General features: G+C 33.6%; 4 protein-coding genes, 1 non-coding gene and 2 pseudogenes across 7 annotated transcripts in view; 3 read left to right on the plus strand and 4 right to left on the minus strand.

The window, feature by feature from the left end:
• Positions 1 to 1,003, plus strand: part of LOC148563317 (uncharacterized) — a 2,794-nt gene extending 1,791 nt beyond the window's left edge. The window contains exon 2 of the mRNA XM_088486733.1: positions 938 to 1,003. Coding sequence (XP_088342859.1) covers positions 938 to 1,003 — 66 coding nt within the window. The remainder of the gene's footprint in view (positions 1 to 937) is intronic.
• A 41-nt stretch (positions 1,004 to 1,044) lies between these two features.
• On the minus strand, positions 1,045 to 1,938 carry LOC148563318 (uncharacterized; annotated as a pseudogene).
• Positions 1,939 to 7,601: 5,663 nt separating this feature from the next.
• Positions 7,602 to 9,016, minus strand: LOC107641670 (mitogen-activated protein kinase kinase kinase 20 pseudogene; annotated as a pseudogene). Its single transcript, XR_015883507.1, has one exon. The product of XR_015883507.1 is annotated as a mitogen-activated protein kinase kinase kinase 20 pseudogene (transcript).
• Positions 9,017 to 15,280: 6,264 nt separating this feature from the next.
• On the minus strand, positions 15,281 to 16,683 carry LOC107641671 (mitogen-activated protein kinase kinase kinase 20-like). The gene has a single exon (XM_016345146.3). The coding sequence runs from the start codon at positions 16,485 to 16,487 to the stop codon at positions 15,438 to 15,440; it is 1,050 nt and encodes a 349-aa protein (XP_016200632.1). The 5' UTR covers positions 16,488 to 16,683; the 3' UTR covers positions 15,281 to 15,437.
• A 15,676-nt stretch (positions 16,684 to 32,359) lies between these two features.
• LOC148563319 (uncharacterized) lies at positions 32,360 to 38,040 on the plus strand. Of its 2 annotated transcripts, none has more exons than XM_088488590.1 (6): positions 32,360 to 32,718; positions 36,092 to 36,178; positions 36,264 to 36,529; positions 36,616 to 36,983; positions 37,066 to 37,185; positions 37,294 to 38,040. In XM_088488590.1, the coding sequence occupies exons 3-6, from the start codon at positions 36,439 to 36,441 to the stop codon at positions 37,492 to 37,494; spliced, it is 780 nt and encodes a 259-aa protein (XP_088344716.1). In that variant the 5' UTR covers positions 32,360 to 32,718; positions 36,092 to 36,178; positions 36,264 to 36,438; the 3' UTR covers positions 37,495 to 38,040. The 2 variants fall into 2 exon arrangements, with proteins under 2 accessions (XP_088344716.1, XP_088344717.1); XM_088488591.1 differs by lacking the exon at positions 32,360 to 32,718 and adding an exon at positions 33,672 to 33,982.
• A 6,712-nt stretch (positions 38,041 to 44,752) lies between these two features.
• LOC107640068 (protein FAR-RED IMPAIRED RESPONSE 1-like) lies at positions 44,753 to 57,036 on the minus strand. The gene is made up of 4 exons (XM_088486734.1): positions 56,746 to 57,036; positions 45,917 to 45,967; positions 45,081 to 45,817; positions 44,753 to 44,987 (listed from the first exon to the last, which is right to left on the minus strand). The coding sequence occupies exons 1-4, from the start codon at positions 57,034 to 57,036 to the stop codon at positions 44,753 to 44,755; spliced, it is 1,314 nt and encodes a 437-aa protein (XP_088342860.1).
• Positions 52,063 to 52,170, plus strand: LOC148563320 (small nucleolar RNA R71). The gene has a single exon (XR_015884590.1). It is a non-coding gene; the product is annotated as a small nucleolar RNA R71 (small nucleolar RNA).
• Positions 57,037 to 69,337: the final 12,301 nt, after the last annotated feature.

The following is a 69,337-nucleotide window of genomic DNA, read 5'->3' on the forward strand; positions in this document are numbered from 1 at the left end:
AATGAGGTCTTAGGAAAAGGCTATTATAAAGTGACCGACCTGGACGACACCGAGTTACCAAGGTCGTGGCATGCTTGTAATATGAAAAGGTACTATATCTAAAAGCGAACTCTACTCCCTGATGTACTCTTTTCCCAACTTCATGATTTTTTTCCAAAACCAAAGGGTTTTTTCTGGAGAAGGGTTTTTAACGAGGCATCATAGTAGAGGCTAAGGGAAATAGGCTGTCAAAAACCCTTAGTAGTAATAAAGTACCTCCCCAATTAATAAAGATCTTTTTATCTTACAAATGTCTCTTAAATTCCTTTGTTGTTTTCTCTTTCTACGGAACGCGCCGACTTAAGCTCGACAAAGCGTAAAAATCCCATGAACCGACCTAGATGGTCGTCAAGATAAAACGACGAGGTACAAATCGGTGTAAAGAGGTTATAAAAGGCGATCGTAAGAAACTCGAAAACGTTCCGACTCACAAGTCGAAATGAAAATACAGAGTAGAAACAGAAAACGAATCGCAAAAATAACCTAAGTCATAAACACTCAATAAAACAAAATTGAGTACTAGGAATAACGAAAGAGATAGAAAAAAACCCAAGAAAAATTAAAAGGCTGTTCTGAAGATCCCTGAAACTAAAAGGTTCAAAAAAACAGACAAGCCAAAGAAAATGTTTTTCAGAAAAGGTCAAGAGGAATTCGAAAAAATCGCAAATCAGAAAAGCATGCACGCATAAGGTAACTTAAACCCTTATCCAAAAAAAGGGGTACTTATTTTTTAACTTAAACCTCTATTGAAAAAGGGTATTATAAAGTGTTTTGTTTACGGCCTTAAAAGGCCAAAAAATTGTTCAAATACTACCAAAAATAAATAAAGAGTTTAAAAAAGAGGGGACCCACAGGCCGGGCCCCAAATAGCCAACAAATTACTTTTTTGCAAGAGAAGTCGACAGATCACCACCACCAGAGGCAAGAGAAGCGCCGCCAGGACCAGGAAGAGAGGCATCCATAGGAGAGGAAGTCGGAGGAACAGTAGAAGAGCTTGGAGCGTCCTTAGGACGAAGAGGGGACTCTATAATTCTCTGCCCCCGAGTCTTCAATTATGACTCAGAAATAATCTCGGGAACAGGGGGGATCCACAATGGCACCATTAATGACGACTTTGTCGGGATCTAAAGGAGAAAGGTCCAAGTCGGGAGCAATAACTCCGACCTGTTCCTTAAAAACCCTCCAAGCCTCCTCGGCGCCATCAGCAATAGAGTCCTCCAACTCGGTATAGGCCCTCTGAGAATTCAGCAGCTCATTCTTCACAGACACAAGATCGTTAAATAAACTTTGGTAGCTGTCTTGTGCTGTCTTCCTCAAGCCCACCTCCATGTTGCATTGGGCTTGCAATTTCCTCTCCTTCTCCCGGAGGCTATCCCTCTCCTCCTTCAGCTTGGCGACTTCTTTCTTCAACTCCCTCTCCTGCTCTTGATATAAAAGAAGTCTTCCTTCCATCTCCTCGACCCGCGAGGTCATCCCTAAAGAGCTGAGAGGAGCCTTCTCAAAAATATCTAAGAGTTTGCCACAAACCCCTGCCGCCTTGAGGCTCTCCTCAACCAGAATGGTAAGGTGGCGCCGAACAGAAACATCATCCATGCTTATACGAGCATGGGGATAGACGTTCTTTCGGACGAATGCAAGAGCATCCGCCTTAACCTCACCAGAAGAGCCAGACTCTAAAGCCTTGCGCTTCTTCTTCTCTGGCTCAGGAGAAGATCGGGCGGAGGGGGGCGGCTGAGAGAAAGCTGAAGAAGAAATCACAATGGGCTGAGAGGGAGTCCCAACGTTCCGAGGAGGAGGAGGAGGAGGGATAACCGCCCTGGCGCCACCAGTCCTGGCGCGAGACCTCGCTTTAGCCTCCTGAACTCTCTGGTAAGACTCCTGAGCGTTTGTCTTCGCCATCTCTGAAAAGACAATAACCAATAGATTAGACAAGTCGGAAAGGTCAGTCAGACAAGTTGGAAATCTAACAAACAAATAAAAGCTACCTAGCTGTGCCTGGACAAAGGTCGGAGACCCCTGGAGAAACTTTTTTGTGTCCAAGTATGGGGCCCTCCCCCACATTTCTCGGAGGAACCCCACAATGGCTGCTTCCACCTCATCCAGGTCGTCCAGACCATATTTCTCACAGGGGAGGCCTCCAACCAGTATAAAAGAAATCGGGGAGAAGAATTATCATCCAGAAAAAAGGGGTGGTGACCCTCTACAGCTTGAACTTTGAAAAAATAATTTTTAAAGTCATGAAAGGATTCGTCAAAAAGGGTAAAAACTCTCCGACCCTATATGGCTCGGAAAGATACCCACTGTTGCTTATTGTTCAACCCACTGAAGGGTTTGGTCATGTGAAAGAGATAGAAAAAAATATTCAAAGAGGTCGGGAACTCCAAAGCTTGGCTAATAAATTGATAAATTTTCAAAAACCCCAAGAGTTGGGGTGAAGCTGGGTAGGGGCAACTCGACAGTGATGCAGAACAGACATCTCAAAGTTCGAAAAAGGAAGAAAAACACCCAAACGGGTGATCATACATTCATACATAAAGAAAAAATGAGGGGCCGCCTCATCGGCCCTCCCGAAGCAGACCCGGTCTTCTGGACCCGGGACTACCAATTCATACTTCGGCTCATCTTCCTCAGTAGTACAAATTCTGTGATGAGTGCGAAGATGGGTAATAAACTCAGTATCGACCGAGGGTTCCTCCCCTAGGACCGTAACATCAACCCACTGAGAAAGAACGTCTACGGAAGCCATTTCTTTTTCCTAAAAAGATGACAAAAACCTACAAGGAAAAAAGAAAAGGAAAATCAAAAACACGGTCTCTAAAGGGAGGGAACACGGAACCAAAGTCTACAAACCAACCTATCTACGAAATAAAGACATGTAAATAGAAAGGCATGATACAGAAAGAACTAACCTTTATCTGAAAATGGGGGTTGGAGGAAGCAAAAGCCTTCGAAAACACGAGGGTGCAGCACGAACAAATAAGGAAGAAGTTTAAAAATCGCAAAAACGAAACAACGAAAGAGATGGAAAGCATTTATAAGCATGCTAGGAGCACTATGGTAAAAACGGGGCAGTCATTAATGAAAATGCACCGTTACCAAAACCATCAATCCCTACGCACATCCCTAACGGACACGACGCTTGATTAGACGTAACTGTCAGAACCAAAAGGTCACGAAAAGTCACGTCGATTTCAGAACATCACGTCGGTCCTCCAACAAACCGGTTACAACCCCGAGTAGTATACTCGAACCCAAATCTTAAAGAGAAATTGGGCTCGAGTAGGGGCACTGTTCATACCCTGGCCCAACGATTAAGGCCCAGGGTCCAAGTAAAAAGGCCCAACCCAAAAGGGTTGACCTCACCTTTCACCAGATCAGCCACTACGAAGTCGGTGCTCGTCACGACTTGCTTTAAGGAAGTCGGGAACGAGGGTTAACTAGCAGATAAGCACTCATTTGAATGAGTAACTGCCCCTAGAATCTCTCTAACCATTTCCACAAGTCATATCTTAACTTCCCTAAGATAAAGGGGCGGTTAACTCCCTAAAAAAGTGGCACTACTCCAACGGTGGTTATTGGCTCACTACTATAAATACCCTGACACCCCTCAGGTATCTCTAAGTCCCAATACTCTCTAGACCTGCTAATACCCTTGCTGACTTAGGCATCAGAGTGTCCTTACAGGTACCACCCCCCACTCATTCATACTCGCAAGTCGGACGGAGGCCCTCGAGGCGAAGACCCTTTCAAAGGCTTCCTCCCTCAGACGATTGGGCCAACCAACGCCATCCAGCCCATTAATCTCTGGTTATCCATCGTAACACCTTTCTTGTGGATTTGTGATTGAGTAATCTGTAATCGTGTAGTCAACATATTATTTTAAATTTTATCGATTTTGTTAGAAAATTATTTTTTTTAAAAACAACAATCAAATAATAAAATAGTGAAGAAATAAATATTAAAACAGAAAAAATATTAACTGTTATTGATTGTAAAACCTTTTTTTCATAATATTTTTTCTTATTCTATTTGCATGGAACGCTATACTGCCTGTGCATTTTTTTTTAAGTGTATTTTGCTAAATAATATAGCAACTTCAAACACTTTTTTGTTTCTTTGTTTTTATGGTTTAGTTACGGACAAAATATGTTTAGCTAACTATCTCATGCAATCATTATTTCGCATTTGGCACGTTGTTCAATTTATCAAATTAAAACGGTAAAATTACTTCAAAAGAATGCGTTGAGATTGGACAAGGGAATCACTTGTTTTCTTTTTAACGTTCTTTGCTTTTTTTTTTGGATGGGTACCTTCTTTTAATTTCTTTTGGTCCTGGAATCGTTTGTCTTTCTGGGATCCAAGTTTTGGGTCGACAGTAAGCTTATGCTGATTTCACAGAGTCGATGTATAAAAAACCTTAGCTTTGGGCCTGGCCCAATTGAACATGGACTGCCATACTGCATCAAAACACACACACACAAATGAAATAGGATATGGACACTTTACCAAGAAAACAAAAAGGATATGGACAAAACGAATCTCTTACAAATTGTTTAAATATGAAATGTACTAGAAAGATGAGGATAGCTGCAAAGAGACCAAGAAAGGGTGGCAGCCGAGGCCTGGATCTAGTGGCAGAATCTACTGCCTCACGAGGAGCTGCACAAGGGTTCGAACCCTGACAAAGCTCAGGAGGTTATAGAACCCATAATATTATAGTTTTGCAACAAGCTTTTCATGCTCTAAACCTAAACCAAGTCAGAGGATCACATGATTTGGCCAACAAGCAGACTAGAGTAGAATTTTCTTGAAGTGGTTATGAAGGCGAGGGATTTGATGTGAAATGGACCAAATTGACTATGGAAGAAGAAGTATACCAACTCATACAGTCTCATGTCAAATGGTTAATCTAGAGATGTCTGGAATTACATACGGTCATCAAGTGCCTATATAGACAAGAGTAAATATAGAAAAAAATTTGGGAATCCCAACTTGGGACAATCCAGGGACGTACTTGGGTCAACCAGCAAGATGAAGGCAGAAAGAAAATCCTAATTAAAGCAGTTATCCAAGCCATTCCTTCTTATGCAATGAGTATTTGAAAAACTAAGTGTTAAAATTACCAAATTATGATGGAGAGTATTTGAAAAGGAAAAAGAGATCTATTGAAAAAGTTGGGAGAAAATGTGCATAAGCAAGAAAGAAGGGAACTAGGCTTTAAAGATTTTGAACACTAGAATATAGCACAACTGGCTAAGCAAGCATGGAGAGTCATGCAAGATCAAGAAGCACTATGGTCTATGGGTAATTCTGAAGGCTTTCTACTTTTTCGATAATATTTTTGGGAAGTACCAAGTCACACAAAAGGAAGTTGGGTGTGGAAAAGCCTTATTCAGATCTTAATTTCATCAAAAGAAATGAAAATGGTGCTTGAGCAAAGAAAACAAAGTGGATATATGGCAAGATAATTGGATCTATGAGATGAACAACTCATTAGGAAGAAACAATCCAAGACCCCAAGAAGTTGGAGAAATTATTACAAGACAAGGAAAGTGGCATAAAACTATTATTCAAGAGAAATTTCTCCCACTAGTGGCTGACCTGCTTTTTCAAACCCCAATAAGTAAATTTGTAGGTGAAGATGTGTTAGTTAATTTGGCCTTTTTTTTTTTTTCAAAAGATAGAGATTACTCAGTCAAATCAGATTGTCATGTAGTAAAAGGAGAGAAAAGTGCAAGAAAAGGAATGCACCAAACAACAAGTAATAATTATAGGTAGTTATGGAAAGGAAATTGGGGGATGAAGGCTCCACAAAAAAAAATAAAATATTCATGTGAAAAGTTGTCTACAACATAATCCCAATAAGGATAAACCTTGTAAAGAAAAGAATAATCATTAATCCTATTTGTCCTGTTTGTATGCTGTAAGAAGAAGCAGTGGGGCATGCGCTATTTCTTTGTGAATGGACCAGAGTTTCCTGGTTTGGATCACAAATCCAGTGCATAAATACAGCTGAGTCAGTCAGGTCATTAGAGAATTGGTCACAGAAAATTCTACAGAGAATTAAAAAACAACCAGAGGAAGAAAGTGAGAACTACTGGAGCAGAGTAGGACAACTACTATGGACAATTTGGAAGTCCGAAAAACAAGACAACATTACAGCACAAACAACCAGATCTTAGTACAAGAATTCTCAATGCTAAGATTCAAGAAAGGAGTACAACAAGATTGTCAATTCAAATGTCATATGTAAACAAGCCAGGACCAGGAATAAATTACCTATAACGTGGCGAGTTCCTCTAGAGGATTGGATTAAGGTCAATGTGGAATTGTGGATACACATTCTCGGACATAATCAAATCAAGAGCAACAACAGTAGTCTTCAAAGATTCATAGGGTCGATTGTTAGCAGGACTAACAGAAAAAGTTAAAGCAAGTTTAAGCTTAACGACAGAAGCTTTAACAACAAAAAGGCTCTAATTTTAGTAAAGAACCTGGACGTGGGAAGAATCATCATCTAGTCAGATTGTCTATCTTTGATCGAAGCGCTAAAGAGTAGAGAAAACCTGTGGAAAATCCAACCAATTCTCCAACACAGAAGAAAAATTAGAAAAAGTCTCCCGAATTGTGGATTCACATGGATGTCCAAAACCTAACTTAAAAAAATGAGACATATCAAAAATCATAAAAAAAATCCAAAACCTAAAAGAAAGACATATATAAAAATGTACAAAATATATAAAAAAAGACATCTCTAAAATTTAAGAGAAAGAAACATCTAAAACAAATAATAAGAATTATCTAAAATTTATAATAAGAAGAAAAAAAATACTGTTGTAAAAAAATATCCAAAACCTAATAAAAAAAACATCTGAAATGTAACAAAAAAAAATTTTTTAAATTTAACAAAAATGAGATATTCAAAATCATTAAAAATATTCGAAACTAAGTAAGAAAACATCTAAAATTATTAAAACATTCAAAACATATCGGTTACAAAAAAAAACATTCAAAATATAAGAAAAAAACATCTAAATCTAAAAAAAGAACCATCTAAAACTAGTAAAAAAATATCCAAAATAAAAAAGAAAAAGATGATGATGATTTTCTCACCAAAATTCTACCACCAATCCTTTTCTTATTAATGTTTTTAAATTAGGATTGTTAGCCATTCTAGCTTGAGGAGGGTGTTACCTAAATTATTTTTGTACCAATAGTAAATATAGACTTATTTGTTATATTTTTTTGTGGAAGTACATAAGGAGTACATAGTATATAAAATATATTAACTGAACAGATTTAAAAAAAAAATTCATTCTTTTAATATTGAGAATAACTTATTTTTTTTTCCTTTCTTAATCCTTTGTGGTTCATGAAAATATCAATATCACAGCTTGAACAACTTAAAATATAAAATCTTTTTTATCCAAAAAAATAATTCATTCTCCAATAATTAATATTCTTTTCAATTCTAAATTGGCACATCTTTTCTATGATGTGGTTGTCTAATTCTATCCCACCCAATATTTTCCACCCCTCCCTCTCATTTTTTAAGGCATCAATTACGAACAAAATTGCATTTGCAAAATGAATCTCTATACACTCGAGACGATTTCATGAATAATTGATTATTAACAAACAATTAAAAGATTGTGAATCATATCATATCCGCTGAAAATTAGTTTCAATGACCAAATCTAAACAAAAAAAATCTTCTAATTAAGATCCCACTACCAACGAAGCTTCCAGGATAACTCTTCTCCGAACACTTATCCAGCCCTCGAATTCTGACCAATCTGGCAATCCCTGCTCCGTCACTAGCCGCGGTAGCCAATCCCCCGGCGACAAAACAGTGGTGACAGCAGAATCAGTCACCGTGGAAGTGAAATCCCAATCAGGAAAGTCAAAGTTACTTTTGGGCGAGATTTCGTTATGGATCAAAGCATCATGGTTGTCTTCATCGGCGAGAAACGGGTGGTTGACGAGCATCTCCGCCGTCCACCTCTCCCTGGGATCCTTAACGAAACACTTTCTCAAAAAGTCTTTCCCCTGTTCGGACAAGTCCTCCGGAATCACCGGAATTTCTTCACCAACTCCAATCCGAATTAGCAGCGACCACATGTTGGACCCACTCTTAACATTCCACGCTGGCTTTCCGGTGAGCATCTCCACGGCAGCGCATCCAAGGGCCCATATATCCGCGGGAGACTCGTACTCGTTATCATTCACCGACTCAGGGGACATGTAGAGAGGCGTTCCCCTGCACTCCCACTTCTTGTCTCCACGCTGCACTGCACCTTTCTCCTTCGCGAGCCCGAAATCCGAGATCTTCACCTCGCCATCTTCGAACACAAGCATGTTATGAAGCTTAATATCGCAGTGAATGAACCCATTCTCGTGAATGTGTTTCAACCCTTCCATGACGGACCTCACGTACCTTCTTACTTGTTTCTCATCGAACATCCCACCTTGATTCTTCTTCATCTGATCAGCGAGTGTACCGTTCGAAGCGTATTCGAGGAAGATGTTGTAAAACGACTCACCGTTTTCGACGGTGGTGTCGTGGCCCAAGCACTTAACGATTCGAGGACAAGAAGAACCGAGGCGGTTAAGGACGTGTTCCTCATTAACGAGGAGGGAGGAGGTGAAACGATCGGAGGACTTAACGGCAACCGGAATGTGGAACGGAAGGGAAGGGTTTTTGGGTGTGGCTAAACTGACGGTGGCGAAGCTTCCACTGCCGAGGGTTGGTCCTCGAATCCAGTCCATGATTGTGAAGAATAAGAATGTATATGTGTTTACAGTTAAGGAATTGAATGAGGTTAACTGTGTTGGTGTGTGTTTATAGCGTTTGGAGAAGGAGGGAAGGCTTCTCAACAATTGCGTCGTTCTGCACATTAAGAAAATGTTGGTTGTCACTGATTGATTCAACGAATGAAATCAACAATGAATGAAGAACAATTCGGCGCGTGTGACTCAGGATATTGCATTGCATTTATATAAGGTAATGACGCGTGACTTGATATTTATTTTTTAAATATTTTTTTATATAAATTATAAAAGTATAGATTCTTTTATCTTGATTTCAATTTTCATACAGACAATTGATGGTATTTTATTATATCAATAAAAATAATTAATTTTTAAATTTATTATTTAAAAAATTTAAATACATAAAACTAATCAGATGATTACATAAAATATTGTGTAAAGTAATAATTAAATTTTTGAAAATTTTGACTTATGATTAATTAGACTTTGAAAATAAATAGAGTACTAATTAAATCTTTTAAGATAATAAGGATTTGTTTATTTGGATGCAATTTTTAAAAAATATTTTTTTAATGTTATTTTTTTTAAAAGATTTCTTACAAAAATAAAAATAATTTTATGTTTGGATATCTCATATAAAAAGATCTTTTTATTTATCAATTACGTTTGGATAAAATAAGATAAAAATATTTTTTTGTTTATTTATTATATAAAAAACATTTTTTTAAAAAGAAACTTTTAAAAAAATTTAAATTATAGTTTCTCAAAAAAGATGTATTTTTTATTTTTCTAATACTTTTATTTTTATTATTAGAAATTTACCAAACATAATAAAAAATAAAAAAAATTATTTTTTTCATTGAAAAAAATATCGTTTTTTTATCGATTTAATGGCGCCCAAACAAGCACTAAATAGTAGACATGTATGTCTTTCCATCAATTAGGGCTGGCAATGAGTAGAGTATGATAGGTTTGGGCTCTACCATAACCCTACTTGCACTCTAAAGTTTTAAATCCTATAGACAACCATATTCGAACGGATTGGTTCGGGTTGGGTATTCGTGAATAGAATATAGATTGCCAGTCCTACCGTTAATAGATAGTGCAAAACAAAATTGAATTATCCATGTATTTCATTATCTACAATGGTGTGTGTTTTGTTATTGTACATGAGTATAAAAATAATATAGTTTTGGACAGTAAAACATTCATTATCTATTGAGTTTTTACATAACCCTTATTAACTGTTCTATTTATTAACAAATTCTACTAAAACAGATAAAGTTTTGTTCTAAAAATTATTATCTCCATAACAATTTTTTATAAATAGATATATCATAATAGTTGACAGTATATATAAGGACTACTTTTTAAATTTTTTTAGAGATTAATTTAATTAATCTAAAATTAAAATCTTTAAAGACTTAATGGTCACTTAATTTAAAAATATTTTAATAAATCAAAATTAAAATTATATACATAGGAGATATTGACTACTCGTGCGCATTTGTTATCCGATTCTTGATTAGATTATATTGAATTCTCTTAGGTTTCGTATAGATTTTTTATTAGACGATTCCCTGCAGTGTGACTAGCACTACCTCCTTCCTCTTTCTTGACTTTTCATCTAAAATCTGGTTCTTATACTTTATAGTTTTATTGTTGACCCAATTTAATAGAAAAAGTACCCAATGAAATTCAAATAAAAGAGACTGCCAGCATAGACGTAGCCGTAGGACTTTATATAAGAAAAGTTGCAAAGTAAAGAATTATTAAGAATGCATGAAAGAAGAGAATTTGTTACCTGATGAGAGAGGTCAAAGAGATTGTTATATAGAATGGAGAGTTAGTGAAGAGGAGTATAATGAATTTTGCATATTGTAATTGTATGTTGAGAGTAAATTTTTTCACTCAAACAAGGAAATTAGTTACTCATACACTTAAATTTTTTTTACATAATTCTATAGTCATTATCTCATACAATATCATCTCTATTTGATAATTGATTTTGTTATTTAATTTTGTTACTGGCCTTGCTATTTTGAGATAGGTGATCCAACATCTCACTAGTTTATTAAACAAATATCGGAAATTTTAATATCACTTTGTGTATGTAGTAGTTTATTGGCCAACGACAAATTCTTAAATAGAATTTCAATCTACGAAGAATAATTCTTGACTTACCAAATTAGAAAAAACTAAAAAACAAAAACAATATATTTTTTATAAATTCGAATTTACTAGTTTAGATGTCTATTCCAATATAGGTATGCAAAAACTTTTAATCTTATATATTGATATAATAACAGATCTTTAGATATTTGACACTTAAATCACATATAGTTTAGTTACTAAATCCCTTTTAAAACGGAAAGATATGACAATTTTATTGTTAAGCTAGCTCTTTTAATTTGGGACACTGTTGAAAGGTGTTAGCGAATTGATTGTAATATAAAAGGATAGTCAAAAGAGTTTTGAGACCCAAAATGTACTACTCCTCAAGCAAAACTTTTAGGATTGGAATTATTGACCATGATGGTAAAATTCTCCCCGAATTAATCCAACTTTCACTAAGCGGGCTCTAATTAAGTAGCAAAATATATCTTTTTTTCCCGATAAACTAGCAAAATGTATCTATTTTTATTTGGGACAGAAACACACAACAAAAAATTTAGATTATGCATTTTTTATTATATCCTTTTATGATAGATTATATATTTTGACGTCAAACTTGCTTTTGTGACGTATTTTGATATCAATTTATATTTTTTTATCAAATATTTTTTAAAAATATTATATAATCAATAATACAAAAAATTAAAATTTAATGATTATTTATTTTAAAAATTATAAATAATTTTAATATTCTATTTCAAATATTTTTAGTAATTATTATTATAATTTTTTTTATATTTTCGCGAGTTAATTATCAGTAATCAATAATACTAATTCTATAACGAATTACATTTTAACGCTAAATATGCTGATATGGTATATTCTGATGTTAATTTGCATATTTCTCTTAACTATTTTTTAGGAAATTAGTATGTAATTAATAATACGCAAACTAATATAAAAATTATATTCATATTTGTTAATAATTCAAATATTTTATTTCATATCTTTTTATTAGTAATTATCATGCTTTTTTCTTATATTTTTATAAATTAATAATTTAAATATTTTATTTTATATTCTTTTAAAATTAAATTTATCATGATTCTCTTTTATATTTCTTTAAATATTATATATAGTGTTTTGTTTACCATTTATGAATATAAGCTATGATGTATGAATATTGACACAGACACAGATATGATGCGACACAGGACATATAGACACACAAATTTTAAATTTTTATAAGACACGCGGACACCACATATATATATATAAAATATAGAGTTTTTTAGATAATTATAATAATATTTTAATATTTTATTGATGTTAAAATATAAATTAATATTTTTAATATCTTTTTTTAAATATATAAAGTATTTAAAATATTCTTTTGTTTTAATAGATCTATTTCTAAACTCATTTCAAGAATACAAGTTAAGAATAAACTTGAACACACTAGCACGTAAAGATATTTAGGAGGTGTATGTAACTGTTTTCAAAAAATAATTTTATTTTTTAATAAGATACAGTTAGACACAGAAGATATGTGTCGGACAAGTATCGATGAGTGTTATATTTAAAATGTGTCCAATACTCAGTGAAGTGTTCATACTTCATAAAACGTAAGTTTTAGAATTAAATATATATATATATATATATATATGATGATGATGATGATCGATATGGCACGTTCTAGTATCAGTCTACATATTAATGCTATTTTTTAAAAAATATTATATTTAATGATTAATTATTACAATAAAATTTATCAATAATTATAATATTCTATATCATATCGTTTTAATAATTACCTTATTTCTCTATATTTCTTGAAATTCTATAAATCTTTTTAATAATTATTTATTCTTTTTTATAATATTTTGAATATAGTATTTTTTTATTTTTATCTATATATTTAGAGAATTATTTGATAATTTTTTAATAATATATTATTATTTTTACTACTCAAATCAATTTTTTGTTATTATTATTACTACTACTATTATTATTATTATTATTAATTTGACAATATTTAGTAAATATATAAAACCCACTTTAAAATATTTTAGTTTATTTTTCTCATAGATATTGAAATATTTGTTTACTGTGTACTACATTTTTTTTTATTAAATATAATTACTTTGTGAATTTATTTATTTTAATAATTATTATTTGGTATTAGTATAAATAATAAAAAAGTTATTTTATATAAGTTAAATATATTCATGAATAATTTATTTTAAAAATATATTTTGATATAAATATAAAAAATAGACATATTTTGGGTATACACTAATTATTCAAGAAAACATAGTTCTAACAGAATCTATGAAAAAATTAAAATAAGATACAGGAAGACAAAGAAACAAATATATATGACAACTACATAATATCTAGGGCAATTTACGTAAATAAAATATTTGGATTTTAATTTTATGCAAATACAACTTTTAAAATACGAAAACGTAAATGCATTTTTTCATATTTTTATAGAAATTACTACTGGTAGCAGCGGTTTATAGAAGAACATAATCTGCTATAAGTAGTCGCATATTACGTGATTAGGGTACAACACAGAAATCACTATAGGCAGCAGCAGTTTCTGTTGATAGAGAATGTGCATAAACCGCTAGTGGCAGTAGTGGTTTACGTTGAGGGTGATTGTCTATGTAACTGATTTTATATTTCAATCCCGCTACATTACCAATAGCATTTTTGCTAACTTCTTCCAACTCTGATTTATAACGGTATTTAATGGAAGTGTCTTTGTGGATGTGTTTAATAAAAATAATTATTTTTATAGCTGTGTATAATGGAAATGTCTTTATAGATGTATTTTCTGGATGTGTCTCTTTATACATGTTTTTAAAATAAATAATTAATTATTGTTGGTAATAAGTTGGCAGATAGTATATTGGTACCCTATACTTTTCCTTAAGCAAGCAAGCATATAATGGAACGTTAAGCCCACTCAGAATCTTGTAGATGATGGTTATAAGCAGTTTTCTATGATCATTCACTCTTCATCAAGAAACAATCCGAAATTTTTACTGTCATTCTAGTATATGTTGATGACTTAGTTTTGACTGGAAATGACATTTGGCGAAATCAATACCATCAGGCAAAATTTAGATGACAAATTCAAAATGAGGGATGATAGGGGGTCAGCAATTTTGGTGTTTTATAACCATCAATTGGCCATCAATAGTATTTTTAATGGTATGAGATTACATCTAATGGTAGGAGATCACTCACTTTTGTTTTAATGGTTAAGTGCTGGTCAGAAAACACAAAAGTTGCTGCCCCTAGACTTTTCCATTCAAAATAAAGGATTTTGGTGATCTCAAGTACTTCTTAGAAACTCTCTTGTTAGCTGTAAGAGTAAGAAGCAAACCACAAACAACTCCTCTGCAAAAGCTGAATATAATCTCTTACTGTTATCACTTGTGAAGTTAGTTGGTTATTTTTTTTAATGAATTTCATTAGTTTGTTGCTTCAAAAGTCTATCACTCTGTGACAACCAGCCATTCACATTCTCAATAATCCTATTTCTCATGAAAGAACCACGTAAAAAGCCATTTGTCTGGTCATCTGATATCAGTTCATTCCAAAGACAAATTTGGTGATTTTCTCACCAAAACTCGCCATCGCATCCTTTTCTTACTAATGTTTCTAAGCTAGGATTGTTACCCATTCCAGCTTGCTGGAGGGTATTACCTAAATTATTTTTGTATCAATAGTAGATGTAGGCTTATTTGTTATTTTTTTTATGGGAGTACATAATAAGTACATGGTATATAAAGTGTAATAACTGAACAGATTTAAAAAAAAAATTAATTCTCTTTAACAATGAAAATAATTTATTTTTCTTTCTCTCTTAATCCCTTCTAATTCATCAATCTATCAATATCACAGTTTGAACAACTTAAAACATGAAATTTTCTTCATCCACAAAAATTAAAAATAATTCACTCTCCAATAATTAATACTCTTTTCAATTCTAAATTGGCACATCTTTTCTATGATGCGGTTGTCTAATTCTATCCCACCCAATATTTTTTACCCCTCCCTCTCATTTTTGTTAATAATCAATTTTTATTCTCTTTAACGACGAGAATAATTTATTTTTCTTTCTCTTTTGATCCATTTTAGTTCATCAAACTATCAATATCATAATTTGAACAACTTAAAACATAAAATTTTCTTCATCCACAAAATTAAAAATAATTCACTCTCCAATAATTAATATTCTTTCCAATTCTAAATTGGCACATCTTTTTTATAATGTGGTTGTCCAATTCTATCCCACCCAATATTTTTCACTCATCCCTCTCATTTTTGAAGGCATCAATTACGAACAAAATTGCATTTGCAAAATGAATCTCTCTACACTCGAGACGGTTACATGAATAATTGATTATTAACAAACAATTAAATGATTGTGAATCATATCATATTCGCTGAAAATGAGTTTCAATGACCAAATCTAAACAAAAAAAATCTTCTAACTAAGATCCCACTGCTAACGAAGCTTCCAGGATAACTCTTCTCCGAACACTTATCCAGCCCTCCGATTCTGACCAATCCGGCGATCCCTGCTCCGTCACTAGCCGTGGTAGCCAATCCCCCGGCGACGAAACAGTGGTGACAGCAGAATCAGTCACCGTCGAAGTGGAATCCCAATCAGGAAAGTCAAAGTTACTTCTGGGCGAGATTTCGTTATGAATCAAAGCATCATGGCTGTCTTCGGCGAGAAACGGGTGGTTGAGGAGCATCTCTGCCGTCCACCTCTCCCTGGGATCCTTAACGAAACACTTTCTCAAAAAGTCCTTCCCCTGTTCGGACAAGTCCTCCGGAATCACCGGAATTTCTTCACCGACTCCAATCCGAATTAGCAGCGACCACATGTTGGACCCACTCTTAACATTCCACGCTGGCTTTCCGGTGAGCATCTCCACGGCGGCGCATCCAACGGCCCATATATCCGCCGGAGACTCGTACTCGTTATCATTCACCGACTCAGGGGACATGTAGAGAGGCGTTCCCCTGCACTCCCACTTCTTGTCTCCACGCTGCACTGTCGCACCTTTCTCCTTCGCGAGCCCGAAATCCGAGATCTTCACCTCGCCATCTTCGAACACAAGCATGTTCTGAAGCTTAATATCGCAGTGAATGAACCCATTCTCGTGAATGTGCTTCAACCCTTCCATGACGGACCTCGCGTACCTTCTTACTTGTTTCTCATCGAACCTCCCACCTTGATTCTTCTTCATCTGATCAGCGAGCGTACCGTTGGAAGCATATTCGAGGAAGATGTTGTAAAACGACTCACCGTTTTCGACCGTAGTGTCGTGACCCAAGCACTTAACGATTCGAGGACAAGAAGAACCGAGGCGGTTAAGGACGTGTTCCTCGTTAACAAGGAGGAAGGAGGTGAAACGATCGGAGGACTTAACGGCAACCGGAATGTGGAACGGAAGGGAAGGGTTCTTGGGTGTGGCTAAACTGACGGTGGCGAAGCTTCCACTGCCGAGGGTTGGTCCTCGAATCCAGTCCATGATTCTGAAGAACAAGAATGTGTATGTGTTTGCGGTTAAGGAATTGAATGAAGTTAACTATGTTGGTGTGTGTGTTTATAGCGTTTAGAGAAGAAGAGAAGGCTTCTCAACAATTGCGTCGTTCTGCACATTAAGAAAGTGTTGGTTGTCACTGATTGATTCAACGAATGAAATCAACAATAAATGAAGAACAATTTGGCGCGTGTGACACAGGATATTGCATTGCATTTATATAAGGTAATGACGCGTGACTTGATATTTATTTTTTAATATTTTTTTATATAAATTATAAAAGTATAGATTCTTTTATCTTGATTTCAATTTTCATACAAGACAACTGATCGTGTTTTATTATATCAATAAAAATAATTAATTTTTAAATTTATTATTTAAAAAAATTAAATACATAAAACTAATAAGATGATTACGTAAAATATTGAGTAAAGTAATAAATAGATTTTTGATAATTTTGACTTAGGATTAATTAGTCTTTAAAAAAAAAATAGAGTATTAATTAAATCTTCTAAGATAATAAGGACTTGTGTTATTTGGATGTAATTTTTAAAAAAGATATTTTTTAATGTTATTTTTTTTAAAGATCTCTTACAAAAATAAAAATAATTTTATGTTTTGATATCTCATAAAAATATTTTTTTATTTATCAATTATATTTGGATAAAATAAAATAAAAATATTTTTTGTTTATTTATTATATGAAAAATATTTTTAAAAAAATTTTTAAAAAAAATGTAAATTATAGTTTCTCAAAAAAGATTTATTTTTTATTTTTTTAGTACTTTTACTTTTATTATTAGAAATTTACCAAACATACTAAAAAAAAATTTTTTTCTTTGAAAAAATATCTTGGCGCCCAAACAAGCACTAAATAGTGCACATGTATGTCTTTCCGTCAATTAGGACTGGCAGTGGGTAGAGTAGGGTAGGGTTTGAACTCTACCCGTTACTTTACCCGCACCCTAAAGTTTTAAACCCTATCCTACCTGACCGTACCCAAAAAATAAAAAATAAAAAAATTTCAAGCAAATATAAAATTCAACCATTCCAAATTTTATACATATTAGTAAAATAGAAAATAAAAAGCTAAGTTCAAATTAAAAATATAAAATCTTAAAAAAATCTAATATAAAATTACAAATAATGTAATCATCAACTAGTTTAGTGGCTATTTCAAGTTTTTATGAAAAAAATTGTGGATTTAGCACTCACATTCTTTACTACATACATAATTTTTACATATATATTATATAATATATTAAGAATATGAATAGGATAGGATAAAGTATACCCTAAACCCGTACCCTACCCTACCCACAGGCGAACTCACACCGCATCTTACCCTAAACAACACGATCGTGAGGATCAAATCAATACTTTTTTTAATTTTTTTTAAGAGACTAATTTAATTAATCTAAAATTAAAATCTTTAAAGACTTAATTGTCACTTAATTTTAAAATATTTTAATAAATCAAAATTAAAATTATATACATAGGAGATATTGACTACTCGTGCGCATTTGTTATACGATTCTTGAATTCTCTTAGGTTTCGTATAGATTTTTTATTAGACGATTCCCAGCAGTGTGACTAGTACTACCTCCTTCCTCTTTCTTGACTTTTCATCTAAACTCTGGTTCTTATACTTTTTAGTTTTATTGTTGACCCAATTTAATAGAAAAAGTACCCAATGAAATTCAAATAGGTACACTATTGCAATAGTAATATTCAGTTTAAATTAAATTAGATTGGTAGTTATTTTATAATATAAATTAAGATAATAAAAATCTAAATCAATAAATATTAGAAGAAGAGATTGTTGAAATTTTTTCAATTCAAAGATTATCTATGTTAAATCATTAAGAAAGAAAATATTAGATGCGGAAGCGTACCTGAATTCATAAACATGAATCATGATTGGAAGAGTTTGAATTTTGTGGTTCTTTCAATCTTTCTCAACTAAAACTTTCTGTATCTCTAGGAGGTTGAATTGTGACTCTTCTAACGGGAAAGAGCGACAAAGGCGGCTTTGATATATTGGGAACCGAAACTCTGAAGGCACTATTTATATTTGAGCATAGCATCCATTATATCTTAAAGTCCAAATAAAATAGTATCTAAAGTCCAAAAGATAATATATCTAAAATCTAAAAGATAATTATCTAAAAAACAAAAGATAATATATAATTTTATTCTTATTTAATTCCAAATCAAAAGTAATAATAACTTATTCAATTTAGTATTTATAACAATAAATAAAATTACTATTATATAAGTCATTTAATTTAAAATAATATAATTTGTGATTATAATTAATATATATATTACTTACAAATAAATTAAAAAATTAAAATAATTTTCTAACCGAGATCGGCCCAAACGACCTAAAGAAGTTCAACATAGAAGATTAAGAAGATTGCCAGCATAGACGTAGCCGTAGAACTTTATATAAGAAAAGTTGCAAAGTAAAGAATTATTAAGAATGCTTGAAAGAAGAGAATTTGTTAAGTGATGAGAATGGAGAGTCAGTGAAGAGGAATATAATGAATTTTGCATATTGTAATTGTTGAGAGTAAATTTTTTCACTCAAACAAGGAAATTAGTTACTCACACACTTACTTTTTTTTTACATAATTCTATAGTCATTATCTCATATAATATCATCTCTATTTGATAATTGATTTTGTTATTTAATTTTATTACTGCATTATTACTGGCCTTGCTATTTTGAGATAGGTGATCCAACATCTCACTAGTTTATTAAATAAATATAGGATATTTTAATATCACTTTATATATGTAGTAATTTATTAACCAATGACAAACTCTTAAATAGAATTTTAATCTATGATAAATTAATTCTTGACCTACCAGATTAAAAAATACCAAAAAACAAAAAAATATATATTCTTTGTAAATTCGAATTTACTATTTTAGATGTCTATTCCAATATAGGTATGCAAAACCTTTTAAATTATATATTGATATAATAACAGATCTTTAGATATTTGAGACTTAAATCACATATAGTTTAGTTACTAAATCCCTTTTAAAAACGAAAAGATATGACAATTTTATTGTTGAGCTCTTTTAATTTGGGACACTGTTGAAAGGTGTTAGCGAAGATATATGTTGATTGTAATATAAAAGGATAGTCAAAAGAGTTTTGAGACCCAAAATGTACTACTCCTCAAGCAAAATTTTTAGGATTGGAATTGTTGACCATGATAGTAAAATTCTTCCCGAATTAATCCAACTTTCACTAAGCGGGCTCTAATTAAGTAGCAAAATATATCTTCTTTTTTTTTTTCGATAAACTAGCAAAATGTATCTATTTTTTATAAATAACGGGACATAAACACACAACAAAAAATTTAGATTATGCATTTATTATTATATTCTTTTATGATAGATTATATATTTTGACGTCAAACTTGTTTATGTGACATATTTTAGTATCAATTTATATTTTTTTCTCAATCATTTTTTAAAAATATTATATAATCAATAATACCAAAAATTAAATTTAATGATTATTTATTTTAAAAATTATAAATAATTTTAATATTCTATTTCATATATTTTTAGTAATTATTATTATGATTTTTCTTTATATTTTCGTGAGTTAATTATCAATAATCAATAATACTAATTCTATAACGAGTTACATTTTAACCTAACTATGCTAATATGGTATATTTTGGTGTTAATTTGCATATTTCTCTTAACTAATTTTTAGGAAATTATTATGTAATTAATAATACGCAAACTAATATCAAATAATTAAATATATTCATATTTGTTAATAATTCAAATATTTTATTTTATATCTATTTATTAGTAATTATCATGATTCTTTCTTATATTTTTATAAATTAATAATTTAAATATTTTATTTTATATTCTTTTAAAATTAAATTTATCATGATTCTTTTTTATATTTCTTTAAATATTATATATAGTGTTTTGTTTTACCATTTATGAGTGTAAGCTATGATGCATGAACATTGACACGGATACAGATACGACGCGACACAGGACACGCAGACACACAAATTTTAAATTTTTATAAGACACGTGGACACCACATATATATAAAATATAGAGTTTTTTTTAGATAATTATAATAATATTTTAATATTTTATTGATATTAAAATATAAATTAATATTTTTAATATATTTTTTAATTATATAAAGTATTTAAAATATTCTTTTGTTTTAATAAATCTATTTCTAAACTCATTTCAAGAATACAAGTTAAGAATAAACCCGAACACACTAACACGTAAAGATATTTGGGAGGTGTATCTAAGTGTTTTCAAAAAATAATTTTATTTTTTAATAAGATACGGTTAGACACAGAAGATACGTGTGTCGGACACGTGTGTCGGACAAGTATCGATGAGTTTTGTATTTAAAATGTGTCCAATATGCGGATACAGTAATTCAGTGAAGTGTTCATGCTTCATAAAGCGTAAGTTTTAGAGTTAAATATATATATATATATATAGGGGTGGCAACACTACCCGAACCCGGGCGTACCCACCCCGCCCCCGCACCGGAGCGGGTTTTAACGGGTGGGTTCTTGGGCGGGGCGGGGCGGGGTCGGGTTTAAGTTAAACTTGCCCCTACCCGCTCCGGTATATATAATATATAATATATGTAACATATATAAAATAATTAGTAAAATGATTAATAATATTATATCATATATAAATTTTTACTTTAATTTATGTTATGTATGTAAATGGTGGTTATATAATTTTTAAAATTTTATTTTATTTGTTGGATTTAATAATTATAGGGGCGGGTAATGGCGTGTTTAACATTTTACTACCCGCAAGTAGGGCGGGACGGGTTTCATGCGGGTTTTTTCTAGGGCGGGGCGGGGTCGGGTAGAGCAAAAACCCGCCCCTACCCGCCCAGTTGCCAACCCTATATATATGATGATCGATATGGCACGTTCTAGTATCAGTCTACATATTAATACTATTTTTAAAAAATATTATATATTAAATAATTAAATTTATTAACATTTAATGATTAATTACAATAAAATTTATCAATAATTATAATATTCTATATCATATCGTTTTAATAATTACCTTATTTTTCTGTATCTCTTGAAATTCTATAAATCCTTTTAATAATTCTTGATTATTTTTTATAATATTTTGAATATAGTATTTTTTTTATCTATATATTTAGAGAATTATTTGATGATTTTTTAATAATATATTATTATTTTTTACTACTCAAATCAATTTTCTGTTATTATTGTTACTACTACTATTATTATTATTAATTTGACAATATTTAGTAAATATATAAAACCCACTTTAAAATATTTTAGTTTATTTTTCTCATAGATATTGAAGTATTTGTTTACTGTGTACTACATTTTTTCTTTATTAAATATAATTACTTTGTGAAGTTATTTATTTTAATGATTATTATTTGGTATTAGTATAAATAATAAAAAAGTTATTTTATATAAGTTAAATATATTCATGAATAATTTATTTTAGAAATATATTTTGATATAAATATAAAGAAATAGACATATTTTCGGTATACACTAATTATTCAAGAAAACATAATTCTAACAGAATCTATGAAGAAATTAAAATAAGATACAGTAGGAAGACAAAGAAACAAATATATATGACATGACAACTACATAATATCTATTATCTTTAGTAGATAGTATCTCGTATCTCGAAAAACAAATACATTTTTAAATGTAATTACTTTCAGTCACTAATAAAGTACAATCATTAATTCATTATCTGGTACTTATATAATCTATTATGGAATATCAAAGTTCTTCATTCTGAAACACTTTTCTTCATTTTTGAAATGATTTCTTAAAAAAAAAGTATAGTAATATATATCTCTCTGCAATTTTAAAAATTATCATATTGATTGACTGTTACGGATTTTCTATTTTATGTATATATAATTTCAAGAATTAAGAACAAAAATTTCTAAAATTATCTATAAAGTATTTTGTCTGGTACATATCAAATACAAATATAGGACAACTACTTTATTTAAATTATCGGTGCAACATAATTTATGAAAGACAATGTTATTTGTTAGTAATTAATCGTATGAAAATATTTTCATGTAAAAATTATTAAAAGTGGAGAAATAAAAATAATTAAATGATTTAATATATTTGAATAAATTATTTAATATAATACGTGTTAATATTTAAATTATCATTATTTTCAAATAAAAATATTTTTATGTGAGAAAATTTCTAAACTTGCGAAATTTAACGAGATAACTTGAGAGAAGGAAACCAATTTGCTTGTTGTTATATATATATTTTTAAAATATATTACATAATCATTTATTATATTTTCTAATTAGTATATATAACCTAAAATATTAAATGAAATATTATTTCCGTATTTATTTAATTTTTATTTTATATTCATTTTTTTAAATTCATTATATTTTTAATTTATAAAATTATTAAAATAAACATTAATTTTTATTAAGCATCTATAAAAATGAACAATATACTTTTATTAACCATAAAGTATATTATTAATAAAATTAAATATTTAGAGTAAATATAAAATAAATAATTAAATAAATATAAAATAATATTTAATTAAATATTTAATATTATATATATTAATTAAAAAATATAATATATGATTATATAATATATTTTAAAAATATAATATATAACAAGAAGTAGCTAGTCTGATTTAGTGGTAGCCAAGTTATTTTTCATCCTTCAAGTCTCTGATCTTGTTCGATTTTCCATGATGCATGCAGTATTTTTAACTAGAGAATTAACTTTCTTTAACCAATATCAAAAAAATTTTTAAAACTAGTTTTTTTTTTTCAAATTTTTAACTTAAATTTTAAATTTTAAATTCTAAATCTTTTAACAAGTGAGAGTTAAAAATAATTTTATAATAATAAAAAGTTAATTAATATTAAATAATTAAAAGTTGGTTCGTGCTCTATAATTATTCTTAACAAAAACAGTTTACAACGTGACTTGGTTGTAACGAAATATTTAAGTGAAGATGTGAATAAATAAAAAAATCACAATCTCTTTAATTCAGTTTATTAGAAGAAAAAAAGAACTTCGCTAACTTCTATTGAAATGTCATAATTAATTACATTTGATCAAATCACCCACGCCGTCTTCCCCCTTCCTTCCTTCCTTCCCCATTTTCCATCACAAATTCACAATGAACCTCCACTCATCCTCTTCCTTCTGGAGTTAATTGAAGTTACTACTATTATTTTGAATATATTATTATTACGCACGATGACTTGACCTATTATATATACTAATCCAAATTAAGCCCACAAGAATAGTCTTGGTCAGAGTTCACACCTTGTCACGAAGATTTGTAATTTTTAATTTTGTCATGTGGGTTTGAAAATTGCACGTGAGGTTCGATACGTGGAAAAAATCACCACAACAACCTATGACTAATTGACTATCGTCTCTTACTTTGAACTTTAATTTTTGCGACATGGACTCAATTCCCTACAGTAGTCTACCCTACCCTGTGACGTCAGCAATAATTCTTCCACGTTGTTAATATAGGCAGACGCGGCTCAAAATGCATGCATGTCAAATATAGGCTGATTTTTTTGTTAAAAAAAAAATGTTGGTATTGTACAATGAAATGGATATATAGACAAAATTTTTATGACTCTAGTGTCAGTTCAAAATGTAATTTACGGTTTATTCTTTTTTTCATTTTTTTTCAGGAAATTAAACAAATGCAGCTTGCGTTTGTTTTTTTGCAAGGTTTTCAATTTTTTTTCTATTTTGTTTTAACCTAAACGCAGCCTAACTGCGTTTAGTATTGGATAGTATTTTTTTTAAAATAACAAAACGCAGCTTGTATTTTACTTTTTGTGTCAGTTTTTCTTTTGAAAGCAAAATGTAGGTTGTGTTTTATGAACTGCTAGATTTTTTTTAGGAAGACAAAATACAGGTTGCGTTTTGTTTAAAGAAAAATATTTTAATCGAGAGTCTTATCTATAAATACGAAGCAAAACTCATTTAATTTGCCTCACTCTACTTCTACTCATCCTATTATTCTTTCTTGCACATATGCCGTAGTTCGTAGTTTTTTTTGGCGGTTAGGTGTGTCAAAAAAGTCGAATTAGGTGAGGTTGAAGTTATGAAAAATATTGTAAATTTGTGAGTATATTATAACGGTGAGGTTATACCAAACACACATGAAGGAGTGACTTATGTTTGTAAATTTTCGTTGTCATTTGCTATTCCATGTACCATGAGTTTTGTAGAGTTACAAAATGGGCTTTGTAATAACATTCAAAGCCACATTTCGAAAATGGTGAGCAACATTTTATACAGAAATCCTGTACAAGTATTTGGTGGGCTGATACAGTTTCAAATAATGCCCATCACTGACGATGCCAGTATGCAACAGATGTTATGTATTTATCAACAAATCCGATTTCACGTGCCAATGATAGGGCTATACGTTGAGTTTGAATAGCAGTCGGGGTTGGGCGCGGTTGGCGAGTAGGTCAGTGTTAATGAGCTTGGGGATATAGATTGGGAAGAAGATAATAATGACAGTGAAGAGGAGTTCGAATCCAACTATGAAGTCGATAATGAAAACGATGACGGAGACTTAGCAGGCAATCCGACAGTGCAAAATGAAGCACATGCGATTATAAGCCAGCACCCGTTTGGTGTTCCGTCTTTTATGCGGACTCTAGATCTCGAAACCATGCATGCTCTGAAATTTCTTGAGTATGCAAATATGGGTGTGTCAGGATTATTAATTAAAGTTACCTATAGTGTTTATTTTATTTGCCTTGTCTGACTAATGGTGGTGCGCATGTCGTAGGTGCAGGCAACGCTGTGGCGGAAGATAGTGATTTTAATGTCGGAATGGAATTTGGTTCGAGAGAGTCGGTGATATTTGCAATCAAAAGCTACAGTATCTCTAGAGGAGTTGATTACACTGTGTATGAGTCTGAGCCGCAGACATTCTATGCAAAATGCAAGGGTTATGGTGCAGGATGCGATTGGCTTATCCGAGCTATCTTGATTCGAAAGAAAGTTTGTTGGGAGGTCAGAAGATACAATGGCAAACACATGTGCACCATGGGCACGATTTAACAAGATCATGCCAAGTTGGACTCAGACACAATTGCAGAGGCTATTAGGCCGTTGGTCGAAGCAGACCCGTCGATAAAGGTGAAGTCTATTATTGTAGAGAAGTTCAATCCAGGTTCAACTACACTTTAAGTTACCACAAGGCTTGGTTGGCAAACTATAAATCTGTCTCAAAAGTTTTCGGTGATTGAGAAGTTTCTTACCAGACTCTGCCAGTATGGTTGAAAGCAATGACTGCGAAGATGCCAAGGTCTCGTGTGTAAATTAAAATGCTCCCCGTTTACCGTGAAAGTGAGGAGGTTCAAGGTGTAAGAGTACTGCACGGCATTTTTTGGAGTTTCTATCCGTGTATTGTAGCATTCAGACACTGCAAGCTACTGGTGCAGCTTGATGGCACACACTTGTACGGTAAATATAAAGGTGCACTTCTGCGTGTCACACGGCTCGGTGTCTCTGCACCGCTGGAATCATGCCAGATTAACCTTACCCAATATGTGATCTTGCGGACCGAGCTCCCGACCAAAACACGCGATGCAGTTCTCCACCAAAAACTGGTGACGGCTGTCTAATCTACCCGTAACGGGCTCCCCATTAACCGGGAGGCCAAGAATATATGTCACATCTTCCAGCGTCACCGTCACTTCACCGACTGAAAGATGAAATGTGTGGTTTTTCGGCCTCCATCGTTCCACCAAGGTACTTAAAAGTGTCGAATGACCTCTCATTTCGCCTACTCACGAAACGTGTTGAAACCCAATAAATACTAGTGAGCTGCAACTACCTCGTTAAAAGTTTCTGACGAATCTAATTTTCTAGACAATAAATTTCTAATAGCCTGCAAAAAAAATATATAATAATTATAATAATCACAACAACATTACTCATGATAATAATTATATAACAAGGTTACTAATAATACTAATAACAATATAATAATAATGATATAATAATAATAATAATAACAATGCAATTGATAATAATAATAATAACAATAATAATAAAAATGACGTTACTCATGATAACAATAATAATAATAATAAAATTATTAAACACTCTTCTTTATTTTAATTAGTATTGTATTATTATCATAACAGTTAATAATAATTTATTAAGAATTAATAAAAAATTGTTAAACATTATTCTTTATTTTAATTTATTACACAGAAATGTTAATCACATAAAAATTAATACTAAATTATTAAAAAATAATAAAAAACTTTTAAACAGTATGTATTATTATAATTTATTACACAGTATGGTTATTATCATAAAAATTAATAATAAATTCTTAAAAAAATAAAAAATTATTAAAAAATAATACAAAAAATATAAAACAGTATTATTTATTATTAGAAAATAATTATTATAATAATTTATTATTATTGTCCTCTACAGTATTTTACAAAATTAACAATACAGTAATCATCATAATATTTTCTTCCCCGAGAGTTTATCTTAATACTAATAATATGTCACTACTACTACTACTACTACTACTAATAATAATAATAATAATAATAATAATAATAATAATAATAATGATAGTTAAAATATAAATACATAAAATATAAAAAAAATTGTTACCCATTAAGGATGATTCAGATATTTAATAATGTGTTCTTCCAGTTTGGTAAAATTCCGAACCATTTTTTCTTCTTTTATCGTATACTTCTTCTTCTCCCACACTTGCTTCTTCAATTTTTTAATTCTTGCTTCCTCACTCTCGTTTCACTCTTCTTCAGTAAGGTTTTGGATTTTATAAACTGGATTCACCATCCTCCATGACACGTGTCGCGCATGCAGCTAGGGAGGCTGCCAAACACAACCTGCGCTTTGCTCTGCACGGCTGACAAATGCAACCTGCGTTTTGGCTTCTCCAATGTTGGTCAACAACTGCTCCTGTCTGCATGCAAGGGACACCGGAGCACGTTTCGTCACTTGGTTGCTGCCCTTCCCATCGCAGGCTGCGTTTTGCAGCATGCTAAACTTTCTTAGTCTTTGTCTCACCTAAAACATAGTCTGCGTTTTGTGGTTTCTGACAATAGCAGCTCTACATTTGTGCATAACACACCATGCATCCATTTTTCAGCATTTCACCATTTTTTTTATCCATTTACAAATTAATTTCTGTCAAATATTACTCCAAAAATGAAGTTCACTCCAAGTTTAATTTCCTTGCATCATTCAATATTAGAATATTAACGTATAGTATAGAAAAAGAAAAAGTCTATGGGCCCGCAGTTTTATTAAAATTTGGCCAATATTTAACCAGCAAAAGGAAAGTAAACAATTTTATACTATTAGATGTAATTTCACATCATTAAAAATACTAATAATAACTAATTGATGACTACAAATTATAAAATTTACTGACCTCTTTACACTTTTTCATAAAATTAAAAAAAAATTATCACATGTACTCTGACACAATGCAGAACATCATGTTCACTTGTACGAAAAGGTAGCCCCATGAAAAGCTGTCATTTTGTGGACAAAAAAATGACGAGATAAACTTTATTTAAAGTGTGAAAATAACAATAATGGGTAGTTTAAAAAGTATGTAGTCGAGTAGTTCTTGAATGATAGAGCAAATAGGTTCTGGGTTTTGGAATTGGCCCATGTGAGTTTGTTTGAAGTCACAAAAAGTAGATTAATTACTTCTAGGGTATCTATTGGTGGCGGGGTGGTGATGGAGGGAGGTGGAGTGTATTGAAGGTGAGAATAAGTTAACAATGGGTGTCAATGGGTGGAAGAAGGTCCGATTATCGTCAGAAGATTCACATGGATGGCAGTATAAACTATCGACGGAAGAGTCAGTAACCAAGTCGAAAAAGAGCATGGCAATGTAGTGTGCTGGAGCTGTTTCGATCTATTTGAAAGCCATTGGAGTAGTGATTCTGCGGCTGATTCTAGTGTTGTTTCGACTTATCGCACATGTGGAGGGAGAAGTCGATTTGTTTAATTTGAATGATAACTCTGTCATGTTTGAATATTGGCTAGTGTTGATAAGGTGTATGAACAACAGAAGCATTCATGATAAAGTGTTGTTCCCACGTAGAAATTAAGTGTCGATTGATAGGAGTGGTGAAGAATAGTAATGGGTAGAAAGAATTAAACTGCTCAAACTGCTCCATCAAAACTGATACCCATGTTGTTGTGCCTGCTCACAAGTTTTAGCTTTTAGGAAATTCTTCCAAGATTATTAAAACTTATATCTTCGGCACTCACACCTGAACCATTCACACTCAAGACCCTAAATGCATACTGCGTTTTAGTCCTTTCATATGAGAATTTTTGAGGGGTTTATTGTTGAATTAAGACAAGATTTTGACTCAAGATTTTGAGGGGTTTATTGTTGTTTAAAAATAATTTAGATACTAAAATCCTGTATGTTTTGGAATCAATATATAATATATTATTATATAAAATCTGTAGATATTTTCCTAGTAAGCTTTAACATTTGCTTTTTTGAGACACATTGATGACTATGTGGCTTCAAACAGATAATCTAATTTATGTAGACTTTTAATAGTGCTAACTTGATGGCGTGGTTAGAAGAGAATCTTAAGTTGATCGTTGTTGGAGATTGAGACAATAAAAACTCGGCATTGTTATACATTGATTTTTTTTTGTACATTGTTGGTTGCAGGATTTCAAAGTTTTGTAGGATAATCAGTGTCTAGCAAGTGTGTTGTTTGAAATGTTGATGTTATTATATATGGTTGACACAAAGGTAAGGCGTTCAATAAAGTTATTGCTAGATGATGGAATTTGTGACGCATTGCAAAATAATAATAATAATAATAATAACACTGGTAGAAGGTGTTATATTAGTTGTTGTGAGTTTAATTTATTTAACTTTTCTAATGTCTTATGCGGGCTCTGTTGAACATGCAGATGAGTGAGGGGTAAGGGACCCAATTGCGGTTCGGACAAAAGGGACTGGGCGAGGCAACGATCCCCTGGGTACTTGTGGTGTTAAGAGGTGGAAATTTAGCACATGCGGAATTACCGATCATAGGAGGACACGTTGCCCAAACCCAATGTGAGATATGAACCAACTTTTTAGACGAGCAATTTGTCATTTGTTGATACTCAGCCTTGATGCATAATGCATATTGTGGCATTGTATTGTTGGTCTTTTTTTCCCATGAGAGATGCAGTATAACGTGATTCGGTTCATAACTAAGAAACGTCATGCTTTGGCAAGATTTGTTGGGAGAAGAACGAAGTCAAATGTTCGACTACACCCCAGACTTAACGGAGATGTATTAGGATCACATGCATGGAAATGGTGCTGTTAATGGAGGGTCATGGTATTATATTGATGTCATTTACATAGTAATATCCTCATTTGAGTAACTATTATGTGTCATGACTTTGGTGGAATCTTGCCCTGGTTTATTTGAAGCAATATTTTTTTACTTTTGCTTTCAATTCTTACCATTAAGAATTGATTGAAAGATTTATTTTCTCAATTATTTTTCTTCACTTTGCTCGTCTTTTCTACATACACAACTATCTTCATTTTGTTCCACAATTATCATTCTTTACCTTTTTTATCATCCATCTTCATTTTATTTCACCTTCCATCTTCATTAAATTAGTGTTATATTTATATTCTTATGTTGTAGTGCACTTTTGTATTTTATGCTCTTATTGTTACTTTTTGTTTAATTTTATAAACTTGTTTGGCATTTATCATTATTGTTCATGATTATTAGACATTGTCAATTATGTGTATATATATCTGATATTATGTGTAATTTATTATAATATATATAATATTTAAGATAATATCTTATATAATATTAATATATAATAATTTAAAATACTTATTAAAAATAATAATATTAAAAGTTTAATCTAATCTTTACTCTTTTAGTAATTTCACATCTAAAAATAATTTTTGTCATTATTATCCAAAAATATTTTATCAATTATAATTACTTTTGAATCAAAATATTCAAACATAAACTATGTTTAAAAAAAATTCAATTTTAATCAAGTTGAATTCAACTCCAATTTACAAAGGTTAAACCAAACATATACTTAGTTGTACTCACTATATTTTCCCAAAATAATAATAATAATAAATAAATAAGTGTATGTGAGATTTTCTTGTCCACCATATATCCAATTTATTCTTCCAAATGAAATGTCACCAATGTACTGCATCACTGCACATTAGTTAAATATTTTGTGAGTGAACCACTTCCATTAATGTTTTTAAATAATAATAATAATAAATAAATAAGTGTATATTGAGATTTTCTTGTCATCATATATCAATTTTATTCTCCCAAATGAAATGTCACCAATGTGCTGCATCACTGCGGGTTAGTTTACTATTTTGTGAGTGAACCATTTCCATTACTATTTTTAAATTTAATTTTCACAATATTTATACCGTTTCTTTCATGAAATTTGACATATTTTTCGATCATATTACTCCTAAATCAAAACACACAGCTTCATCTTAAACCTTCGTGCCACAATCTTTTTATCTGATATACACCGTACAGTTATAACCCTAAGTCCTCAAACCCTACTGAATCTATACTCTTTTCAAAATCAAAAGGTATGTACCTATGATAGGGGATGACAACACTACCCGAATATGCGGATATCCATCCCACCTTACCTATTCGGGGCGGGTTTTTTGCGGAACGGAGTCTTGGGAGGGGCGGGGTTGTGTTTAGGTAATACCCGCTCCTACCCGCCTCGATATATATAATATATGTAATATAATAATGTATCATATTTAAATTTTTATCTTAATTTATGGTATGTATGTAACGATAGCTATATAAATTTTAAAATTTTATTTTATTTGTTACATTTTAATAATTATATGGCCGGGTAGGGGCGGGATGGATTTGGGTTCAACTTTTTACTACCCATAGGTAAGAGTGAAACGGGTTCTATGCGGGTTATTATAGGACGGAACAGGATCGGGTAGAACAAAAATCCGCCCTTGTCCACCCCATTGCCACCCATATGCCTATCTCATAGGCATAGCTAATCATATCAATTTTGTTAGCACAACACGTGTACACTATCTACGAGGCATATCTCACCAAATCTAGGTGTATCAACTTCATATTTCTTGATTACAATGACACAAACCAAACCATAGATGTGACAGTCTCATTGGTCTAGTCACAACAATATTATTCCCCTTTTATAACTTGCAACAATGCCCCTTCAATCTAAAAGCTTAAACCTTCCATTTCTTAAATTTCTTTACGAAATAAATTTATTTTTCATGAATCTCATCCAACACAAACTTCATTATTTCATGTACCATTATGAAAATATTGGCTTCCTAAACTAATTCATTATTATTTCATATCAATTACGATCACAAATAATAATGTGAAACACAACCCATGTTTTACCTTTTTAACATAGTTATCTTCACTAGTTGATCATGGGTGAATTTCTCATTTACATGAAGCCCATAAAATCTAGTTACTTCAATGGTAACCTCCCTTTCCCAAAAACCAATATCAAAAACCACCCAACTTCAATTGGTCACATTGTTCGCTCACCGCAATCAAATTTCAATAAAAGAATCAGATTTCCTCTACGTGGGGTCCACTTTACTAACAACAAATAAAACCCTGCCCATCCTGCCTCCCTTAAAGGAATTTGTTTATAACAGGGTAGCCACATACCATCCTTTATAAACACTCATTCTGCACCATTCACTCTTGTGTGTTGAACAACTCACAAAAATCATACGGACAAAAAACACTCCTCGGACTTCTACTACATCTTTAGAGGCTGGTTCCTGGGGATCTATACCACCATCGAAGACGTTTAGGAGCATACACATGACTATGAGGACCACCTACGGTGCAGATACGACACTCTTGATGAAGCATATCACGCTTGGCTACTATACTTAGGGATTGAAAATCGTGAGAGAGGCATCAGACGCATCAACAAGGGAGATGCGCCGGTACTTATCTAGCCGGACTACCATCGGGAAGCAAAACGGCTAGCGCTCCGAGCACTGCAGGATTGTTACAAAAGCAAGCAACAAGCTCCAACCATTCGTCACATCTGTAAGTAACCATGCACTTAATTGTCACTCTTTTAACACCCCTTATTTTCTTGGACCTTACATTCAATTTAATAACACTTCCCTATGAATACAACTGCCAACCTTGTCCCAGAGAAGCCAGATATCGCACCGTTGGTTTATGTTAGCATGCCAACCTGGCTATCCAAGGCTTGTGACTCCCTAGACGTACCATAACCCATCTACTGTAGCCTCATACATATTAACTACAAAGATGGACACAGATTATAACATCCTACCATACAAAACCTTACGCTTAAGTCGTAAAGCAGAGATGACGAGATATTACGACCTTTAAAAGTAAAATACGTACATAAATATAGTTGGAAGAAATCATATCTAGGAGCCTTGAAGAAGAATCTAAGCAAAAGCGAAAACAGAAAATTGTGTCACACTCGCATGGAAAATCGTAAAACGGATAGGTAAGATCAAAAGAAGGCTAAAAATATAATATACAGGTCAGTGTTCCAAAACACAGATATCAAGCTCCAGACTCGACCTGCGAAGCTAAGGCTGGCCAGAGTATGTATATATATATATATATATATACAACCCAGAATAAAACTCAAACTACAGAATAAACACTTGTTTCTACAAGTCAACCTCTAGGAGGGACAAAATAAAATATACATGTGGAGACTCTATATATATATATATATATATATATATATATATATGGATCCCGCTAGGGAGATAATGAAATATCTATATAATGTTAACAATGGGCTTTTTTATTAGGCCTAATTGAAATTAAAACAGAAAATTAACCCTAATCCTAATATGGTTGTTTACTTTAGCAAACCACCATACTTTTGTTATTTCTAATTTTTCCCCAAATCCCAATCCTTTTTGTTTTGCCCTTTCTCTTCACCCACTCAAACCCTTCCAATTGGTAGCAGAGAGCCGTGACGGCGCTAGAAACCTGAGCCCCGCAACCTGCAAGCAAGCGACCTGTTCGCTGCCCTCCAGCACGGCGCCGTCGCTGAACATCCGGCATTCGCGTCGAAGATCAGAACAGCTGCCGGCCGAGAAGCAAGCAACCCATCTACCGGGCGAGAAGCCATCGATCAGAACAGCCGCGTCGGAGATCTCACCGCCGAACTAAACATCTTCCGAGTATTCCGCGACCGGGCCCCGTTCTCTCTAAGCATAGAAGCAGCCCACCTTCGAGAAATAGCCACCTGCTACTGAACAGGTCACTGGAAAGACATCCACCATCTTGACTGGAAGAATCCTAACCATCCAAGGTAAGTGGGTGAGGTGGTTCAGTTTCTGATTAGTAATCGCGGTTGCATGTTAGATTGTAGATGGATTTTGTTGATGAAATGCGTGATTAGCCATGCTGGAATAGCGGTAGGAGCCATTTTTGTAGTTAGTTTAGTTTGTTGAAGTTCTTCATGATTTTATTTTAGCGCGGGAAAGGTCGGAAAAGTTTGGGATCGTGTTTAAATATGAATTAAGTTTGAAACTTATTTGTCTTTTTTCGTGTAGACCATGTGCATGCAACGTGACGTGTAATGGCTGACCTTCGTTGAAAATTGGTTGATATTTGTTGGATGGTTACTTTACTAGGAAATTGGATGGTTAGTTTTGCGAATTTTTTCCTTTCTCAACAAATCATAATTCCGGCTATGTTGCTCTTGCCACTGCAGCCAAATAGTTACCTGAACTAGTTGTTATTGGTTTGTAATAAATTTAAAATTATTTTCATCTCAGGGCTGGACCGTTAAGATTTTTAAACCCGGACGGTAAAATTGCATTTCGGGATAAAAAATATTTGTGATGAATAATACAAATTGTCTCTACGGATTATATAGTAGTGGTGTTCATATATTAGTTAGTTTTGTTTTAATTGATTTAATTGGGGTTTTTTTTATTTTTAATTTTGTGTTCGCTTGCAGATTAGTGAGTGTTTTTGTGTTTCAGATGGATTGATTATTATTGTTACAAAGAGCAGTATTTTGTAGTTGATATGTTTTAGCTTAATCTCCAGGCTTTCAAAAATTGGATCCCAATTTGTTAGTTGTAACCCACTTTGATTATTGTGCCCTCTTTGTTCTTTATCTCACTGATCTCTATCATTTTCTCTCTAGTTTCTAAATCAATAAAATGGTGTGCCATATACTAGCCTTGTATCTAGAGAATCCAGCAATATAGAATCATTCATTAGTGTTTTGGAGATTTTGCTTTTCTTTTTTTAATGTTTTGTGAATTGTGGGTGCTTTGTGATAAGGATAGTTGTGGTTAAACGAGGTCTGATCAAGCACTTCCAAACTGACATAATATGATGGGAGTTTGTTGTATATATATATATATATAATATATCTCTGTGTGTGTGTGTGTGTGTGTGGAGTTATGGAATGATATATCAGCCCATTGATTTTTGTTGCTCATGATTCATTGCCGGCACTATATACCAGTACTACTACTTCTTGAGAGTCATTTTTGATCATGTGTGGTGTATATGTTTAGTGTATAGTTGCTCCTTCATATTACCTAAACTTATTTCTATGATCATTTTGTCTGCTAGTGGTCTTATTTATTTATTTATTTGTTTATTTATTTTTTCATATTTATTGGTCCTGGGTATTAGATAAAATTAATTTGGCTAACCTTATTACTCACTTTGGATGAATAATCATTGTGTGATCTTATTACATGGCAAATTTGGTAGAATGTTTTCTACAGTGTGAATTTAGCATGACAGAGCACTGCTAGATGCTGCTATATTAAATTACACGGCTTGCATTATAAACAAAATTGTCTTCTTTTCTGCAATACAAAAAATTATATATGTGTTTCTTTTGTGGCTTCCTGAAGTTAAGTTTTTTATCCGGGAATCTATAAGTATGTTGGTGTGCTTGATATAATTAATGATCAGTCCATGCATAAATTTAACCAGTTTTATCCATATATGCCACTATACCAAACATTTAGAGAATGTCTACCACTTCAGTATGCTTGGAATTTGGTTATCTCTGTATCAGGACTTCACATTTCTTAGTTCACTCCTTATATACAATGTTCTTAATTCGGTTATCCTTATTACATGGTGACTTTGGTAGAATTTTTTCTAATGGAATTCTATTAATTGTGGAACTTTAATCATATAAAACAGGTTGAATGTTTAATATCATTTGGTCCATAAAATAATTGAGTGGTCGTCTTTGAATTTTTTATGTCACTATATATATAGTATTAAACCATTTTTTATTGTTAACTGCCCCTGGAATTGAATTTGAGACCATCTTGGATTGTTGCTCGAATTGAGGGTAGAATGAGAGTCGAGTGTTAGAAGTGAGGGGATTTTGTTTTATTTCTTTTCCGGTAAGTAATTAGTGATTGCAATAATGCAGCTAGTTGAAAACAGCAATTATAGCAGACCAAGCAAAAGACAAGCCTATCTCTAAACCGGCCGAAGACAAAACTAGATGGGTAAAAAGGTATCCCGTTGATTACATGAGTAAATGAACATATCTAGGTATTTATTACCACCTTCTGCTGATCCATATTTGTTTTGCTCAACAGAAACTAGTGGAGACGCGTTGCTTACCTTGCTACATTAACAACTTATTTACCCACTTGGAATGACATAATAAGCAAGGTAAGTTGGCTGAGATTGAGGCCATTGGATTTGATTTCCTGCGCCGGGTACCACAATGGCATGTGAAGCAGAGTATCATGCTCCAATTAGCAAGGGCCTATGACGTGGACACATACTCTCAGGGTCGACACCGGGGACATTCGCATTACTGCAGAACTTATCGGTAAGGTATTCGGCATACCTTCTCGAGGTTAGTGTAAATTATGTTAGGTGTAAAGCTTTTGCTGTGTGGTAATGCTTGTTCCAATGTTGACACGTAGTGATAGTGGTAAACAGTTTTGTTTCGCGCAGGGGACCCAATTCCCGAGCTGCAGAAAAAAGATAAATCACATTTGGCAATTAAGAGACAATTTCAGAAGAAAACTACAATCCAACTGCGGGACTTTCTATTTGCTTGTCCAATGGAGACTGAGCAACAGAGGATGACATTTAGAAGGTACTTCATCATAGTTGTTTTGAAGATGTTTCTGAACCCCACAAGCCAGCAGACTATTTCTCCGTGGCACCTCCCTCCAATATTGGATGTCTCGAACCCTAGAAGGTTTCATTGGCCATATCACATATTAAATTGGCTGCGAGCAGCAATAAGAAAATTCCAAGACGAGAATCGGGAAACATGCGGGGGGTGCATGTTCGTGTTGTTGGTAATGGCAATAAATAAATTAAATTTAAAACCAATGTACGATTGTAGGTTTATTTCCTAACATGTAAGATATTTCTGTATAGGTTTTGTACTTTCACCGATTAAAGCATGGTCCGTTGCATGCATGTCGAGTACCCGAGCCTTGGATTGTTGAATGGATCACTAATGAACTTGATCAGAAGGCCAACTATGTTATCTCACAGGTTCAAACTCTAATAATGTATTTTTCATAATCTAGTTGATCAAAAAATGTAATTGGCTATTCACCGTGATTTTTTTCATCTATATATTGCCCAATGTTGAACACACAGGGCTGCATAGTCAACAATGCAAGGAACCGGAGAAGAAAGAACAAGCATTCTTCGAGTGAAGCAGTTAACGAGAGAGGACGGTTGACAAACCCTATTTTGACGGTTTATCTTGTATTGATTTTAAGGGATTTTATCACCTTTTACCCACATGTATTCAATGAAATGGCATGGTTTTGTGATTGTCTCCTTATTTGTACCTAGATGTGAAAACATGCTTTTAGACCCTTAATTTGATGGTTTTTCATTCACCTTTGATTCCATAAGATGCCTTGATATATTTGTTAGTGATTTCAGATTGAAAAGGCTAGGAATGGATCAAAGGAGTGAAGAGGAAAGCATACAAAGTGGAGAAATCATGAAAAGTCAAAGAAGTTGAACTCGCCCATGGACGCGCGCGCACACCTGGCGCTTGCGCGCACCTGCGAATCACCCCATGGACGCGTACGCGTGCTGTGCGCGTACGCGTCGGTGCTGGTTTATGATTTTTTAATGAAAACGTGACCAACGAATTCTCAAGGGTTATGGGGCCCAATCCCAACCAACTTTGGCGCCAAAGATGCTATTTAAAGCCAAGGATTGAAGAGCAAGGGGGATTCCAATCATACACATTCATCAAAATTAGTTTAGAGTTAGTTTCTAGAGAGAGAAGCTCTCTCTTCTCTCTAGAATTAGGATTAGGATTAAATATTGTTGTTAATCTTAGATCTAGGTTTTAATCTTTGCTTTCTTCTACTCCTACCTTTCAATTCTTTGTTGTTACATTCACCATTCTTCCATTCTTTTGTTGAAATTCCCTTTATGTTGTTCTTATGTTTTGTTGTAGATCTACTATTGTTCATTCCATTTTCTTTCAATTCAATAAGAGGTAATTCATGTAGATCTTGTTTCCTTTAATTGTTGTTGTTAATTCTTTACATTTGATTGTAGTTAGAATTAATTCTTGTTGTTGATTTACTATGTTTTCCTTTTATGCCTTCCAAGTGTTTGATGAAATGCTTGGTTGGATTTTAGAGTAGAGTTTTATGTTCTTGGCTTGGAAAGGTAACTTAGGAACTCTTGAGTTACTAATGTCCAAGTAATTGATGATTGGGATCCATTAACTCTAGTTCTCACTAATTGAATTAGTGGAGAGTTAGGACTTATGGACTAGGATTGATATAGCTCATTTGACTTTCCTTTACTACTAGTTAGAGGATGATTTAATGAGATTAATCCTTGCCAATTCTCATATTGTGGTTAGTGATTAGGATAGAGATTCTTGACCACCAACCCTTGCCAAGACCTTTTTAGGCCTTAGTTTACTTTCTTGCCATTTATCTTTCATGTTTCTTATTAAAACCCCAAAAATAACTCACAACCAATAACAAAATACTTCATTGTAATTCCTAGGGAGAACGACCCGAGGTTTAAATACTTCGGTTTATAGATTTTAGGGGTTTGTTTTAGTGACAAACAACTTTTTGTATGAAAGGATTAGTGATTGGTTTAGAAACTATACTTGCAACGAGAATTCATTTGTGAAATTCTATACCATCAAAAATCCAATCATCAACAGTGTAAAAGGACACGGACGGACACTGACCAATCACCGTCTACCCAAGGGAAGACTACACCTCATCCAAGCTACAAGAAGGCGAAAAAGGTGATTTGCTTTGCTTATGATAGCTCGTGAGCTCAATTACTTGTGTGGTAGGATGCTTGATCCTTATCATATAATCCGCGATTACAAAATTCTAAATTTACTTCCTTATGTGGCTGCATGGCCTATTTTGATACATGGTGGTTATAAATGAACGTTTGGCAGAGCTGAATTCAATGCCCGTGAATGATATTTACATGCTCTTATGTTGAAAGCTTGTTTGAATACAGTTGCTATGTCTTATTTTTAATAAGCGTTAATTTGATTTGATTTTGTTAATTAAATAGATGGATTTAGCATACTCAAATTAAGTTATAATCTGAACTAGATAGATAACTTATGATATCTTTATTTGGATGGCTTCTCATGTATGAAACAGTTGCTTTACGGGGCTGCCTAGTTGGTTGACTGTATTTGAGGATGTTCATTGTAGTAGGGTTATTGATGTTCACTGTAGTATGGCTTTAGATGGTTAATTTTGATGAACGATTGTCTGTTTGTTCTGTTTTCTTATCGCATTAAAGTTCACATTATTTTTTTCCATATGTTTGTTGTCCCATGTTGAACACACAGGGTTTCCTAGTCAACAATCCAATGAACGAGAAAAAATATAAGAAACAGTCTTCAACTAAAGCAGTTAATGAGAAAGCAGGGTGTAAGATGCCTTGCAAGGACATTGACCAATCTCCGTCTATCTAATGCAAGACTACATCTCAGCCAAGATATAAGGAGTCAGATAAGGTGATATGCTTTCTTTATGATAGGTCATGTTATAAATTGAATTGGATGTTCACTTCCTAATTTCTGATTAATTTTTTTAAATATCTTCATGCATCCTTCTTAATATTTTCATAAATCCTTCGTAATCTTCATTGGCTGGTGTGCAACATGCTGTGATCTGCATGTAGTTGTAAACCAGAATAACTTGCGTTATTATCATGTTTGTTTATTTCTGCATTCAAATGACAATATCTATGATGAAGAGTTTCAGTATTTTATATGCAAGTGACGACTTACATGAATTTACCCCACAGGAATCCAAGACAGGCACGAGGAGAAAGGTTCATGTCCACAAAAGTCATTCTAGACGCTGCACCAAAAAAGCAATTGGAAGAGAAAATTTAGCAAGAAGCAATCCTGCACCATTGGTAGTCCCAGATTCTGATGATGATGACGACGTGCCGCTTGCTAGAAGGATTCAGTTATTCCAACGGCAGCCTCCGCCACATGATGTGAAACAAGCAGATCCCGTGTTCAAGGGCAATCATAATAGTCCTCAGGAAGCAAACACTGACAAAAAAAAGGGATCTCCACGCACACCGCCAGCAGCACTTGTCCAGCTCAGTGACTATGATTTTGATCGGTTAGTGGTTTATAGATTACATTTCTGTATGCTTCTCTTCTTTATATTTCATACCCATGCCATGTGATTACCTGTCTAGCTAGGCATAACTTGTAATTTTAGCTAACTACATGTCGCATTCGTTTGCAGCGAGTTCGACATCTCGATCGTTCAGTATCCTGAATTTGAGCAAGTACTCAATAGTGTTGAGCAGGGGCGCGAAACTAATGCCATCATCATGCAGCCCCTGCAAACGGTCTTGCCAAACAAATCAAGCTACCATACACCGAGTCCAGGGAGACCGAGCTTTTCACTTGGTTTAACACAGTTTGAGAAGACTCCTACCCCTTCCCCGTTACATTCAATTCATCCAACCCTGAAAAATATAAAGTTGGGGGAGACTAAGGAGGAACAAATCAGAACATGGATAGTTAGCTCGTCCTTGGACGAAAATCAAGAATTAGCTAAGTATGAAGGGCGGGAGTACATGGTATTACAAAGGAAGGACTTCTGGACCTTGAAACCCCACAGTTGGGTCAACAGCTGCGTAAGTACATTAACTTAATCATGCGTTCATTAACTTAATCATGCGTTTTTATTCACTATCTGTATATCGGGTGCAGCTTTCACTAGCTAAATAAATTGTGTAGGTAATTCAATGGATGTGCTACTCTTTTAACGACATTGACTCGTCTAGATTCAAGCGAGACTTCTATTGTGTGTGTCCAGGAATATTGGTAATTACATTCTTCTCGTTACAGTTTCAAAGAGATTTGATCGGGATTCTTACTATGTGTGTGGATTCGCAGGAATTCGTCACACGAGATAATAATGTTGCTTCATTTATTGACGGTGTGACACCAATTTATGCTGGTCTTAGTCCAAGCTTTGGTGAGGATAATAGGTTCTTTGATAAGATAGTAGCAGCAAAGAGAAATTGGGTAAGTTGCTGTTTTGCTTTGAACTGTTTATATCCTCATTGAACCCGGTATTGGTTTATGCGACTTGTTTATTAATTTACTGCGAATTCTTTCCTATCCCTAACCCGGGTTTTCTAATTCAACCAATACTTACATGTTTAAATCTGGAACGGGGGGTCACTGTGACCAATTTTTCTTATGTGTGTTTTTATTTCCATATTTTGGTATTGGGTTTTCCCATGTTATTATGTTGATTGACTTTAGCATACTATGATGTTAGAATGAGGTTGTCATATAATTCGAGAATGTTTGGTTATTGAATGCTGTTTGGAGATCAATTAGTTTTTTTGGGGTTTTCCTTTTGTTTACTCACGAGACAAACTCAATCATATGTACTGTTTGCTGTAGTGGTTATTTCCTTATTGTTGGAGGGGCCATTGGTGGGTATATGCATTTGAGGTGAATGCGAAGCGCATAGTTATACTCGACAGTTTGCATTCTGCACCAGAAGATGACAAACGAGATAAACTTGATGCATATGTGGTAACATACTATACTTCTTTTATTCAATATATAGCTATGTTATTTAATTCAATAGGATGTTGTTCCACTATGTTCATTCTATGATTTTCAGGGGAGACTGTGTGAGGATATGGCAAGCATTGCTATACTTGGATTCGTTCGGACTCCGTACGGCCCAGCTCGTTCCTACGCTAGGTTCCAAAGCAATCGAACAAGTGAGATGAAAATATAACCCACTTTTTTGCCTTCTTTAGATTTCTTTCAATAATTGGGTATAGCATGTTAAAAGTTTTTCTCAACCTAATTGCAAAGTAATTCTGTTTTCCTGTAGCTTTGACTGTGGCATGTGCGTTATTAAGTTCACTGAAAGTTGGAAAGAAGATCGTGAGCTTTACGAATGGGACGAGGTTTGTTATCATAAACACTTTCGTCATTCTAATTATTCGTGCTGTACAAAAAAACACGGTAATGATTCTTAACACTTGGTTGCCTGATAAATCTACGCACAGGATTCACTCAGTTCATACCGGATGGAGTTGATGCTAGACATAATTTGTGGCCCACACAATGCAATGGTTCATCAGCTTGTTTCATTATTGAGTGAAACGGTTAAACCTGTTCGTCGTAATGCACCACGAAACAAGAAGAAGGACGTTAGTTCACCATACACTGCACCTAGCACACGGTCATTGATTGAACGTGCAGAGGGATTACCGAATGGGGCAATGCGCAAAGGCAGGAAGAAGTTGCTTACTTAGGATTAGTTGCAATGAATTGAAATACCACATTATACTGAGTTTACCTACTGCTGAGATGCTTAGGGATTTGTTTTTGTCACATTAGAAAGACTTGATTCCAGGGCATCTTTTGTTTTTCTCCAGTACAATGATTTATTGGTTATGTTACCTCAAAATTATCTATGTTTTTTTATATGTTAGAATCCCGGATTTATCAAGGTTGTTTGGTAAAGTTGCCATATTTGTGCATGTTGATATAGGTGACCACTAAACATCCACCAATATAGCTAAACTGAACATCTGATACCTTATTATAATGAACATCCAGTTAACTAGATCAAAATCAAAACATAAAAACCAAGTACAACACACACGAGTACTAGCGGGTAACCATCCATGCTTCGAGTGAAAATGAACATCCACTTTTGGTCATTAAAAATATGTGTAAACAGTGTCTATAACGAAAAGTTACGTACCAAAAAACTATACAGTGAGGCATGTAGAAATCAGGAACAACTTTATTAAACTATCTCGTAGATTATAGAATAACCACCAAATATACTCATTATGCATTAAGTCTACACGAAATAAAAATAGTAAAACGGTTCGTTCTAACTAATGGAAAAAGGGTTCTTGCAATTAATAACATATGGACCTTTGCAACAGTTGCCTTAGATCCTTGAAACTAACATAAATCCTATAAACACAGAGATGAGAAAATATACACTATCACAACCTCGTCTAACTAATCCCATTTTTTGTTGAAGGAGCTTAACAAAGACATGAAACCACCAGCTTGTTCGGGAACATTCAGGCCAGAAACAACATAATGGTTTATATCTTGAAATGTGTGCAGACGAACCACCTGCCAAAAAAAAAGGAAAAAGTCCAATAGTTATGTTCTAGGATAGTACTATACCAAATAAACATACAAAGTTGATATTAAGCCAAACATATACCGGGGGTGAATTCTTTTGTTTTCTCCGTCTTGAATTCTTGATGGACTTCTCAAGGGCAGAGCCGAGCCTCTTACTTTTTGGCCTGCCCTTTGTGGTGACCTTCGATGGGCCTTGGATGTCATCAACACCGACATCGTTCGAGCTCTGTGAGCCAATGTTGGTCTGAGTCTCTGCCACGCTCTCGGACCTCTTTTTGGCACGGTGCGCAGCCAACTTGGCCCTTGTTTCTTCCAAAACAACATGCAGCAATGCTGTTTCTTCATCGTCAGTGACGAACTCTTGAGCAACATTATAGAAGTGTGCACACAGTCTCCTGAATGCAACATGACTCTTATCTGACCGACTGACATCATGGCTACTTTTGACATACGTATGCTTGCGCTTTATCTTCTTGCTCCATCGAGGAAGAACATAACAGGAATGTACTTTGTACACTTTATACGAATGAAAAACTTCAAAGCAGTGACAGCACAACACACCTGAACTCAAAAAGATTGCACTCACAATGAAGCTCCTGTGTGGAACGGTCAAAGTGAACATCGTACGGAACGCATAGAATAGTATCGTTGAGTAGTTTCTCCTCTTCCACCTTCACGCAAACCAATGGACCCTGTTCATCAACTGTAGAAACTCTGCAGTTAGCCTTCTTCACAAACTCAATTTGAACATCCCTAAAAATGCTCGTGGTATACTCTTTCTGAAACTGTTTCTCCATAGGCGAGGTCGTTGCACAAGGGATAACCCCCCTCGAGTCTGCAGCATCATCCTCAAGTTCCCTCTGCTCCTTGACTCCAAGCACATTGTCATATTCATGAACAAATTGGACCAAGCTAGTTTTATTGTGTAAGTATCCACCGTAGAATGCGTGCATGCTCTCACTCCTTTGCGTACTCTGCATTGCTGTCCAAAACTCACCTTTGAAGTATATTGGGACCCACATGCGTCGGTCATCATACAGATCTACAAGAAATAAATAATCCCAAATTAAGTATAGAAAGCTTAAACCAAACATATTACTGCACCTTAGAAATGACCATCCACAATCACTGATATATTAAACATCCAAATGTTTACTATAATGAACATCCAACTAATTGTCATCCAAAATTACTGATAAACTAAACATTCAGATGCCGACCAATTGCAATTAAAGCATGAGAAGTAATCGTACAGTAATAAACCTGACAGCCATGTGTTGTTATGTAAGTTGTACTCATCTATAAAATCAGCCCAGTCATCTTCAAATGACTCCTCCGTCCGAGAGTTCCACACAATGTCGTTTAGGTCACCATACAAAGCTCCGTATCGGCGGTAACCCCCAAGCTTGGAAGGTAGCTTATTCATAATATGCCAAATGCACCACCGGTGGCGTGTGTCGGGTTTTTGATCGCACGGTAAAGGGATCGACATTGATCGGTTATGATAGACTTTGGAGCAGTTCCCATGCACTTCACCCATTGGCTAAAAACCCACTCATAACTTCCGATTTCTTCATTCCCCAACAAAGCACAACCGAGGTGGGTCGACTTACGATGGTGGTTGACCCCAACGAACGACACAAACGGTAATCCGTGCCTGCCAGAAAAACCAAACAGAAGTAAGAAATGCCAATCACGATCGAATAGCGTTTTATCAAGAGAAGGAAAAAACAACTTAACTACTACGTACCTATTTGTACTATATGTGCTATCAACTGACACGACGTCTCCATAGTATTCATACGACGCCCTACACCTTGCATCAACCCATACTGCACTCTTAAATTTACACTCCTCGTCCAACTTCACCGCGTAAAAGAAGTTCGGATTGATGTCCTTCATTCTCATGAAGTAGCTCATCATCTCCCTGACATCCGCATTCACGTTGCTATTACGGAGCCTTGCTGTTATATAGTTTCTTAAATCCTTCTCTGAGAATCCCAAGTTAGAGGGGCTACCAGCCTCATTTGACAAAGCAAGGAATGTCTTATTTGGACGAATCTCAGCCTCATCATTATCCTCGATCACGCACTTCGAATGCATGATCAGCTGCCTATACTCATGGTAGTGCAATGCCTTTCTCGGTGAACAGGGGTGTGAGTGCGTCAAGTCAACCTTGAACAAAACCCAGTCTTGCACATCTTTATCAAACTTTACATATATCCTTGCCTTGCACCCAGCAGCTGAAATCGTATTCTTCCGCGTTGGTGCTTTAACACGAGACTCGCGGATCCCGTCGTGATTACAGTGTATAGCATGATTAATGGGAGCCTTCGTGATCTTGTCAAATGTTGTCGTCCTTATCTTAGTTGCAAATCCAGCTTTCTTTGCATAGGACACATAAAAGTCATGCGCCATCTGTAACTGAGCAAACCGCATTCCAACTCTTGGTATCTCGTCTTCTTGTAGGTTACCATGATCTGGTAACTGTATTTTATATTAATCCAAAAGAAAAATTAATTACCATTAGTTATCAAATCAAACATGAACATTATGACTAAACAAAAGTAAGCTAAACTCCAGTACCTCATCACCAGGCTCCATCTCTTCACTTCCAACATCCATAACATCCGACAACTGCATAGCCGATAATTCCAAAACAAACAGAGTAACCAAAAGGAGGAAGATCCTTATCAAAACTCATTTAAATAAAATCTCTAAAACAATCACCGAAAACACATCAACAGCTACAAATCAAACAATGAGAATTATTTTTTTCATTTCATGTATTATTTAATTAAATTCCACCCTTTAGTTGTTTTTTTTTTTTCATTCAATGAAAATTATGTAAAATTATTTATTCCATTTTGGCTATTATTTAAGGGCCTTAATCTACCTTGAGTGGCTTCTTTTTTCACTCCATGAAAAAAATTCTTTTCCTATATATTTAGATACACACACTCTTTTCTTTAGGTGCAGGAAGAACATAAGCACACCATTCATTATAAACCACTCAGATAACTTCATAATTGGTTAATCTATGCAAATGTATGATACACATAACGTTATATTCCTATAAGCATGAAAAATATTAAAATAATATGCAAAAAGCATATGAGCATATAACGTTACAAATATGCAATGAGCATATAAGCATACCATTACAAGATTTAAACACTCATATAAGCATATCATGGTTAGCATGTTGCAAATACAAATAGCTGGTGCACGAAATTGTGTTGTCCAGGCTCGAACAATCCCTGGTAATGGCTCCAAAGCTTGGTGCTTCGATCTTAATTTATAGTTGACACAACTTCGATACAACTAACCAGCAAGTGCACTGGGTCGTCCAAGTAATACCTTACGTGAGTAAGGGTCGAATCCCACGGAGATTGTTGGTATGAAGCAAGCTATGGTCACCTTGCGAATCTCAGTTAAGTTGACTCATATGGGCTACAATATATTATGTGAATAAAACATAAAGAATAGGGATAGAGATACTTATGTAGATTCATTGGCAGGGATTTCAGATAAGCGAATGGAGATGCTTCTCGTTCCTCTGAACCTCTGCTTTCCTGCTATCTTCATCCAATCAGTCTTACTCCTTTCCATGGCTGGCTGTATGCAAGGGCATCACCGTTGTCAGTGGCTACATCCCCTCCTCTCAGTGAATCATATGCTCACGCACCCTGTCACGGCACGGCTATTCATCTGTCGGTTCTCGATCATGCTGGAATAGGATTTACTATCCTTTTGCGTCTGTCACTAACGCCCAGCACTCGCGAGTTTGAAGCTCGTCACAGTCATTCAATCATTGAATCCTACTCAGAATACCACAGACAAGGTTTAGACCTTCCGGATTCTCTTGAATGCCGCCATCATTCTAGCTTACGCCACGAAGATTCTGGTTAGGAGATCTAAGAGATACTCATTCTAGCTTAATTCATGTAGAACAGAAGTGTTTGTCAGGCACGCGTTCATAAGGGAGAAGGATGATGAGTGTCACACATAATCATCACCTTCATCACGTTCTTGGGTGCGAATGGATATCTTAGAAGCGAAATAAGAAGAATTGAATAGAAAACAGTAGTACTTTGCATTAATCTTTGAGGAACAACAGAGCTCCACACCTTAATCTATGGAGTGTAGAAACTCTACCGTTAAAAATACATAAGTGAAAGGTCCAGGCATGGCCGAGAGGCCAGCCCCTCTGATCTAAGAACCAGGCGTCCAAAGATGATCCTAAGATCCTAAGATGATCAAAAGATGCCCTATACAATAGTAAAGGGTCCTATTTATAATAAACTAGTCACTAGGGTTTACATGAGTAAGTAATTGATGTATAAATCCACTTCCGGGGCCCACTTGGTGTGTGCTTGGGCTTGGGCTTGAGTGTTACACGTGCAGAGGCCATTTGTGGAGTTGAACGCCAGTTTCTGTGCCAGTTTGGGCGTTCAACTCTGGTTCTGGATCCTTTTCTGGCGCTGGACTCCAGATTTGGGCAAAAGGCTGGCGTTGAACGCCAGTTTACGTCATCAATTCTTGGCCAAAGTATGGACTATTATATATTGCTGGAAAGTCCTGGATGTCTACTTTCCAACGCAATTGGAAGCGCGCCATTTCGAGTTCTGTAGCTCCAGAAAACCCACTTTGAGTGCAGGGAGGTCAGAATCCAACAGCATCAGCAGTCCTTTTTCAACCTCTGAATCTGATTTCTGCTCAAGTCCCTCAATTTCAGCCAGAAAATACCTGAAATCACAGAAAAACACACAAACTCATAGTAAAGTCCAGAAATGTGAATTTAACATAAAAACTAATGAAAACATCCCTAAAAGTAACTAGATCCTACTAAAAACATACTAAAAACAATGTCAAAAAGCGTATAAATTATCCGCTCATCACAACACCAAACTTAAATTGTTGCTTGTCCCCAAGCAACTGAAAATCAAACAGGATAAGAAGAAGAGAATATACTATAAATTCCAAACTATCAATGAAGCAGAGCTTCAATCATATGAGCGGGACTTATAGCTTTTTGCCTCTTGAATAGTTTTGGCATCTCACTTTATCCATTGAAGTTCAGAATGATTGGCTTCTATAGGAACTTCAGATTTCGAATAGTGTTATTGACTCTCCTAGTTCAGTATGATGATTCTTGAACACAGCTTCTTTATGAGTCTTGGCCGTGGCCCTAAGCACTTTGTTTTCCAGTATTACCACCGGATACATAAATGCCACAGACACATAATTGGGTGAACCTTTTCAGATTGTGACTCAGCTTTGCTAAAGTCCCCAATTAGAGGTGTCCAGGGTTCTTAAGCACACTCTTTTTTTGCTTTGGACCTTGACTTTAACCGCTCAGTCTCAAGTTTTCACTTGACACCTACACGCCACAAGCACATGGTTAGGGACAGCTTGGTTTAGCCGCTTAGACCAGGATTTTATTCCTTTAGGCCCTCCTATCCACTGATGCTCAAAGCCTTGGGATCCTTTTTATTTGCCCTTGCCTTTTGGTTTTAAGGGTTATTGGCTTTTTCTGCTTGCTTTTTCTTTTTCTTTCTATTTTTTTTTCTATATATATTTTTTTTTCGCCCTTTTTTTTTTTTTTTTTTTTTGCAAGCTTTGTTCTTTGCTGCTTTTTCTTGCTTCAAGAATCATTTTTATGATTTTTCAGATTATCAAATAACATGTCTCCTAGTCATCATTCTTTCAAGAGCCAACATATTTAACATTCTTAAACAACAACTTCAAAAGACATATGCACTGTTCAAGCATACATTCAGAAAACAAGAAGCATTGTCACCACATCAATATAATTAAGCTAAGTTCAAGGATAAATTCGAAATTCATGTACTTCTTGTTCTTTTGAATTAAAACATTTTTCATTTAAGAGAGGTGATGGATTCATAGGACATTCATATCTTTAAGACAAAGTTACTAACTACTAATGATCATGTAATGAAGACACAAACACAGATAAGCACATAGAAAACGAAAAAACAGAGAAAGTAAGAACAAGGAATGAGTCCACCTTGGTGATGTCCTTGAGCTCTTCTATGTCTCTTCCTTGTCTTTGCTGCTCCTCCTTCATTGCTTTTAGATCTTCTCTGATTTCATGAAGGATGATGGAGTGCTCTTAATGTTCCACCCTTAGTTGCTTCCAATAATTGTGTGGAAGAAGATGTATCCCCTGAGGTATCTCAGGGATCTCTTGATTTGCAGTCAAATGTTCTACCACTGAGCTATAGACCCTTGATGGAAGCTTTTGTCTTCCCTTTTCTTCTTTCTAGAGGCTTCTCTGGCCTTAGGTGCCATCAATGGTTATGGAAAAAAAACAAAAAAGCTATGCTTTTTACCACACCAAACTTAGAATGTTGCTCGCCCTCGAGCAAAAGAAGAAAGACTGAAGAATAAGAAGAAGATATGGAGGAGATGGATGGGAGTGTGTGTTCGGCCATATGGGTGGGATTGGGTGGGAGAGAGATGTTGAGTTTTGAAGGTAGTGGGTGTATGGATGTGAGTGGTAATTGGAAAGTAGAAGGGATGATCATGAATGGGAAGAGAGAAGATGAGGTAGGTAGGGATCCTGTGGGGTCCACAGATCCTGAGGTGATCCTGTGAGGTCCACAGATCTTGAGGTGTCAAGGCATTTACATCCCTGCACCAATTTAGGCATGCAAAATGCCCTTGCACACAACTCTGGGTGTTCAGCGCCAGGTTGGTGCCCATTTTGGGCGTTCAACGCCCATTTGCTGCCATGTCTGGCGTTGAACGCCAGAACCATGCTTGTTCTGGGCGTTCAGCGCCAGGATGCTCCCATTCTGGGCGTTCAGCGCCAGAACTATGCTCTGTTCTGGCGTTTGAACGCCAGACAGATGCTCCTCCAGGGTGTGATTTTTCTTCTGCTGTTTTTGATTCCGTTTTCAATTTTTATATTTATTTTGTGACTCCACATGATCATGAACCTAAGAAAACATGAAAAACAATAAAAATAAGAATTAGATAAACATTGGGTTGCCTCCCAACAAGCGCTTCTTTAATGTCAATAGCTTGACAGTGGGCTCTCATGGAGCCTCACAGATGTGCAGAGCTTTGTTGAGACTCTCCAACACCAAACTTAGAGTTTGGATATGGGAGTTCATCACCAAACTTAGAGTTTGACTGTGGGGGCACTGGTTGACTCTGCTTGGAGAGAAGCTTTTTCTGCTTCCTCTCCATGGTTGCAGAGGGAGATCCTTGAGTTTTGAATACAAGGGAGTTCTCATTCCATTGAAGGACTATTTCACCTCTGTCAACATCAATCACAGCTCTTGCTGTGGCCAGGAAAGGTCTTCCTAGGATGATGGATTCATCCTCTTCCTTTCCAGTATCCAGGACTATGAATTCAGTAGGTATGTAAAGGCCCTCAAGCTTTACTAATACATCTTCTACTTGTCCATAAGCCTGTCTTCTTGAGCTGTATGCCATCTCTAGTGAGATTTTAGCAGCTTGCACCCCATAGATTCCCAGTTTCTCTATTACAGAGAGGGGCATGAGGTTTATTCCTGAACCAAGGTCACACAGAGCCTTAAAGATCATGGTGCCTATGGTACAGGGTATTATGAACTTTCCAGGATCCTGTCTCTTCTGAGGCAATGTCAGTTGATCCAGATCACTTAGTTCATTGATGAACAAGGGAGGTTCAACTTCCCAAGTATCAATGCCAAATAATTTGGCATTTAGCTTCATGATTGCACCAAGAAACTTGGCAGTTTGCTCTTCAGTAACATCCTCATTCTCTTCAGAAGAGGAATACTCTTCAGAGCTCATGAAGGGCATAAGGAGGTTCAATGGAATCTCTATGGTCTCTAGATGAGCCTCAGAGTCCTTTGGTTCCCCAGAGGGAAGCTCCTTATTGATCACTGGACGTCCCAGGAGGTCTTCCTCCTTGGGATTCACGTCCTCTCCTCTCCTCTCCTCACAGGTTCGGCCAGGGCACTTATGTCAATGGCCTTGCACTCTCCTTTTGGGTTCTCTTCTGTATTGCTTGGGAGAGTACTAGGAGGGATTTCAGTGATCCTTTTACTCAGCTGGCCCACTTGTGCTTCCAGATTTCTAATGGAAGACCTTGTTTCATTCATGAAACTTACAGTGGCCTTAGATAGATCAGAGACTAGATTTGCTAAATTAGAAGCATTTTGTTCAGAGTTCTCTGTCTGTTGCTGAGTTGATGATGGAAAAGGTTTGCTATTGCTAAACCTGTTTCTTCCACCATTATTAAAGCCTTGTTGAGGCTTTTGATCCTTCCATGAGAAATTTGGATGATTTCTCCATGTTGAGTCATAGGTGTTTCCATAAGGTTCACCTAAGTAATTTACCTCTGCTATTGCAGGGTTCTCAGGATCATAGGCTTCTTCTTCAGAAGATGCCTCTTGAGTACTGTTGGATGCAGCTTGCATTCCATGCAGACTCTGAGAGATCATATTGACTTGCTGAGTCAATATTTTATTCTGAGCCAATATGGCATTCAGAGTATCAACTTCAAGAACTCCCTTCTTCATAGGCGTCCCATTATTCACAGGATTCCTTTCAGAAGTGTACATGAACTGGTTATTAGCAACCATGTCAATGAGTTCTTGAGCTTCTGCAAGCGTTTTCTTTAGGTGAATGGATCCACCTGCAGAAGCGTCCAGTGACATCTTTGATAGCTCAGACAGACCATCATAGAATATATCCAGAATGGTCCATTCTGAAAGCATGTCAGAAGGACACTTTTTGGTCAACTGTTTGTATCTTTCCCAAGCTTCATAGAGAGATTCACCTTCTTTCTGTCTGAAAGTTTGAACATCAGCTCTAAGCTTGCTCAGCTTTTGAGGAGGAAAGTACTTGGCTAAGAAAGCCGTGACCAGCTTATCCCAAGAGTTCAGGCTGTCTTTAGGTTGAGAATCCAACCATAATCTAGCTCTGTCTCTTACAGTAAAAGGGAAAAGCATGAGCCTGTAGACTTCAGGATCTATTCCATTAGTCTTAACAGTATCACATATCTGCAAGAATTCAGTTAAGAACTGAAAAGGATCTTCAGATGGAAGTCCATGAAACTTGCAGTTCTGCTGCATTAGAGAAACTAATTGAGGTTTAAGCTCAAAATTGTTTGCTCCAATGGCAGGAATGGAGATGCTTCTTCCATGTAAATTGGAATTAGGTGCAGTAAAGTCACCAAGCATTCTCCTTGCATTGTTGTTGGGTTCAGCTGCCATCTCCTTTACTTGTTCGAAATTTTCAATCAAGTTGTCTCTGGATTGTTGTAATTTAGCTTCTCTTAATTTTCTCTTCAGAGTCCTTTCAGGTTCTGGATCAGCTTCAACAAGAATGCCTTTTTCTCTGTCCCTGCTCATAAGAAAGAGGAGAACAAAAGAAAAGAAGAGGAATCCTCTATGTCACAGTAAAGAGGATCCTTATTGTTAGTAGAAGAAAAGAAGAAGAAATTCGAACACAGATAGAGTAGGGGGTTCGAATTTGGTGATGATGTGAGGAAGTAATGTTAGTTAATGAATGAATAAATAGAATAGGATGAGAGAGAGGGGGGAATTTTCGAAAATTATTTTTGAAAAGGAGTTAGTGATTTTTGAAAATTGGTTTTTGAAAGTTGTTAGTATTTTTTTTTTTTCGAAATTTTTGAAATTAAAAATAAAAAAAATAAAAATAATTAGTTAATTAAAAATAAATTTTTGAAAAAGGGGAAGATATTTTCGAAAATTAGAGAGAGAGAGTTAGTTAGGTGGTTTTGAAGAAGTTAAGAAACAAACAAAAAGTTAGTTAGTTAGTTGAAACAAATTTTTGAAAAGATAAGAGGTTAGGAAGTTAGAAAAGATATTTTGAAAAGATATTTTTGAAAAAGATAAGATAAGAAGATATTTTTGAAAAGATATGATAGAAATTAGTTTTGAAAAAGATTTTATTTTTAAAATCACAATTAATGACTTGATTCATAAGAAATCACAAGATATGATTCTAGAACTTAAAGTTTGAATCTTTCTTAACAAGCAAGTAACAAACTTCAAATTTTTGAATCAAAACATTAATTGATTATGTTATTTTCGAAAATTAGTGATAAAAATAAGAAAAAAATTTTTGAAAATTTTTTTTGAAATTTTCGAAAATAACCAAAAAATTTTGAAAAAGATTTGATTTTTGAAAAAGATTTTGAAAAAGATAAGATTTTCAAATTGAAAATTTGATTTGACTCATGAGAAATAATTTGATTTTAAAAATTTTTGAAAAAGTCAATCCAAATTTTCGAATTTGATGAGAGAAAAAGGGAAAGATATTATTTTTTTTTATTTTTGAAATTTTTATGAAAAACATGAAAATTATGCAATGCATGAGATTTTTAGATCAAAACATGTGATGCATGCAAGAATGCTATGAATGTCAAGATGAACACCAAGAACACTTTGAATGTCATGATGAACATCAAGAACATATTTTTGAAAAATTTTAATGCAAAGAAAACATGCAAGACACCAAACTTAGAATTCTTTAATGCTTAGACACTAAGAATTCAAGAATGCATATGAAAAACATGAAAAGACACAAAACAAAAAATCATCAAGATCAAACAAGAAGACTTACCAAGAACAACTTGAAGATCATGAGGAACACTATGAATGCATGATATTTTCGAAAAATGCAAGATGCATATGCAAGTGACACCAAACTTATAATGTGACTCAAGACTCAAACAAGAAACAGAAAATATTTTTTATTTTTATGATTTTCTAATTTTTTTGGATTTTTATTTATATTTTTCGAAAATTAATTGAAAAAGAAAAATAAGGATTCAAAATTTTTAATATGAATTCCAGGAATCTTATGCTCTTTAGTCTAAAGCTCCAATCAAAGGGTCAGGCATGGCTTAATAGCCAGCCAAGCTTTAGTATGCAATTACATCCATTGAGGTGATTAGTTGAAGACCAATCCCAAAGGGGTTTGGATATGGCTTTACAGCCAGACAGGATTCAACATGTTACCATGAAACACTAGAATTCATTCTTAAAAATTTTGAAGCCATAGAATAATTTATTTTTGAAAATATTTTTTTTTTTTCGAAAACAAAGGAAGAATTTTTGAAAGATTTTTGAAAATTTTTTTTGAAAACAAGACAAAAAGAAAATTACCTAATCTGAGCAACAAGATGAACCGTCAGTTGTCCAAACTCGAACAATCCCCGGCAACGGCGCCAAAAACTTGGTGCACGAAATTGTGTTGTCCAGGCTCGAACAATCCCTGGTAATGGCTCCAAAGCTTGGTGCTTCGATCTTAATTTATAGTTGACACAACTTCGATACAACTAACCAGCAAGTGCACTGGGTCGTCCAAGTAATACCTTACGTGAGTAAGGGTCGAATCCCACGGAGATTGTTGGTATGAAGCAAGCTATGGTCACCTTGCGAATCTCAGTTAAGTTGACTCATATGGGCTACAATATATTATGTGAATAAAACATAAAGAATAGGGATAGAGATACTTATGTAGATTCATTGGCAGGGATTTCAGATAAGCGAATGGAGATGCTTCTCGTTCCTCTGAACCTCTGCTTTCCTGCTATCTTCATCCAATCAGTCTTACTCCTTTCCATGGCTGGCTGTATGCAAGGGCATCACCGTTGTCAGTGGCTACATCCCCTCCTCTCAGTGAATCATATGCTCACGCACCCTGTCACGGCACGGCTATTCATCTGTCGGTTCTCGATCATGCTGGAATAGGATTTACTATCCTTTTGCGTCTGTCACTAACGCCCAGCACTCGCGAGTTTGAAGCTCGTCACAGTCATTCAATCATTGAATCCTACTCAGAATACCACAGACAAGGTTTAGACCTTCCGGATTCTCTTGAATGCCGCCATCATTCTAGCTTACGCCACGAAGATTCTGGTTAGGAGATCTAAGAGATACTCATTCTAGCTTAATTCATGTAGAACAGAAGTGTTTGTCAGGCACGCGTTCATAAGGGAGAAGGATGATGAGTGTCACACATAATCATCACCTTCATCACGTTCTTGGGTGCGAATGGATATCTTAGAAGCGAAATAAGAAGAATTGAATAGAAAACAGTAGTACTTTGCATTAATCTTTGAGGAACAGCAGAGCTCCACACCTTAATCTATGGAGTGTAGAAACTCTACCGTTAAAAATACATAAGTGAAAGGTCCAGGCATGGCCGAGAGGCCAGCCCCTCTGATCTAAGAACCAGGCGTCCAAAGATGATCCTAAGATCCTAAGATGATTAAAAGATGCCCTATACAATAGTAAAGGGTCCTATTTATAATAAACTAGTCACTAGGGTTTACATGAGTAAGTAATTGATGCATAAATCCACTTCCGGGGCCCACTTGGTGTGTGCTTGGGCTTGGACTTGAGTGTTACACGTGCAGAGGCCATTTGTGGAGTTGAACGCCAGTTTCTGTGCCAGTTTGGGCGTTCAACTCTGGTTCTGGATCCTTTTCTGGCGCTGGACTCCAGATTTGGGCAAAAGGCTGGCGTTGAACGCCAGTTTACGTCGTCAATTCTTGGCCAAAGTATGGACTATTATATATTGATGGAAATCCCTGGATGTCTACTTTCCAACGCAATTGAAAGCGCGCCATTTCGAGTTCTGTAGCTCCAGAAAATCCACTTTGAGTGCAGGGAGGTCAGAATCCAACAGCATCAGCAGTCCTTTTTCAACCTCTGAATCTGATTTCTGCTCAAGTCCCTCAATTTCAGCCAGAAAATACCTGAAATTACAGAAAAACACACAAACTCATAGTAAAGTCCAGAAATGTGAATTTAACATAAAAACTAATGAAAACATCCCCAAAAGTAACTAGATCCTACTAAAAACATACTAAAAACAATGTCAAAAAGCGTATAAATTATCCGCTCATCAATAGCATTTCCTTCAATTCAGTAAACAAGTTCAGCCACTGCATCACACTATAGTTATCTATTTTACACACTTGCATGATCATCATGTAGAGATAATATACACACACCGTAGATAAAAATAAATTCATATAAGTATACCAAAAAATTAAACTATTCTATCCCATCATCCATATAGGCACATAAGTCCATAATAGGATGATTAGCAAATAAAGATGCCATTTAACATGATGACAGCATAAATTCACATACAAAAACACGTAAGAAAATATACTTCCTGGATATAATCATATAACCATAAAATGATTACTTAATTTCAGCCAATCATCAATGCATATAATCATACTATTAAAAATAAAACAAACATAACTTTAGTTGAATCTCAACTCATCGATTACAATTGCATGTTTCAATAAGCATACAATCAAAGAACTCATTTATATTGTGACTAAACATAAAAATTAAACGCGAAATAAACATCCATGGCAGAATTTGAGGATCCTAATTGCTCACCTTATTCGACTTGTGACCGTGCTCTGCGACATCGGGGGCTAAGTTTTCTTGTTCGTATGATAAATTTTCAGAAACTTCAGAGGCAACACAAACTAACGGTTCAACTATATCAACCTCCATTAATGAATTTCGGCTAGGTGATGTGCATAAAGGAGGACCCTCGCTTGCAACACGTTCTTCTTGCGATCCTGCCATTCTGAAGGAGTGAACACCGGCTGCGTTGTGTGCAGATGAGAGTGCGGCGCTGTCGATCGTAGATGAGAGGGCGGCTGCGTTGGAAAGATCCTGCATGGGGCAGCCGTGCTGCGTTGTGTGCAGATGAGAGGGCGGCGCTGTCGATCGTAGATGAGAGGGCAGCTGCGTTGGAAAGATCCTGCATGGGGCAGCCGTGTGATCGTTGATGAGATGACGCGGCGTTTTAACCTAATTAATTGATTAGAATCCATAATTAATAATAATACTAAATGGTTTCAAATTTCAAATTAGAAATAATACAAAATTAATTGATAACCCATTATTTAATTTAAATTTCAATTAAACCCCCATTGTATGCATTGTACAATAAGTCTATTGTTTCCTCATACTTTTCCTATATATATATATAGCCTAAAACAAAATATAATAGCCTAAAAGATAGTTCTTCGCTTGTAAGAAAAATCTCCAAACGCTCAACAAGGTGACTTTCGACCTGCATATGAAAACAATAGAAATATGTATAGAATGAAAACCGAGGGTGCTCAGCATGGTAAAGGTGCCAACGTACATAATATATAAGGTCCCGGAAAAGCCAGACGTAATTCTAGAACTTCGATACCCAGATTCAAAACTTAGAGTTATACTTTAAATCATAAATCATTTAAACTATCTAAGGTACTCAAGTTCTATTCCAAATATAACTTAACACTTCAATTTCACTCTCCTCCAGTCATTCAAATCACCAGTGGAACAACCCTCAGCGTCACCTCAGCCAATATGAGGGGTCTCTCAGTTACATAGACATACAATACATATAAAGAAAACACAAATAGAATGCAGTTACAGCAAGTAAATCAGATAGCAGTTAGTCACAGGCAAGCATTTAGGCAATCCAAAACAAATACATACATAAACAAGTCATACAAATGCATATGATGCATGTCTGTCCTATGGCTAATGAGTTCATTTGTCGGTTATATAGCCAAACCTGATATGTCCGTTAGCTAATCCGCACACTGTCTCTCTGTTACGGAATAATACCATTAGAGAAAATACGTGTCCTGTCACCATTAGAGGTATTATGTGCCCTGTCACGATTAGAGGAAATATGTGCCCTATCACCATTAGAGAGAATAAGTGTCTTGTCACTCTTACAACCAGAGAGAAAACACACATATACTCATTATCAATCAACCACAATCATGCCTCGTTTATCATATTCATTCAATTTCATAATTCAAACTCAGTTTTCATCATTCTTCTTCCTCATCTTTTTTCTGGAGCAAGTGGACAATACCACTACCTCTTTCCCAGGGTCACATATCTCATTCATTTACATATTTCTCGAACTAACTTTAAAACCGTTTTGGAATTTAAACTCTTTTCAAAAGACAGGGGAAAACTATTTATTAGTTAAACTCCTCGACAAGGCCTCTAGACTTTAGGGGAGCGACAACCATTCTCATTTCAAAACCAAATCATTTAAACTCAAACATAATTCATTTTTTTCTTAAATAAATCAAAATCAAATAAAACAATTCTTTCAATCCAAATTAACCAAAATAAAATCTCTCATAATTCTTCTAAAAATTTCGACAGCACCTCCCCTAAAATTCAAACTTCTACCACCCTTCAAGGATCCTAACCATCAAACCAAACACCTCTCAGTCATTCAGATCATTCCTAGTATCAAATTATTTCAAAATCAAACAAATTTCAACAATAAATTTTTTTCCAAAACCAACCAACTCCAATAACAAACTGTTTATAAAATTGAATCATACATCTCTCAACCAATCCATTCAGTTCAATTTCACAAACTGACTATCAATTCTCAACACATCAACATTCATGTTTATTTTATACTCATCAAAGTCACAATCCAACACATACAAATTTATTTATCCTTTATACATCGTATACCATATATCTAATCCATCAATAATTCATTCATTCATTTCATTCCTATCTTATGGTCTTCTAGCGTAAGTTTTCATGTTACATTATATTTTATCTACGAAAAACTAAAACCATACCTTGGAAGATTTTTTCCTAAGCTCGAAACACCTCAAAAACCTCTCCTTTCACAAGTTCCAAGCTTCCAAACATCAATTCCTCAAGCTTAATCACCCGGGTTTCGTTTCAAATAGCCAATTGAACTCCAAATCAACAAGAACACAATCTAATTTCACATAATATCACTATAATCATCACAGGATTCACTAATTTAATAATTCATAAGAGTTCAATAGTTCCTTACCTTACCCATAAATCAATTGGACAAAACACAGTGATTATTTGCTGCTAGAGTTCGCCTAAATCTTCAATATCATATAATTCTTCAATACCTAAATTCCCAATTTTTGAAACTAAATAGAGAAGGTATGGGTGAGAAAACGCAAAGTCCTTACCAAATTATTCGATGGGTTTTGTAGAGAATTCTAAGACGAACGCGTAGCCGCTGATGGCTCGACAATCAGAGCTCTGGATTAAAAGTTATGGACGATTGAATTCCGATGGTGAGGGTTGGGGTTTTTGGACGCCGGTTTCTCTCTTCTTTGGTGTAACTTTGTTTCAATAGGGAAAGGAAGCCAAGTTTTAGGCTTTTATATAATGGACCTTGGGCCCGGATCAACCGGCTTAGCCCGTTCGGTCCAATTTTGGGCCAAAACCTTTAAAATTAATGTCAAAATTCATATTTTAATTATTTCTACTTCATTAAACTATAAAATTTAATTTTTTAATTTCTTTAAATAATGATTAATTTATTGGTTAATTATTTACTAATTACTTGAGGTTTACACAAATCTTATCGTCACCTTGTTGCAATAGCACCACCGTAGTCTTCCGATGCATTGGTTATCCCAGTCCATATAGCCTTCAATCCCAACACAAGCGTAGAAGATGCGTTGTGCCTCTGCCTCCAAAGATTGTGTTGCGTCCAAGACACCTACGTCGATGACCACAACTATGATCTTGTCCAGAGGTGGAAGCATAAATATGCTGAGCTTGCGCAGGAGATGTGTGCACTAGAAGACAAGCTGAAATATGTGACAGAGTGCCCTGCATGAATGAATGTTTACCCTTGACCACTTTAGACATGGCAGCGGCAATGGTCGTAAAGCATAAACTCATACACATATTCTATTAGTGGTTTCCAGATTTCCTTTAATCATGTCTGTCTTGGCTTCAAATTCCACCTTCTTATGTTTGTTGTTTACTATTCCTCTATGTTAGGTGTCTTAGCTTGACGTGTTCCCACACATTCATCCACCCCAACATACAACCACTTTAATGTTCCTAACCATGTCATACATATTCTCTCTTGAGTTAAAACCATTTGTCATTGTCTTCATCTCGTCTCACCTAAACTGCTTGTGATGTTTATATTAGATATTGCTTAAAACTTCACTTTAGAAAAAGTTAACAGAAGTAATATTTCTTGTTATCACATAATAACTTGCTCAATTAAAATAAATTGGACCTCTTAAAACATATGCCCACAAGTAACATATTACATTAACATTTACTAAACAATAAATCAGAAACCAAAAAACAATATGGAAAGCAGTTCGATCGTGTTTCGATCTCACTTATCTACGTCGCAAATATCTTAAAATATGTCAATTCCATTGGAGTTAAAGAGTAACAAACAAAAAGCCCAATGCATTTTCCATTGACAAAATAATATGTAAATTCTCAATGCCATTAACTAATGATAGTTTTCTATTTTTTTCACCCAATGGCTCGATGATTCTTTCTTTCTTTTTTTTTTTTTTTTTGGAATAAATCCCACCAGTCTATATAATAAAGTGAGACACTAACCAAAAAGATAAATTAAATCATCAATGCCAAAAAAAAGCTCATTCGGTTACATTGTCAACCCAAAACTAACAACATGATTTGGCTTCACTTTAGCTTGACATAGCCACATCACAATGTACATGGACAGCATCAAAATACGTCCCCATTCTTAATTGTAACGGCAGAACCGGTCTTGGCTCTACTATGATGCCAACACCTACAACATCACTCAAACAAAACTCACAATATTCTCACCATTAGCATTATTTATATTAAATCTGAAGGGTACACATGAACAAGTAAACCACTTCCATAGTATAATATGTTACATATTACTAGTCAATTCCCACATCTGGCAATAGACCAAAATATATATTATCAGCGGACAAAGGTCAAATTTGATGGCTGGCATCAAATCACTGGTTGCTAGCTATTTTGGGACAATAATAATAGAAACAAGTATGTGTGTGTGTGTTTACATCTATACTATTAAACAACAACTAATTTTTTGGCAGACAAATTTATAATGAATTTTCTGTCGATAATGAGCAAGGTGAAATTTTCACAAAATTTTTTAATTGATACAAGAGTCAGTTGATGATTTTGTCGATAAAATTCGATTATTTTGGTGAAAATTTATTGTAAACAGATAATCCTTTGAATAAATGCTAATTACCGACTAAAATTCTGTAAAAAATATTATGATTTTGGCTAAATTTATAAATTAATTATCAATTTGGTAACAAAAAGATTAGTATAGGGAGTCAACTATAGTAAAAGCCAACTCAGCCAACTCTCCTATAATTCTAATTTTAAAATTAAAAAAAAAATCATTTTTGCATCCTCTCCATAGCCGCGTCGTACAACCTTAAACTACAAACTACTCTATATGCGCGCACTCTCTCTCTCTCTCTCTCTCTCTCTCTCTCTCTCATCCACGATACCTTTGATGACTGCCTCCTCTTGCACCGTCGAGCCGCCATCGTGTCTCCATTGTGTCACCCTTGTCACTCAAATCAGCCCCCGTTCTGACAAATGCGACTCCCTCCCTTGCATCGCGCAGCCTAGCCAACCACCACGGCTCCCTCCTCGCATCGCGCACCCCGCTGAACATCGCATCTCCCTCCGTCACGATGTGCACTAGAGCCCTCCCTCCTTCATTTCTTCTTCTTCTCTTTGGATATTTTTTATCATAAGTTTCAGACGATTTTTTCTTATATTTTGGATATTTTTGTTTTTGGATTTTGGATGATTTTTTTAGTAGTTTTAGATGTTTCTTGCTTAGTTTTTAGTTTGTTTTTTTTTTTCCAATTTTTTTGGATGTTTACTTTTATTAGGTTTCAGAATTTTTAAAACAATTTTGAATATCTTGTTTTTGTTTCGTTTTATATGTTTATTTTAATTAAGAATTTTTAAAATAAATTTTGAAATTTTTAAAATAAATTTTTAGAATATTTAAAATAATTTCACAATGAATTTTGGATATTTGTTATTATTTGATTTTACATATTTTTTTTAGATTTTAAATTTTTTCATTAGATTTTGGATGTTCTCATGATAATTTGAATTGATGTTCCCTCCCAACAAATTTAAAAAAGTTTTTGGATATCTCATTTTTTGCTAAGTTTTGTTATATTTCGGATATTTCTTTTTCTTTTGTTTGATTTTGAATGATTCTTTTTACTGATTTTGAATATTTCTTTCTCCTAAGTTTTGAATGTTTCTTTTTCTTATGTTTCAGATGTTTCTTTATTTTGGGGGTTGAATGATTTTTTAAATAGTTTGTCTTTTAGATGTTTCTCTTCTTAGTTTTCGGATGTTCTTTTTTCAATATTGACTGCAAAAAAAATGTTGAATTCCATCGAATTTATCGTCAGAGGTTAGAGGCGGGTTTAATGGTGGATTTAGCAATGAATTTATCAGGTAAAACAATTACCATCAGATTCAATTTTTTGAGAGTAATAATTAGGGAACCCTAATTTAGAGACCCTCATTTATTAAGAACCCTCACTTCCTCATCAATTAGTCTCTCACACTCCTTCTCACTTTCAGTTTCTCACCCTAAGCTAAGCTCGCACTCTCAACAATAGAGGCTAAGCTCGCACCTTCACCAATGATGCCTTCATCACCTCCCCGTTAGCCTCCCTTCCGTTCGCACTCGCGTCTACCACCGTCGACCTCTTTTACATCGTTGTTCATGTTTGTCTGTGTCATTCTCCTCTATCGTGCCGCCTCTAGTCTTGCCTCCAGTTGTGTTGCCTCTAGTCGCGATTTGTCCCTCCACCGAGCTCAACCTTGGTCACCTCCTGCCATTATTTCTCTACCAAGCCTTGCTCGCTTCTGTTAGGTACATGACTCTTTTTTTTTTAAATTTTGATTTTTGAGAACACATTTTGTTGATGATTGCCTAGCTACTATGTTGTGAAACTGTGGAAGGTTGTTCTTGCTTCTTTATTGTTTTCTTTTTTGTTAGTTTTATTTAATTGTTCAGTTGTGTTGTGTTCTTGGTTTCTTTATTGTTTTTGCTCTTTATTATTCTTAGTGCTATGTCTACATAGTGAGTCCATGATCTGTGTGTGAAGTGAATCATTGAAATTTGATCAATTCTTGCAATTTATTATGGTGGAGGTTTGGAAAATTTTGGTTTTGATAATTTGGTTGTGATATTCAATTTTACAATTAAGTGAGCATGCCAATTATCAAGTTTGATACATGTCTGCTGAATCAAAATTTAAGACTTCCTGAGAAATTTGGTGGCATTTTTCTTTAGATTTTTTTTAATTGAATTTGTTGAGTTAATGATTATATTAATGGTTTGGAATTTGAAAATTTTGTGACATGAATTGAAGCTAATGCTTTCTTTGTACTAAATTATGATTTGTTGCTTTGTTTTTTGTTGTGCTGACAAAAATTGTGCTAAAATTTTGATAATTCTTGTTAATCTTTGAAAAAATTTGTTACTCTTTGTTAAAGATGTGCCAAAACTTTATTAGATTGGTTAGCTTTGATTCAATGTATGCTAACAGCTCGTGAATTGGCCTCTTAAATCTCTTAGATCTTTCAGTTGCCATAGGAATTTTATGTTGTTTAAAGTTGATCTGTTGATGTTCTTTCACTCTTTGTCCCATGATTTATGTAATTGGCATTGAACAAAATTCTATAATTTTTATTAATTTGTAGAATTCTTGCTATGATATTGAACTGACTTGTTGAATATTTGTTGTTTTACATTTTTTCTAAACAGAAATGGCACCGAGTCAAGCTAATGCAAGTGAAAATCCAACTCCTGATAATGAATATGGCAATGTGGAAGCTTCTGAAACTCGTCAAGATTTTTCGATAGATGAAGATTAGGATGATTATTAAATAACTTATTCAAATTTTAGTTAATTAGTTGTTCATTGCAGTAGTTTAGTTGTTTTATTTAGGGATAAGTATTATTTTGGTCCCTAACGTTTAGGGTCAAAATCAAAACCATCCCCAACGTAATTTTTGATTAAGAATCATTCTTAATATTTTATTTCGTATTAAAATCGTCCTTAAGTATTGTGACTTTTGACTTGTAAATTTGTGTCCTCAGAATTTTTATAATTTTTTATTTTTTATATTTTACAAGTCACGTTTATGGCTTAAGATATTGTAAAACTTTGAATTTTGTTAATTTAAAAATTATTAAATTTAAATATTTAAAATTATATATTGAATTTACAAACAATTTTAAAAAAAAAATAAAAAATTTAAGTTTGCCGACGAATTTATTGGAGAATAATTCAACGGTAACAAGCTCCATAATTAAGTTTATATCCACCAATAATTAGCGGGGGACGAAAAAATCTATCGGTAAACAGTTACCGACGAGGTTTATACCATCAGATTTATTCTGGCACTAAATCCAATAGTAAGCATGTTACCGGCAAATTTTTTTGGTAAATCCACTAGTAAATTCGACGGTATCCGACGACTTTCTTGTAGTAATTTTTTGGATGTCTCGTTTTGTTATGTTTTGGAATTTTTTAAAAAATTTTGAAAATCTTTTTTTAGGTTTTGGATGTTTCTTTTTATTACATTCTAGATGTTTCTTTTTATTCACAATTTTTAAAATAATTTTAGAATTTTAAAGTAAATTTTAGAATTTCTAAAATAATTTTGAATGTTGAAAATAAATTTTGAAATTTTTAAAATAATTTTATAATAATTTTGGACATTTGTTATTATTTGAATTTAGATATTTCTTTTAGATTTTGGATGTCTTTTTATTAGATTTTAGATGTTTCTCATGATCATTTAGATTTACGTTCTCTAAAAAAAATAAAAAAATTGCTAATTGATTTTACCGTTGTTGGTTTTCTAGTGAAATTGTAAAAGGTATTAATTAATAAATATTATATTTTTTATAAGAAACAAAAAAATTTCGTATTAACAAACGACTATTTAATCTATTTTTTTGCCAATATTTGAATAAATATTTAGATGATACAAAAAAAAATTTAGAACAAAATTTGATCTCTAGATTTTTTTTTCAAAAAATTTAGTCATTTACAATAAAAAATTTACTTGACATAAAGTTACAAAATTTAAAAAATTAAAAGATTATATTTTTCCAAACATACCAGTAAAAAATTATATCAAAATATAAATTTTAAATTTTTTAAAAAAATATATAATTTTTTTTAAGAAAAATAAAATATAATTTTTATTTTTTTTAAATTATATCAAAATTTTATCTTTAATAAAATTTAAAGTTATTTTTGGAGTTATTTTTGTTGATAGGAAAAGAATTTGTCGGTGATATATTGATAGAAAACAAAATCTCTCAGGACAAAGCTTTTATTAACGAAAATATGTGTGGCTAATTAGATATGTATGTTATAAAAAATCTGTCAAACGTATGTTGTTTGTTAGTGCTATTATATAATTTTACTTTGTCAGCGCAAGTAATCATCAAACTTACTGCAAATTTGCAACAAGGCCTTACTAATCACAGGATTAGCACCTTAGCTCACATCCACAGGTAAGAAATTGTATTACCGAGATCATCAACTTCCTCTCAGCTCTTCTAACCTATATGACAGGCTCCAACTTTAATAGTGTTTTTATGTGTATTTAAGGAATACGTATTAACAGTAAAAAAGAGAGTACATAGTAGATATGATTGATTTATGGATTAAGTTATAAAATTTTAGATATCTAAGTTCATCGATTGTAGTTGGTCTTAACGTTTTTTTTTTTTTTTTATGTTTGGTCGGATGGATTTTTCAATTTTAAATAAGAACTTTAGATCATTTAAAAAAAAATTATGGACTCAACATGAATTCAGCCATAATTGACAAGAAATAACTACTTGAAGTTGAAAATTCAAGTGCAGTCGACTTTACGTGAAGTTGATACTTGGGAGCCTTTAGATAATTTGACTTATTTGACTAAATTTTTATCTAATGACTCTCAGTTATCAATTTTACGTAAAGTTGACTGTACCTAAATTTTTACCATATTTAAAACTAAAAAAATTTAAAACTAAAAAAAATAATAAATTAAGTAAAATTAATTTATAATTTAAAATTTAAAATTAAGAATTAAGGTGGCTGGAGGAGGTGAGAAGTGGGTAGTGGTAAGAGGTAAAGACATAGTGTTGGGACTAGGAGTAGATTCACTGACCCACACCACACTCACACATAGTATTAAAGATTTTATCCACTACTTAGCATCTAGACCAAAGTACGAATAATTTCCAAACAATGACAAATGAGTGAGTTTATTTGGCAGTAGCTCCTCCGTGAACTTGTTTTGCTTACGGGTCTGAAGACTCTTTTTGGTAGTGGGGTCTTAGATTAACTTTTGTTTTTGTACTTCTCAAATTAACTTTCTTAACATTAAAAACAAATGATAGCAGCTCAAACTAATCCTAACTTTACTGGGCCGAATACCTTTTTTTTGTATGAGGGCCAAGTCTTTGATATCCTTAAAATTTACTAAAATTCCAATCCAAAAACAATAAACCAAAAACATCTCTTGAATATGACAACTGGGCTATGTTATCTTACTGGTGATCCGCGTATCCCAATAATTGAGCCTGTACAAAAGATATATATAGAGCAGGCTTACGTAGTCTGGAGAGTTAAAAGTCAGTAAATAATTGTATAACAAGGAAAAAAAAATCCATAAATAATTATATTTAAAATATAAGTTCAACATATATATATATATATATATATATATATATATATAAGTTCAACAAAAAAATACTTAAAAAATATCAAATTATTAATAATATAATATTTTAAAAATATAAAATTTTAACATTTTAAACGAGATATGTATAGAAAAGTACAATTAAAGAAATGTTGTTGATAGAAATAGATTTTTTTTTTAAATTATTCCAACACATTTAATGCATTAAACTCTGGAAATATTTTTTTTTCCTACTAAAACTTGATATTCCTATTGAAGTCACTTGTTATAGAAAAATCAAAACAGAAACCTTTTACTAGTTTTATTTTCTCAATGAAACCCTATTTTAAAATGACAGTAAATAACAAGTATACTATTAAATACTACACAGACAAACTCTCATTTGCTTGAATTAAAGGGCGAGCAAAGGGAAGCACGGATGTCGCATATGAGAAGTAGTGGTGACTGCCCATTGGCTTTGTAACTTAATAGTGATTGCATTAATAATTGTTCCGAGCAGTTGGAGTAGTTGGTTTTCATTGAAGGTTTATACTATATTTTATATAGGGTAAAGTATACTTTTTGTCTCTGAAGTTTGATAAAAGTTTCAAAAATACCCCTAAGTTTTATTTTGTTTCAATTTTGTTTCAAAAGTTTTCGATTTGCATCAAATATACCCCTACCGGCTAAATTTTCAAAAAAATTAAGACCAATTTAACAATAATGCATGAAAATTATGCTTGATTTGCTTGTGTTGAGGGTTGTTTTTATGAAATTGTTGTTGAATTGGTTTTAAATTTTTTGAAAAATTAGCCGTTAGGGGTATATTTAATACAAATCGAAAATTTCTAGGACAAAATTGAAACAAAATAAAACTTAGGGGTATTTTTAAAATTTTTGTCAAATTTCAGGGACAAAAAGTATACTTTACCCTCTTATATAATAGTACACGCTACCGTGACTGTCAAAATTAAGATCAACTAAGATCTGTGTGCTGTAAGGATCAAATCCTTTTCGTCATAATCTATTGTTTTCGTAATGTTATTTTTTTAGAATTTTTTTAAATAAAATAAAAAATTAATTTCAAACAAAAATTAATCCATAAATTTTTCTTAGAGAAGTTCGCCTAATAAACTTTATCCTCCCATCTTCCTAAAAGTAATAAAATACACCTTATAAATAATAACAGAATATTTTTTTAAATAAAAATATCATCTACCTTTATCATATCTATGATAATTTTTTTATATGTACTATAAATTTTTTTATAATGTATTCTCAACCATTTTTATTTTTTTATTATATTTATCTTTATTCTTCCATTTTATCCTTTATGTTACATTTAAATATTTATTACATTATAAAAAATATTAATGAATATACAACTAATTAATATTAATATTTAATATTTATGAGTACACACTAATATTAATATTTATTACATTATAAAATAATTTATGATTTAACAAATATTATTTATTTTAAATTGAATTAATATTAGTGTACCAATATTAGTGAATAATCATCATATTTAAATATAATATAAAACGAAATAATAAGAATAAACATAATGAAAAAATGTTGAAAATACAGGGTAAAAAATTTTATAATATATGCCAATGATCAACAATACACATAGAAAATAAAAAAAAAAATATTATAAATAATCCACAGAGTTAGATGATATCTTTATTTACAAAAAAATATTATTTTATTATTATAAGTGTATTTAATTATTTTTAGATAGATAAATATGATAAAATTCACCGAGAAATAACTTCTCCCAAAACACACAAAAATTTCTAAAAGATGAGGAGAGATTTTTTTTTAATTAAAAGGTTTTTTTATTTTAAAAAAATTACTATTTTCTTTGATATAGTACGATAAACTGTTAGCCAGGAAGAAAACAAATATATTATACTAATTGTATTGAAGAACTAAACTAAGTCGATTAACATTTGAATACTACATGCAATTTTCGGTATATCATTATTGTTATTTAATTTAAGTTCTCGCCATAAACTTTTGATATTTAACAGAACTTCTCAAACAACATTTGGTTTTGACCTATACTGATTAAAATTGATAAATATACTGATTATTAGGTATTTCTTCATCAATTAGAACTTCTCAAACAACATTTGGCTTTGACCTATACTGATTAAAATTGATAAATATACTGATTATTAGGTATTTCTTCATCAATTACAAGTACCAGAGTCATTTAAGTTTAATCTCCCATAATAATATACCTATACCTAGTATTTTTTTTATTATTTTTATATTTAGGATTAATATATATTACTGTCAAGGTAAAGAATGACTTTTTTTTTTATTTAGATTAGATATATTTTTTTATTAAAAAAAATATAAGAGATTCGGAATTTAAAAAAAACTAAGGATTGGGTTACGCCATACATACGAA

Source organism: Arachis ipaensis, chromosome B5 (genome assembly GCF_059453495.1).
Source record: "Arachis ipaensis isolate K30076 ecotype BB chromosome B5, ASM5945349v1, whole genome shotgun sequence".
Taxonomy (NCBI): Eukaryota; Viridiplantae; Streptophyta; class Magnoliopsida; order Fabales; family Fabaceae; genus Arachis; species Arachis ipaensis.

Bases quoted from the DNA above. Each gene is read 5' to 3' on its own strand.
- LOC107641671 (XM_016345146.3), bottom strand. From the start codon at position 16,487: ATGGACTGGATTCGAGGACCAACCCTCGGCAGTGGAAGCTTCGCCACC.
- LOC148563319 (XM_088488590.1), top strand. From the start codon at position 36,439: ATGACGTGGACACATACTCTCAGGGTCGACACCGGGGACATTCGCATT. The intron at 36,530-36,615 runs GTTAGTGTAAAT...AGTGGTAAACAG, and splicing joins ATTCGGCATACCTTCTCGAG to TTTTGTTTCGCGCAGGGGAC. The intron at 36,984-37,065 runs GTAATGGCAATA...ATTTCTGTATAG, and splicing joins GGTGCATGTTCGTGTTGTTG to GTTTTGTACTTTCACCGATT.
- LOC107640068 (XM_088486734.1), bottom strand. From the start codon at position 57,036: ATGCAGGATCTTTCCAACGCAGCCGCCCTCTCATCTACGATCGACAGC. The intron at 45,968-56,745 runs GTGAGCAATTAG...TCGGCTATGCAG, and splicing joins ACGGTCACAAGTCGAATAAG to TTGTCGGATGTTATGGATGT. The intron at 44,988-45,080 runs GTACGTAGTAGT...TTTTTCTGGCAG, and splicing joins AGCACATATAGTACAAATAG to GCACGGATTACCGTTTGTGT.